The following is a 72,089-nucleotide window of genomic DNA, read 5'->3' as shown; positions in this document are numbered from 1 at the left end:
TAAGAGCCTTTTAACACATGTCACCATGCAGATACACAGGTCAGCAAACACAAGTGGGGCCAAGTCTTTATCTGAAAGTCAGATTTGAGTCTCAAGACTACTCTGAAGGCTTGGGACTGAAATGTTTTATACAATTGAATACAATTCAATGTAGTATTTCAGAATGAAACCACTAACACAGTAGTACCTTTTTTAAATTAGCAGCAGTCGTATTGTTTTTCAAAATGGTTAGTCTTGTTGTATTTCACTTTGTCACTTTGGATTTGGGGCTTTTCATTGTCAACAAATACACCGTAGCTTTTGACAAATAAAGCTTTTGAATTCTTGCTTTAAAGGTCCCTTATTATACTGTTTTTCATCAATATATTACAGGTCTCAGATACATCCAGAGCCTGTCTCTGATTGGCTGAAACACCAAACAGATCATTGCAGCATTACCCATAATCCCCTCTGTTTCAGCCCTGTTTCCAAAGTGCTGATTCTCTGTCTGTTACTTTAGATGAAAATAAGGAGCCCCTCCCCACGCCCCTCTGAGAGAGATTTGGTTACAGAGACCTCAATGGTGCTCTAGGAGGAGATTCAGATGATAAGGTGTGGGGGGGGGGGGGGGGGGGGGGGTTACCTTGGTTGGGGATTGGCTAATGGTTACACAAGACAAAACATCGTTATGACATCATAAAGTGGCCAAAATCTGATCAGCTCATTTTCAGACAGGTTTTTATAGAAATGGATCAGGACAAAAAGAGAGAGAATCTTTGTTCCTGAAACTTTCAGAGTCTCTTTTCACAGAGGGGACACATGTTGATGTAGAAGAGACATGAAGAAGAGGGGACACATGTTGATGAAGAAGAGACATGAAGAAGAGGGGACACATGTTGATGTAGAAGAGACATGGAGAAGAGGGGACACATGTTGATGTAGAAGAGACATGAAGAAGTGGGGACACATGTTGATGTAGAAGAGACATGAAGAAGAGGGGACACATGTTGATGTAAAAGAGACATGAAGAAGAGGGGACACATGTTGATGTAAAAGAGACATGAAGAAGAGGGGACACATGTTGATGTAGAAGAGACATGAAGAAGAGGGGACACATGTTGATGTAGAAGAGACATGAAGAAGAGGGGACACATGTTGATGTAGAAGAGACATGAAGAAGAGGGGACACATGTTGATGTAGAAGAGACATAAAGAAGAGGGTACACATGTTGATGTAGAAGATACATGAAGAAGAGGGGACACATGTTGATGTAGAAGAGACATAAAGAAGAGGGGACACATGTTGATGTAGAAGAGACATGAAGAAGAGGATTTTGTATAATAGGTGATCTTTAACTAGTATTTGGGTTGATTTGTATTCAGCCTGAAGGCAAACTCAAGTCTGTAGGCGGTGAGTTCACACCACTGCCAGTTGAGAGTAATCCCAGTTTACCCAGTATGAGGGAGCATCTCTGTGTGGGCTGCTGTCCGGTCAGCTGGGTGAACTGGTCCGGGTGGTAAAACTCCAGCGACTCCATGAAGGCCTGGAGACCTCGTGGGCCCTGACCTCGCAGGATGTCCAGCAAACGGCCTGAGAAAGGAGAGAGAAAGGTGTGGGAAAAAGTGGATTTAATCACCATCCCAGGCACAATGTAAACAGCATTCTTGTTCCTGTAAACTATCAAAGATGAAGCCACAAAAATGCTCCCTCTTTGATGCGAGTGTAAATCACACCGTGGTTAGCATAGCTGTTTCAAACATGATGAATGATTATGTGAGCAGTGAAACAGTGATAGCAACTTGTCTTCATCCCGTCTTTCCTTGAGACATCTGCCCTTATCTTCTTTCACTCCCCGTTCTGTCTGCCTCACACTCTCCTTTCATCGTTCTCTGTTTGTTTCTCACACAGCTACATTTATCTGAACCCACCTGTTCCCGCCCTGACAACCTGCTGGACAAATGTTTATTTTTGGGAAGTTTTACAAAAGAAGTATACTGCATGTACTGTTCTGCGGATTATATTATTTCTTACAGGCAGAAATTGTATTTATCCCCATAAAGACCATAATGTCCCACTGTTTGCTTCCCAGCTCTATTCTACGTTATGTGTCTGAAATGCAAGAAATTCACATCATTTTTTGTTCTGATGATCTTCATGTTTGTGTAATTATTTGTCTTCTTAGTCAAGAGGACTATCTTAACATCCATTCACTCCTTGATTATGGGCCTAAACTCTTAAAGATGTCCCGTTATCGTTCTTGGGGTTTTCCCTTTCCTGTAGTGTGTTATAAAGATTTCTGTGCATGTAAATGGTCGGCAAAGGCTAAAATCCCTGTGTTTCCTCAGTAACAGTAACATAGTGACATCACTATGTAACACTCTGCTTCTATTGGCTAGTGCTCCAACACATTGTACATGATAGGCTAAGGCAGGGGTGTCAAACTCAAGGCCCGGGGGCCAAATCCGGCCCGTGACTTCACTTCATGTGGCCCCACAAGAGCTTGCAAAAAATATAATACGTTTATTATACGGTTACATGCCGATTTACAGAAGCACGTTGCCCATAAACTACATGTCCCACAATGCATCTCAAATTTGTATTTTTTTCTCCAAATTTAACTTTTTTTTCTTCAAAATGTTACTTTCTTTTTTTTTATTCTGACTTTTTTTCCAGAATTTAGCTTTTCTCTTTAAATCATTTTGTGACATTCTCATTTAAGAGACTTGCAATTATTTGCCCTAGACTTCTGCTTTCAGACGTAGTTAATTATGAAGTTATTACCCTATCCGATAATAATCCAATGCAGAGGCAATAATGGAATATAATACATTATTTTATATATTAAACATTTATATATGTATTTTTATATAGTCTTGAAGTTACAACCGGCCCTTTGAGTGCAACCATAATGCGAATGTAGCCCGCGATGAAATTGAGTTTGACACCATGGCCTAAGGTGTGAGATATCTCTAAGTGGTTAACCAATCACAACAGAGCTGGCCAGCTATCCAATCAGAGCAGACTGGACTCTGGTTTCAGACGGAGGGTGAAAAGAGGTGCTGCAGCACATGCAGTATGAGAAAAATAAAGAGCTTTGGAACATTAAAGCATGGAGACATGTAGAGAGACTACATACACCAATGAACCTAAAAAAGGGCATAATAGGGCCCCTTTAAATGGATTTCTCTCGTCGTACCGGCCTTGCTGATGCGCAGAGGGTACTGAGTGGAGTTGAGCACCTCGTCTTCGTCCTGCTCGTCGATGACTTTGCACTGCCGCAGGTACGGGGTGAGTTTGGCAGGGTGAAGGATGCGGGTCAGTTTGTGCCGAACCCCCTCCACTCGATCCCAAAGCTCCTCACAGCGCTCCTCCGACCAGGGGGGGAGCGATCGAACCTCCTCCTGAGCCACATCTTCCTCCTCCTCCTCCTCCTCCGCCCAATCTGTGACACCTGCAAGGCAAGTTTATTTATATACAGGGTATATGCAGGAATCCTGAAGTCAAATGTAAAACCTTTTAAGGCCTTTTTTAAGACCCTTTCCATACATTTTAAGACCTCATCGCCACTTTGAGTTTTAACCGGTTACCTTGGCGACACACTTTACCTCACATTGACTATACACAGTATTGATTGTCCTTCCTCCTTATCTTCCAACCATTTGGACGCAGACTTGCATTTCCCCATAACGATGTTGTTTAACAACCGGCGTAAACGGGCCTTCGCGCTATCAAGCAGTGAGCGTGCGATGTCCTGTTCAGATGACGTCAAACCCAACGGGATGCCATAAATAAACTACACAGAATCACACTACACACTTACGCCATGATTACATTCAGGCAGACTGTAGAATACAACCTCTTTGGACAATTTATGTACTTATTGAAAACAAGCTACAAAATGTAATACCTTGGGAAATGCCGTTTAATACTTTTTAATAGCCTTCATTTTCGCTAAATTGATTTATCAACTTTTAATACTTTTTAAGACCCCGCGGACCCCCTGATATAGCACCTTTCAACACAAGGCAATTCAGAGTGCTTTACAAAAACAAAAGACATTAATAGCATTAGGAAACATATTATAAAATTGCATTTAAAAACACATGAATAACAAAGGTACATGAATAAAAGTGACAGTGCAGTGTGAGATACACACATCTGAAATGTACAGGACACTGACAATTAACAGGACGTTCGAGAGGGGAAGACTTTCTGAATAAAAGAAAGAAAGATCTTGCAATGATAATGTGATTTCAGAAATGTTTCGCCATTACATGTCACTTGTTAGAAGCTTTTATCCAAAGCGATTTACATACTCAATACTGTGGATAATCCCCACAGGAGCAATCTCAGGGACACAACGACATGCTGACTGCAATGGGGTTTGAACCTGTGACCCCCTGATCCCAACACCAACGCACTAGCCCACTGCGCCACATGCCGCCATGAATTTAAGGATATCTCATGTCGAGTCGCAGTCTAAAGATTTCTTCCTCATGAAGAGATTGTTTTTCTCTGGCAAAGGGATTCTTTTTGTTATCATTTTTTGGGACAGACAAAAAATACAAATAAAGGAAAGGAGGATAAAAACACTAAATAAATAAAAACAATTATCAATTATAGAAAGAAAATACTCATAAATAAATAAAGGGATAAATATATAATAAAACAACCCGTCGCCTGTCTGATACTCACAAGACACAAAAACACACAGAACATATTTTGAATTCCTTATAATCCCACTCTTCGTTATAGCTTATTTTGTCCCATTTCATGTTGTGTTGTGTCTGAAGCTTATCTGCTGCTCTCAGCCAATAAGAATGAGTCATTACTTTACTGCCTTAGAAGCAAACAGATGACACACCTCTTGGGAAATTCCTCTGAATAGCAATTTGTTGCAAGATTATCCTCTTTTTCAAACATTACATGTCTTTATAATAGAAGCCGTTTACGAGGATTACTGGGTTTACGTGCTGCATTGTGAGATGGAGCTCATTACTGGAAATGTTCCAAGGAATGTCGACAAATTCCTACAACAGAAAAGTCTGATGGATGAAGATTTAAGCTGAAGCCTGTAGAGCAGAAATGGTGGTAAATCTCACATAAGGAGGACACCATGATAAGCTTGAAGGTTCCCCATTATACTGTTTTTCATCAATATATTACAGCTCTCAGATATACACAGAACATGTCTCTGATTGGCTGAAACACCAAACAGATCATTGCAGCATTACCCATAATCCTCTCTGTTTCAGCCCTGTTTCCAAAGTGCTGATTCTCTGTCTGTTACTTTAGATGAAAATAAGGAGCCCCTCCCCACGCCCCTCTGAGAGACATTTGGTTACAAAGAACACAATGGTGCTCTAGGAGGAGATTCAGGTGATAAGGTGGGGGGGGGGGGGGGGGGGGGTACCTTGGTTGGTGATTGGCTAATGGTTACACACAGTGCTTGAATTGGAATGAAAAAGGTGCCAGTACTCTAAAATCAGCAACTTTTTCAAGTCAATTTTATATATACAGCCCACAAACAAGAATTTGGCTACTATAATGCTGGTGGGTTTGTCTCTTTACTACTGTATATTTTAGAAAGGTTCACTGTACTTAACATTTTTTATGATAGGCAGCGGATATGGCTAAAGCTCAGTAAGGTCAATATTAACTGAAAATATAGCAATCAAAGTCTAGATCTTCTGCTGAAGACACATGAAGCAGAGACCTTTCAGGTGAGAGCCCCTCTGGTGGTGTTCAACATTAATGACAAGGAAACAAAGCTCTGGTCAGAAGCATTTTTTATAAAAAGCTTTAACAAAATTAAGTATTTCTGTTCATTTTGAATGCAATCTAACTTTCCAACTCAGAAAACGAAAAACGAAAAAGTGCCAAAAGTCTTCTCACATGGCTGAGCTGCTTTGCAATATACTTCACCACTGAAGAATACAAATATGTATAAAGTAAACTATGATGCAATCTAACTTTCCAACTCAGAAAAATGATAAAGAGCATGAACAAAGAACATGTAAAAACAAATGCAAAATTTGCACAATCTAAAATGAGAAACTGTAACTGCAAGTAACAAAGTCTGAGCCATGGTAAAGAGTTACATTGAACACCAAGCTGATCAGATAACTCCCTGGTTGGTCTGAAGTCCTTCTATCTCCAGGATCTGTACAAATCGGCACATTATGCCAAAAGTCTTCTCACTGGGTGAGCTGCTTTGCAATATACTTCACATTGTTAGAAAAGGCTCCAGACGGCCTTGGGGACATCAGTATCAGGGGCTGGAGCTGGACAGGCTCTTTCATCAGCACTTCTCCTTCCCTTTGCCAGCCAGGACCTCACATACTGTTCCGGATTGAACTGTCCTAGTGATGGTCCATTACATTTAATGAAAACCAGGCTGGACAGTCGGCTGACAGAGAGAGCATTCCTTTTTGCAGTAAGGATATCGTTCATGCAGCTGAATGCCCGCTCACACTCACTAGTGGAGACAGCGATGGTTCGGACTGCTTTCAGTAGAGGCTCCATGGCAGCAGGTGTACGGGATGCCCTGGTTTCCTTGTATTCGCGAAAGCCCTGAACAGTCTCTCTTCTGTCCACTTTCAGCACTTTGCACAAACGTAGCACCTCTACGTCCCCATACTGTACGTCTAACTCCTCTTCAGGCCAACTTCCAGGATGGATAACTTTCATGTCCTGGATTAGCTGATTGTCCCGGGCCTCCCGGCCATGTAATGGGATTTCTCTTGTGCTGACATGAGAGGAGGTTGTGGAAGTCATTCTGTGTCTCAGATTCTCTACCATACTGCGGAAAAAACAGACCTGCATGAATCTGTACAAGCCTGCCATTCTCACGCAGGGCAACACCCTTGAAGGACTTCTCAGCTAGAGCTGTATGAACTGTAGTCATGTGTGGGCCAGGCATGGTGACCATGGATTCAAAAACTCGTATTTCTCGAGTTAAGAGCCTATCTGCTGTAGGCAGTGTCATCTCTCTTTTTTGGAGTTGCCGAGAGAGGTCGCTGAGCTCTGTGAGCGCATCGTACATCAGTCCCAGATTGCTGACAAACGTTGCAGATGTGAGCACATCATCCAGGCCCTTGTACTTTGCTCTGTCTCTGGAATCCCTGCTCGTGTCGTTTGCAGCATTTGTGAAGTGATCATGAAGCACTCGGTAGTTTTCCCAGACTGCTCTGACGCTCCTTTCACTTGAAGCCACCCAGCGGATGGACAAAACACGCCCTATCACCAGGAGACGCTGTCCGACTGCTTGCGCACACTGCGCTAACTGCCTCTGATTTTTGGGGGAGGCATGGAACAAGGAATAGAGTTTGTCAAAAAGATCTGGAAATGATTGAGCCCTGAGACCTCCTTGACCACATCCCCAACTGCCAGCTCTAGACGATGATTGGAGCAGTGCCACACAAACAGGCTTGGGAATTTACTACACAACTGGGTAGCAACGCCTGTTCTCTTCCCTAGCATGACTGAAAGCCCCATCACATGCAAAAGAAACGAAACACTGACCTAAAAAGTCCTCGTTAAAATCTCTTCCAAGACACTCCATTAACGCCTTTGTGATGTCATCAGCCGTTGTTCCATCCAACTCGATCAGCTCCCAAAAAAACGTTTCGGGCTCAGCATCAGCTAATGCTGAGCGTAGACACACAACAAGCACCGTTTTACCACTAATAGTGGTAGATTCATCGACCAAAACACAGAGTTTTCTTTGGTTTTCTGTAATGTCTTTTGCCATTTTTTTCTTCAGCTCATTTCGCCACAGGTTTTATTGGAGTGCAAAACCCTGCCCACGTTCAGCCCATTCAGTTTCTGTACATTCAAATCAATTGGCATGTCTGTGAATGGCCGGCTATGTTTGCCAATTTTATATGCCGTTCGAAAAACTCTGATAGTGGTGTCTAAGTCAGATTTATGCATAGACTGCACTTGATGTTGAATAGTTTCACGTGAAGCAGATGTAAGGATGTCAGCAGCTTTTACATGGGCTTGTGATTCTTTATGTTCTTTGATTTTTTTTCTCAGGCTAGCTTGTTGTTTGCCCTTGTCAACACCGAAATGAGACACTGCACACTCACCCCATTCAGTTGACAGTTTCAGTCCTTGTCCAGTGTGTATTCCCAAAGATTTGACATCTCTGCATATCCGACATCCTAGCTTCTTATCTTTAAGAAGGAGCCATGCATTGGTCTTGCAAAAATATTGCACCTGGTCCGTTGTCCAGCAGTCAGGTGCATCGCTTTGCCCGGTGTTGGTGGTGGCAGTTGCGCCAGCAGCAGCTAACGTTAGAGGCTCTGGAGGAGGCTGCGGAGCTAGTGCTAATGCTAATGCACTAGAACTTGGAGCAGGAGGATCAACCAAAGAAAGCTCCCCATCAGACACAATTTCCAACACAGGCACAGCATTCTCTGTATTTCAAGTTTCTTCCGGCGACAACCGCTGTCTTTTTGCACTTTTATTAATCCACGCTAACATTTTAGAAATGCTAATTTGTGACGTGACTTGCTTTCCTTCTCTCGGGGGCGTGCCTGCTCTGTTCTATCACTCTACATAGCCACCCACTGGGTGGGAGTTGCACTGCATAAACACAACACACGTGCATCTAGGTATGTAAATTGTAAAGCACTAAAACATGGTTTTACTAACAGTTTTCAGTATGTTGTTACTTCGGCATTATTATTATTATTATTTTGAAACGTGTATTACTATTAAATCACGGTCAAATAGGTTAATTTTGACATAGTCGTTTCCACCACAGTATTTACATGGAGAAGATAAGCCCCGCCCCCTCTCCAGCACGTTCTGTTTGAATGACAGGAGTAAACAGCTGACAGCCGCTGTGAAACTCCAGCGGTTAGAGCGATGAGAATGTCCGTTCGGCACCTCATGACGCATCTACTGAGCACCGGGCGGCTGTATATATATATATGGATGTATAATAAGAACGGCGGGAGAGTGTTGAGTACTGGCACGGTGCATGAGTACCGGAGTACCGCCAGCATGCCGGTACTGAGCAAGAAGTGCCGGTACTCCATGGGTCAGAACCAGAAGTGCCGGTACTGCGTACCGGTGAGTACCGGCCCAATTCCAGCACTGGACTTACACAAGACAAAACATCGTTATGACATCATAAAGTGGCCAAAATCTGATCAGCTCATTTTCAGACAGGTTTTTAAAGAAATGGGTCAGGACAAAAAGAGAGATAATCTTTGTTCCTGAAACTTTCAGAGTCTCTTTCCACAGAGGGGACACATGTTGATGTAGAAGAGACATGAAGAAGAGGGGACACATGTTGATGTAGAAGAGACATGAAGAAGAGGGGACACATGTTGATGTAGAAGAGACATGAAGAAGAGGGGACACATGTTGATGTAGAAGAGACATGAAGAAGAGGGGACACATGTTGATGAAGAAGAGACATGAAGAAGAGGGGACACATGTTGATGTAGAAGAGACATGAAGAAGAGGGGACACATGTTGATGTAGAAGAGACATGAAGAAGAGGGGACACATGTTGATGTAGAAGAGACATGAAGAAGAGGGGACACATGTTGATGTAGAAGAGACATGAAGAAGAGGGGACACATGTTGATGAAGAAGAGACATGAAGAAGAGGGGACACATGTTGATGTAGAAGAGACATGAAGAAGAGGGGACACATGTTGATCTAGAGGAGACATGAAGAAGAGGGGACACATGTTGATGTAGAAGAGACATGAAGAAGAGGGGACACATGTTGATGTAGAAGAGACATGGAGAAGAGGGGACACATGTTGATGAAGAAGAGACATGAAGAAGAGGGGACACATGTTGATGTAGAAGAGACATGAAGAAGAGGGGACACATGTTGATGTAGAAGAGACATGAAGAAGAGGGGACACATGTTGATGTAGAAGAGACATGGAGAAGAGGAGACACATGTTGATGTAGAAGAGACATGAAGAAGAGGGGACACATGTTGATGTAGAAGAGACATGAAGAAGAGGGGACACATGTTGATGTAGAAGAGACATGAAGAAGAGGGGACACATGTTGATGTAGAAGAGACATGGAGAAGAGGGGACACATGTTGATGTAGAAGAGACATGAAGAAGAGGGGACACATGTTGATGTAGAAGAGACATGAAGAAGAGGGGACACATGTTGATGTAGAAGAGACATGAAGAAGAGGAGACACATGTTGATGAAGAAGAGACATGAAGAAGAGGGGACACATGTTGATGTAGAAGAGACATGAAGAAGAGGGGACACATGTTGATGAAGAAGAGACATGAAGAAGAGGAGACACATGTTGATGTAGAAGAGACATGAAGAAGAGGGGACACATGTTGATGAAGAAGAGACATGAAGAAGAGGGGACACATGTTGATGTAGAAGAGACGTGAAGAAGAGGGGACACATGTTGATGTAGAAGAGACATGAAAAGTGGATTTTGCATAATAGGTGTCCTTTAAAGCCAATAAGTGTTTGTATTTGTTTAAGTACATTTCACACACAGTGAGATACAGCAGCGGTGGGTTCAGACACTGTTTGATTCCCAAAGAGTCTGCAGTTACGAGGGTCATAAACTAAAGTGGAGGAGGTCATGTTGTGTGTCAGAGCACAGGAATGAAAACACTAGCGTGACTCATAACACACACCTAAAAACACACCGGGGCCTGCAGACCAAAGTTTTCTTTACCCCGTTCACTTCCCACTGTGGAGGAGACATGAGGGAAAGTGAATAACACTGAGACTACAGGAGTCTGCTAGAAACAACCACTGTACCTTCCTTGAAAAACACAATGTCTTGAGTTGTGATGATTTTAAGTCTTTTAAAAGTATGTGTTTTATTTATAAATCTTTACATGGAGTGCCCCCCCCCCCCCCCTTAGGGGAATTCATCCACAAAAAACACACTGGAAGCTGCACTAGGTCAGAAACCAGAGGAGACTGTGAAGTCCACTGTAGACGGACCACTTTTGGACAAAATGTCCTCTCCGTTAAAGGCAGATCATTCTGGAATAGCCTCCCAACTGAGATACGGGATTGACCCACTTGTGGGGGAAACTTCTGTAGCAATGGAGAGTCAGGACTCAGAGAGGCACGAGGAGAGCTGGAGCTTTGACGGCAAACACTGACGGTTTATTTGGAGTTACGGCCGGAGAATTGACAAGACAGGTGGTGTGTCACGAGTTGACACAGCGGTTGCCAAACCAATTCTGAAGAACTCTTCTGCAGCTCGAGGTTTTAACTAGTTCGGAGTGTAATAATCAACATTCTTCATCAGTGAGATGAAACAATTATGGATCCTGAATCTAACTAGAGCTCTCGTCCATCGAAAAGAATGTGTGCCAGGGAACCTTCGTCCCTGAACAGGAAACTACCTCATGGCGGCTTGTGCTCTGTCATAGACTGGCAACAACAATGCGCCCAAGCTGCTCCTCCTTAAGAGAGATAGCAGCAATACCCAAGGCCGTAGAACTATGCCATGGGAAAGGAGACAATGAGAGGAGAACACGATGAACTGTGTGGAAGGTTGAATACCTAAGCAAATGATTCCCTAACACCACTCTCAATAGTTTTAAAGGTCAACTCAAAGAATGGTTGAGAAACAACCAGATGTGCAATCACCACTAACTGCACTCCTCTTGCACTTTATGTAGCTCTTGTATCATCTCTTGCACTTAATATGTTGTTGCTGCTATAGTGTACTGCCATGTGGTAAATACTTGTGTGTGCTGCTCTTGCTCTTTTGCATATCATGTATTTATTTGTTGTTATGTTTACAAATGTCATGTTCTTATATGTTGTATGTCAGGGACTACGGATGGAAATGAGCTCAAAGCTAAAATCCGGCATATTTACACTTGAAGCATTATTTGTCTAAAGTGTTCATTAATGTGCATTGTCCTTATTCAAATAAACGATTAAATGAAAATGAAACCTATATACTCAAACTGACTAATTAACTACAGTGATGCAAGGGGGGGAAAGCTTTTACATTTTACAAATCGAGAGAGGAATCGCTGAATAATGAACACTATAACAACAGAAGCCCCCCCCCCCAAAGCTCTGTATTTATAATCACAGAGAGGTCACCGTTTCCTTTCTCATCATCTCACTGCAGTGTGAAATGCAACATGTGTGTAATTTTAGAGCAGCAGTGATTGGTCGATTATCAGAAGAAAACAAAATATCTAGTATTTAATAGTCGATTCATTTTAGGAGTAATTTATCTTTATCAGCCTGTTTCCAATTTTTCTGTGTTTTATATATCATATTATTTTATTGTATCTTTTATTACATTTCATAACTGTCACAAATCCCACTTTCCCCCAGGATATATGAAGTATTCTGGTTCTGATGACGGATTCAAGTTAATATTTTGGGGTTTCGAAGAGACAAAACAAGACATCATCTTGGACTTTAAGAAACTGGAATAGACATGTTTGTAAACCAAACCAATCATCTTTAAATTAAACCAACTTGTAGACAAATAATGGAAATAAACACGGGTTGCTTATTTCACTGCAATCTGTTATTGTGTAATACGCTGGCTGCTGATCTGCCAAAGAAAGAAATGCAAACACGCTCTGATTACTTGCAATTGGCATTTGTCCATAAATTACATTAGTATGTGAGTCACTAATAAGATGAGCCTGTATTTATGTATCACCAGTGCTCGTGTAGTGTCTGCGCTCTGTGCTGCTGATCAGGTGATCTGAGGCAGGTCGAGGCACGTCTGCATGCTCTGGATCGCAGTCACCTCTGCTGCTCTCAGGAGATCCTCCTCCTTAGAAAACTAATGGGAATACTGTCCTGAATCTTAGCTAAAAAACACCAACATATACTTTTTTTTTTTCATGTGGAGTTAGAACAAGTTAAATAAAACAACTGCGTTCAAATGAGGTTGAGATGAGTTAATGCAAAGTATGACTTATTTTAACTTCTCCTTTTAGAGCTCGCATCATCTTTCCTCAGAAAATGATTGATAAAAAAACAGTTCAAACTAAGGTTCAGGAAAAGCTGAACATATCTGCACTGCACAATTAACATCCTCTTTGCATAAATATTATATAATAACATAATATTTGCTGATAAGATAATATATTATTCAGACAGATTACAAAGAAAATACTTTTGTTATCAGATATTTCTCTCATGCATGCCATGTTTACATTGTTTGTCAATTTGAAAAGTTTTAAGTCTTGCTTTTATATATATAAAATGTAATGTTTTATTTGACATGAATTGAGTTTAGATTTGTGTCCCCTGACTGATTTGAGAAAAATAGCTTTGTTTTGGAAACATTTGCCAAAACAATTGAGAAGTGATGCAGAACATAGAATGATGTATACAAAAAAGCACTAGTATTTGACATTACTAAGAATTAGTATGAATTATGATTCAACATATTAAACCAGCTGGTTTATTTATAGGTACATTTAAGCAGTTCGTTTATTTATAGGTTTACAAAAGTTGGGGTTGGATTGTTGTGTTAACTGGTTTGAGAAAAATAGCATTATTTTTCGATAAATGTTCCAAATTCATTGAGATGTGGTGCAACAACAACAACAACAACAACAACAACAACAACAACAGAAGAAGCCCGAAGGCAAATGTCTGGCTACCATAATTTATAAGTAGTGCACTTTTTAAACTGTCACGAGATAGTGGTGGTCTATGGATAGTGAGGTGGGGTGAAGATCGGAAGGTTGTGAGTTCAAATCCCGCCAGGAACACCACCACTAGTGTGCCCTTGAGCAAGGCACTTAGCCCTTAGTTACTCCAGGGAGAATGTCCCTGTAATTGGTAATTGTAAGTCGCTTTGGATAAAAGCGTCAGCTAAAATGAAATGTAAATGTAATGTCACTGGACACTTTATTTCTAATGAAAAAACACAATCCAGTTGCTCCACCATTAACAAACTAGTCTTACAGATTCACACCAGTCGTATACATTGAATGAAACGCGAGTTAAAAATCAAGTTGTTACCCTTGGTCTCGTTGTAGTTTAATTAATTGTTAACCCTAACAATGAAAACAAACCAGACTACAGCACAGCCTTGCTAGTATTTAACGTTATATAATGACTGACTCGTGAAACAGCTGCAAGTCAATCATTTCCTAGAGAAACATTCCCAGCTAATATGAACCTAAGAGTAAAAACAGCGCATTACATCGTGAAATATTAAATATCTCTTACCACTCATGTCTTAAATGTCCTCGAAAGTGTTTTGAAAGTGAGACCAAAGTCCTGTACATCCCATTCAGCTCCAGACTCGGTACTGAGCAGTGAGTGTGGGCGCCACCTGGTTTGGGGGTATTTCCTTTCCTTACGCACACCTTGGCACACTCAGCCCCTCCACCCTCGGTCAACCACAACCAACCAATCAGAAGCCAGGAAGAGCGAATAAAAAGCCCCACTTATCACCTCGTCACGGCGGATTTCCTCTATCAAAAGTGTTTTATTGGTCAGAAAACGTTAGATGGGAAGACATCTGTGAAATGGCAATGGGTGTATGTTTAAACCATAGACTGGTTTAAACACTAGATGGCGCTTTCAACCAATGAGTGACCACTAAAGGCTGTGACCCCGCCCATAAACACACCATTACAATACTGTATTGTACTTTAATACATTTTTGAGGTACACTTTTTTAATCCATTACATTTTTTGACCACATTAATAACTTTGTTGGTTCATACTATTAATTCAGTTTATGTTTTAGTCAGCGCCATATAGGTTTTAGTGTCTCCCTCTCCATAACCATGAACATTTTGCACAACAGCTATTTAACACAACTGTAATTGATATACTATTATGTATATGTGTCTGTAATATATTGGAATGTTAACAGTCTAACTTATCTAGTTTGTATTCTTTGTAGTACATCTACTTTCCTATGTAGATATGTATATGCTTGCTGCTGTTTATTGTATTTTTAATTGTATTATTTTCATACCATTTTTTAAAGATTTTAAGATTTTAATGCCTGAACAAACTGATGCTGTAACAAAAATAATTTCCCAATTTGGGATAAATTAGGTATTTATCCATTTATCATCTATCTAATAAAAATATATGAATAAACAAAGGAAAAATTGTTTAAAAATCACCTTCAAAAGCTGCAAAATTCAAATTATGTTCACATGAATGGACCATTATTTATAATCCATTGATATCATATATTATTCCAATAGGGGCCAATCTGCACAATGAGTACTTTTGGTATTTGTTTTCATGCTAATACTTTTGTACATTTACTTTCATATGGTCATCAGCAGCAAAAACACATTTACAGAAATTACAAATAGCTCAAAACAAGGCTGCCAGACTAGCTATCCACTGTTCGAAGCGCACTCATATTGGAGTTATGCATAGAAGCCTATCAGTTGAGAAACGTCTGCAATCTCGTGTTATCACTTTTTTTTTTAAATCCACTGTATTTTTACGATCAAATAGTTTACACAAGAAACGAGCATGACCATAAAACTAGACAAGCTACATCAGGCCATCTACTGGCACCTAAACCCAGGACACATCTTCTGTGTCTTATAGAGCTATAAAGGAATGGAACTCATTGCCAAACTACCTTACTGAAATAGAGTCCAGAGCCTCTTTCAAGAAGAGATTGAAGGGCCATCGACTAATGACCATGTACCCTTGTGAGCTGTGAACCCTAATTTAATTTGATCGCATGTTGTTGATGATATTGGTGATGTTTTTAATGTTGTTAATGATGTCAGGACTTATGTCCTAAATGTTTCTGTATTATTGTTGTATTATTGTTGTATTGTTTTAAGTGTCGGACCCCAGGAAGAGTAGCTTTTGTCGAGAGCAAAAGCTAATGGGGATCCTTAATAAACATAAACATAAAGTTTGAGTGCAGGACTTTTACTTGCAACAGGGTAGTTCTACACTACTTTTACTTAAACTCATAACTCTTACTTGTAATTGAGTACTTTTAAACTGCAGCAATAGTTGTACTTGATGTGAGAACGTTTTGCATTATAATGAATACTTTTTCTTCCTTTAGATTTGTATTATATATTTTCCCAAACAGACATAAGAAAAAAAACACTGAATACTGGTATTTAAGCCTCTTCAATGTATGTATTTGTTTATTCCACACATGGCAGTTATTTTTAAAACAAAACATGTACACTGGTTTTTTTTTTTTACAGCACATGGTGGAAAGGAGCAGGGAGAAGAACATCTTATTTTACCTGCCCCTTAAATTGTGAGTTATGCCTTGAAAGCTTGTCAAAGGATTCAGACTTAAAGAAAATGTGACTCATTAACTCTGAGTCAGTGTTACAGGTGTTGACTGCAGTGAGAGAATAGCCTCTCACCTGTTAAACCTACAGGAGGAACCACTCTGTGCTGTGGGAACTACCTTCAGGAGAGTCACCATCACTGCCAAGGAATACCTGACAGATCTGATGAATCCATGACACAGAGTTTCATCTTTGTTTCCTTGTACAGTAATGTTTTGCTGTCTCTCAGATCCCACAGAATGACTGTATTGATTAAGAGGAACCGATGAGTCAAACTATTTGATATATAGTACTACCAGATAACTCGATCGTGCTGACTAATTGGGCGAGCTTCGGGAATGAAAGCAGAAAGTGACGAGAAGGCGAGAAGGCAAACGCATCGTGCCAAAAAGCATTATGATAGTTAATGTGGTGATTACACAACATAGCCTACAACAGACTATGCAGATTTGTTCTTGGTTGTCCTTTTCGTACACATCACTGCACAATGTATAACCAACTTAAATTGCCTTCTTTAAATGTAAGAAGACACAAGTATTGGCTTCAGCTGATATTTAAATGCATTTATCTTAACTATCCCCCTTATTTAAAGCAGTATTTTGTACCCTACTCACCAAATCATCAAGTTAGACATTCTGTTCAGATGTATTTCTCTGTCCCCTCTGCAAACAAATTGATTGGCAGAAGAGCGTTCATGTTCAAAGCCCCAACAGACTGGAATACTTTACCTTCTGCTATTAGATCTCTTGCATCATTGGGTGTTGTTTTTGGGTGCATATTTAAACATGCATTGTTATCTCACTTTCAACTGGTCTGTACTTGTTATTAATGAAACTGATATTGATGAAACTGATTTGCTTGACTGTCTCAAATTGTAATGATTGTATGCATTGCTTGAATTTCACTTAACAGACTGTATGTGGTTTGTCTTGTGTGTCATGTTTTGCATTTTGTCTTTTTGTTTATGTATGTCTGTAAGTTGTTGCTATTGTCGGGACCCCCTTGAAAACGAGATGGTGCATCTCAAGGGGTTTATCCCAATCAATAAAAAAAAAAAATCTATATATTACAGGCAGAGGTAGAAGAAGCAATAAGGTATTGTACTTATATTCTGTTACAAGTCAAAGTTTTGCAATTAAATACAATTAAAGTAAAGTACTCATTATGCACAATGGCTCATTTCAGAGTAGCATGTATCATATTATTGGATTATAAAGATTGATGCATTAATGAGTAAATTAATACCCCACTATAATTTGCATTTAAATATGACTCGAGTAGAAGTATGTCAGATTTATCATCACAGTGTAAAAGTACTCATAAGACAGGAAAAATATGCTGTGTTTTAGTATTATTGTAGAATTAAGATAAGATCAAATATACTTTATTAATCCAAAATTGGGACATGTTTTTGTTGCAGCAGCATGTAAAACAAAGTATTGCACATCATTAGAAATAAAACAGAGTAGAAAATAAACAATTATAAAATACAAACATCTCAAATAGAAGATAAAACAGAACTGAAAGAGTTGACCGTGAATATAAACATATGTAGACTATCTGACAAATAAAACACTTTTGAATGGCTAAATAACTGTTGTGTCTCGTCAAATGTGTTTTGTTTATGTATTTTGTCTGTCATTTCCTGTTTTATTTTGTACTTACCTCTTGTCTTTCATTTCAGGCCCTGTTTCTTCCTCCCCCTGTGTGTTTTCCCGCCATCATCAGTGTCTGCCCCGCCCCCGATTATTTCCACCTGTTCCCTCTCACCTCATGCTTAAATAGTCCTGTCTCTCCCCTGTCCTGTGTCAGTTCATCTTGTTTGTTTCCACCTGTTCCCTCTCACCTCATGTTTAAATAGTCCTGTCTCTCCCCTGTCCTGTGTCAGTTTGTCTTGTTTGTTTCCACCTGTTCCCTCTCACCTCATGTTTAAATAGTCCTGTCTCTCCCCTATCCTGTGTCAGTTCATCTTGTTTGTTTCCACCTGTTCCCTCTCACCTCATGTTTAAATAGTCCTGTCTCTCCCCTGTCCTGTGTCAGTTCGTCTTGTTTGTTTCCACCTGTTCCCTCTCACCTCATGTTTAAATAGTCCTGTCTCTCCCCTATCCTGTGTCAGTTCGTCTTGTTTGTTTCCACCTGTTCCCTCTCACCTCATGTTTAAATAGTCCTGTCTCTCCCCTGTCAGTTCGTCTTGTTTGTTTCCACCTGTTCCCACTCACCTCATGTTTAAATAGTGCTGTCTCTCCCCTGTCAGTTCGTCTTGTTTGTTTCCACCTGTTCCCTCTCACCTCTTGTTTAAATAGTCCTGTCTCTCCCCTATCCTGTGTCAGTTCGTCTTGTTTGTTTCCACCTGTTCCCTCTCACCTCTTGTTTAAATAGTCCTGTCTCTCCCCTGTCCTGTGTCAGTTCGTCTTGTTTGTTTCCACCTGTTCCCTCTCACCTCATGTTTAAATAGTCCTGTCTCTCCCCTGTCCTGTGTCAGTTCGTCTTGTTTGTTTCCCCGAATGGTCGTGCCATGCTTCAACCCAGAAAGGATCACTTTCACTCATGTCAGGTTTTGTTATTTTGTTTATTTTTTGTTGGCTTAAGTTTTTATTAAGTCCTCTTTTTGTTATGCTAGTTTTTTCCTCCTTGTGAGCGCCTTTTGTTATTTCCACCACCTACTCTGTTAAGAGGGATTACCTGCACTGTTGAAAATAAATATACCTTTTTTATATTCAAGACTTTGGCCGTTTCTCAATGTCGAGTATACCTGCTGCAGAGCCACTATTTCAAGTATACTACGTCATCGAGTGGCGCCGAATGCTGGGCATTTAACATGCATTTAAACAGTCCTTCGGCGCCACTCGATGACGTAGTACTTGAAATAGTGGCTCTGCAGCAGGTTTACTCGACATTGAGAAACGGCCTTTGTCTCTGGGTCGTGCATTAGTGTTCATCAGTTTGTGTCGAGGTCCTGACAATAACTGCTAACTCAATAAAAAAGTAGGATATTATTTACATTTATTGCGCAAGAATGGCATCTTAAATTAAAAATAAATGTCAAATGTACATGTAAAGTACTTTACTTTTAGTCAAAGTACTTAGTTACCTCACACAAGTGAGCAGAATACATAAAAAAGTACAATCGCTCTTAGATGTAGACTTACGTAGAAGTAAACATGTGCAGGAAATGGAAATACTTAAATATAGTACAAGTATTATTTCACATTTAAAAATAACATGTATTTATTTAATTTTCATTTGTTATTAACGTATGTTGAAACAGGATTCAAAAAAACTTTGGGCGAGAAACAAAACTTTGCAACACGTTGAAATGTTGAATGTAGGGGATTCAAACCCCCACTCACTCAGTAAAATTACAATTATGCAAAAATAAAAACGTCCCCTCCCCCTCCTCCTCCAGCTCCTGAGTGCAGGGTGCAGGGTGGAGGGTGCAGGGTGGAGGGTGTAGGGTGCAGGGTGCAGGGTGCAGGGTGGAGGGTGTGGTGAGAAATGTCTTGCAGCTCCACCATGAAGCAGACAGGAAATATGGGGTGCCCAGCAGAAGAATGTGTCTTTTTCTTGGCATGTGGACAGGAAATGTGGGCCTGCCCTCCGTCTGGGCCTCCTCTGAATAAACAGGACTCCTTCAGGGTCTCAGTGCTGCTGCTGGAGATACTGCAGGTTCATGTAGACGGAGATATAGGAAGCCAGGTGAGGATGCTCTCGCTATAAACGTCCCCTGCAGGTATAGATGCTTGTGAAGCCTCCATCTCTGGATTAAGATAAGATGAGATGGAACTTTATTGATCCCCTTGGTGAAATGCAGGCGTTTATGGCAGCAGGAGTGTCCGAATGAAAAACAGGATTCACACAAGGTAAAAATAAAGATCAAAATAGAGTACAAATTAAAATAATAATACGGCAAAAATAAAGTGAAAAAGTAACTATTGAAACATTGAAACAGGATATCACATTTATACATGTGCACACTTTAAGACCTAAATAAAAGCACAACAATCAAACAAAAATAACAGTCACTTCAATATGTCTCTGTCTCTTTGCATCAGTGTTTCTCATGTACTCTCTGTCCCTTCTTCCAACAGACCAGTTCGTCCACCATGCCTCGGTCTGATGGAGGGAGAGAGGGGGGGGTTGGGGGTTACCATTGGATGAGCATTCCTGTTGTTTCTGAGGTGACAGCTGCACAGAGGAGCCATTGACGTCCGCTCTGAACCCCACAGTTTGCTCATGCTGGAATGTGTGATGTCGTGACAAACAGAAATAGGCTGTGCAGAAGTTGCATTTTTAACATTACGTTTAGTGAATTAAAGCAAGTGCATTCAACCAAAAACAATAAGGAACCATATTTAAAAGGAAAAGAAAGAATCCTGCAAGTACATTATCTATCAATAAGCCAATCTAGTTTAAGTGATACAGAGAATTATGTTTGTGCAATTAAAACAGGTGGGTTCTGATTCTGTGACAGAGCATTTGTAAACGTTCTGATGTCCTGATATCTATAGGGAGATTGTTCCAACATTGTTTGTGCTATAAATTACAATTCATTGATATTAATGTCTCTCTCCAGACAACAAGTGAGTAAGCAGTGGCTTTAAAGGTCAAAGATGGGTTCGGGTAACAGTAAAACAGGGAACATGTGTTGTCTGGGGATTCAAAATGGATGAACGAGAAGGATGAAAGGAATGGTTAGAAAACTGTCAAAAGAACTATCATTTCACGGGAAGACTAGGGATAGAGGAATGTGAGAATTTAGTTAGGGGTCTTATCAAATATCTGGAACAATACCAGAAACCTGCAGGTCCGCTGCAACTCTGACTACTTTTAAATCCAGGCTGAAGACTTTATTTTTACCGCTGCTTTTAATTGAACTATTCACATCTCACACTGCTCTGTAACTTGTATTCATATTTTATTATCTTTGCTTTTTAATGTTTCTAATGTGTTTTATGCTCTTAATGTCTTTCATTTTTGTGAAGCACTTTGAATTGCCTTGTGTTGAAAATAAATGAAATTGCCTTGCCTTTAAAAAATGGGATAGAAACCCAAATATCCGAATTTATTTCGAAACGCTGTCATGTATACCTACAAAATGTATATGATTCAACAGCACCAGTGTCTGTGGGTTGTATTTCTATGTTTGACCCCCTCTGATCCAGCCTGGTGCAGAACCCCCCGGCTGTCCCCCCCCCCCCCCCCCCCTCCAGCTATGACTCAAGGCTGGCGGCTGCACAGAATCGCCCCTTTGTCTCCAGGAAGAATGTGTCTTTTCTGACTTTACTTTGTTTTTGGAAAACAGAGACAGAGAAAGAGAGGGATGGGTGCATGAGTAATAGACAGATTTAAATCTTGACATGTGATTTATCCTCTGTAGGCAGGATACTGGGACAGTAGCTTTCACTATTTAGGCTGGTGGTTCTCACAATATCCCCTTAAATCAGGGCTTAAGACTTTTCTTTTTGCTGCTGCCTTTTAATAAATCAAAGAACTATCCATATGTTATACTAAGCTGACATTTGAATTCTTGTATTTCATACTACTGTACTTGTGCCTCTTTTTGCTTTTCTCACAATATGACGAAATATGACGGAAATTAGGAGGCTGTGTCGTTGTGTGCCTGGGCAAGACACTTCACCCCAAATTGCTCCTGTGGGGACTGCCCACAGTATTGAATGTATATAAGTGGCTTTGGATAAAAGCATCTAATACATGACATGTTATGTAATGAAATTGTGATTATAGGTGTGAAATTAATATCAGTAAGTAGTGAAGTTATGGTTGTCTCTACTCCGTACATAAGATATTTAGGGTGCTGTGATACATGTCCATAGAAACCACTTATGGTCAATGCAGCTAATATGTCCTCTCATTTTCAGCTCTGCAACTATATGTCATATATGGCAGCACCAGCAACCTAATGAGATCTTGTAAATATCCCAGAGTAATACCATGCAATTTCCTGTTTAACATGGAATCAACATCAATAACACCAGAGGGTCAAGTGAAGAATTCGTATTACAGCAAACAAGAAGCTTGGACAAACAATAACTGGGACAGAAACATCAGAACATTTAAACCTGAGGTCAATGTTATTTATCACCGAATGAACTTTGTAATTTTCATGAATATTTTACGAAAGCATGTTTTTGTTTTTGCTGAGAGAGAAGGATCCACTGGAGACAATGTGGCTGATCCCTTGTGATACAAATCAGACCTCACAGGATTTCATTAACACACATGTTTGCATGCTTAAACTTCTCCTCCATAGAGGGGTGCAGTGATAACGTATTTTTGTAGGCTAAACCAAAGTTAGCATTAAAAGGGCCCCTCGATAAACAGCAATGTGATTTCGGAGTTTTGCAGAAAACAAGCAAAAATAAATTATGGATACTCACACAGAAATGCTGAAGTGAAAAGTTAATGATACGATATAAAGGAACTAGAGCACGGTCACATGACTTCACTTCACCACCGCTAAGCTAAAGGTGGCTAATGTTTGGCGCTTTGACATTTAATCGTCTTATTTAGCCACTTGTTAGCAACTGACATTTGTATGACCATTAAAGCTTCAGACATTCACCAGTGAGGTATTTACTGATGTATTTACTGTATTTTAAAGAACAAACATAAAGATATCTTGGGCTTGGGTTAACCACGTATCTTATCTTCAACCCTAACCCTATTTAAAAAAACGTTTACATTGAGAACCCACAAGTGCTACGATGCTAACTCAGCTGAAACCTCAGCTTAGCTTGTTTCCCAAAACCCACAATATGTATATAAGACGATCACAAATGAATGTATGTCGACTCTTTTGCACACACGCATGTATTTGTGGTGCCAGAGAAAACTGTCGCTCCCCTTCCTGTCACTCTCCTTCCAGCGCAGTGAGGTTTGAGTGGACTTTTGGAATTACAGGGTGTTACATAGCTGTCTAAATCGGAGCTCCACCACACATTTGAACTGCAAACACAGACAGCTTTACCAACCACTACTGCACATCAATTCTCCCGATGCACAAACAGTTTTAAAAATGCAGCTATCGCTAACCGCATGCTCGTAGTTGCCTCGGAACAGGAACAGGGTTAAAGCTAGTAATAGATCAGTCACGCTCACTGCAACTATCAATGTTTGTCTGAGTTTGTGCCTATTTCAGTACGTTGGATGTTATGTTCCTGCTTCTTTATGTACTTATTTGTGATGTCTAAATGGATGGATATGATGTCCTCTGTTTCAGTTGCATGTTAGGCACGTGCCTCACCTTCTGCGGCATCACCGGCTTCCCCTCTTCAACTGGCATCAACAAAACAACAGCAGGAAGAAGGCAATTTCTCACGGGAAACATACAAATAATGCAAGGGCGTGTCTGTGTGTATTTTACAACCATGTTTGTGTCTGTAATCTCGCAAACATTATATTTTTAGGGTCCACCAACAAAGACATGTGCAATCCTTTTATTGCAGGAATTTGGAGATGCTTGTTATTCATTAAGACAACAGGAAGCTATTTTTTGTTTGCTGATAAACCCAATATAATCATATTTGGTGTCCATGTCTAACTCTATCTGCGTGTATGCTCTAACCATAAAAACAGTCTCTCTGGAAGTACAATGGCTGGTTATAATGCTCACCAGCTCAGACATCATCCTCTGTTTCCCCCATTGGGCAGACAAAAAGGAACAACAGATAATCATGTGACTCCGTCCAAACCATTACATTTCTGGTGGATTCTTAATTCCCTGAGCATTTCCAACTTTATTGTTGGCGCTAATGTCTAACTGCTTTCTGTTATCCTCAGAGCCTCCAGCAACAGAAGACACACTTGGTTTACTAAACACTTTGCAATAGACACTTATATCTGTTGAATTTCTTTGATTTTCACATGAACGAGAATCTACTTGTTCAGCTAACATCATGGCTAATGCTAGTAGCGTCACTGTCTTAACGATTGTTATTGTACATTGATGTGATTTTATATTTCTAAATACATTATAATGCACAAAGTTAGTTTGTGAGTGTTTTTGAGCACATGCAACAGAAGATTTAAGATGCAAGCTCCAAAGATTCAAAGAAGAAGAAATTAAATATGTTGCATGGTTTGATATATTTCTCCGGAAGTTTTGCCTACTTTAAGTGGACACAGCAGCCATTAGTTTGTTTACGACCGTTTTGAATCCTGGAGTTTGTCATTGTCGCATTCAACATGTTGTTTTTTAGCCATTGATGGAAGCCATAAACTCCATAGGAAATGTTTCACTGGTATAGTAAATCCAGAGAGAAGTTGGGTCACCTCTATACAATCAACCTTTTCCACTTCCCATAACAAAGATTGCAGGTCAGGCACGTCAATTAATGAAAAGGGTTCATATTTGATACTTAATGGATAAGTAGGGGTAGCCTTAGTTGTATTAATATAATTTCTCTGCAAGAAAACAACACAGTGGAGGTCGGTTGAAAAGCGATGTTTGGTCTGGACTCCTACATTTACACCAGGTTTCTCAAAACAAAGGTGAACAGTATGTGTTCAATGACAGTCAGAACTAAGTGTTTCAGTGTCTGCTCAGTATTCATGTCTGTTTTTATTATTGTACTACAGAAAGCACTGAGGACAGACGTTACAATGCTCCATTGTCTCTGGGCCAACACTCAGCTTCCTGAACGCTAAGAATCCACGGAAACAAGAGCGCAGTCCAAACAGAGACACAGGGGTCCAATCCTTTCATGTACATCAGACCTCCATATATCAACCACCCCCCCCTCACTTCAACTCAACAGTCCCACTTCAGGAATTATGTTCTTTAAATGCAGTAGTGGAAAGTATAACTAAGCAAGTTTTCTAATTAAAGAGGCCCTATTATGCTTTTTGGGGTTTGCCCTTTCCTATATAGGTTGGACTCTTTTGTTTACTCCTTAAACATAGTGTCATCACTATGTAACATTCACACTTCTATTGGCTAGCACTTCAACACATTGTACGTGATAGGCTAAGGGGCGGGACATCTTTAAGCAGTTGACCAATCCTAACAGAGCCGGCCAGCTAACCAATCAGAGCAGACTGGGCTCTGGTTTCAGACAGAGGGTGAAAAGAGGTGCTGCAGCACAGGCAGTATGAGAAAAATAAAGAGCTTTTTGAACCTAGACTGTAGAGGCACAAAATACAAATATGAACCTTTAAATATACGGCCCATTTAAGTACTTTTCTGAAGTATTTGTACTCTACTTGAGCATGTATTACTTTTGTATACTTCTACTGCACAACAGTTCAGTCACTTTGCAGAATAAATACTAATACTGTTTGTACTTTAAGCATATTTTGACGCCAATACTTTTGTACTTTTACTTAAGTAAAGGATCTGAGGACTTCTTCAAACGCTGTTTTAATGCACATCTGGGTTTTATGAGAGACAGATTCAAATAACTAAAATGAAAAAACACGTCCAGCCTGACGGACACCCACCATTAAAAGTGATGCTCTGGGTGAACCTATTTGGTATTTGAAAGTGATTACAGTGAGCCGTTGAATACTAAATGTAGCATCTGAAAGCTTCTTGGCTCTCGTTCTGAATTGTGAGAAAGTCATTTCCTGTGAAGCAAAGTCTGTCTCAGAGACTCCTCATCCTGTTTGACTAGCACTCCTTCCTCTGCACCTCCTTCTCTTAACTCCTTTCTACCCAGGAGCTCCACATGTAAGCCTCTTTTATCCATGTTGGACCTCTGTTTATGTCTAAGCATTCGTACCATAACTTAAAGGTAGGGTAGGTAAGTTTGAGAAACCGGCTCGAGTGCGCTATTTGAAAATACACAACCGGGGGAAATCTGCCACTTCCTTACAGAGCCCCTCCTCCAACACACACGAACGCGCACATGACCAATGAAGGCACGAGATGAGTTTGTGCACAGATGGAAGGCTGACAGGCAGGTAGGCCATCCAGTTATTTTAGCCGGGCCGGCTCAGATGATTGGTCGTGCTTTTTACAGCGCTACGGCTTGATGACGTTTTTTTATGGGGTTTTTGTCAAAGCACTTAAGATATTCATTGCTATCGGGATGTTAAGAGCATTCCATGGAATATAACAAAAAGTGTATCTCGAGCCGGTTTCTCAAACTTACCTACACCACCTTTAAATGTAAATTACTGAATACAAATAGAAGTTCACACAGTGATTGACCAAAATTTCTAAGCGGATTTTATACGTTTCTGAAGTTGAAATCCCTCTAATTTTTCTTGCTTTTTGTATCACTCCATCTGTCTTCAGGTTTTTTTTTCTCGCCTTCATATTCACTAGTCATCACAGACGTCTGATACTTTGCAGCTGTTGTGAATAGGACCTTCTCGCCCTTACAGACTCACAGTAAAGATAATCCTCCCATCTTGTCTGTTCTCACCTCCCCTTTCTTTACCCCTTGCTTCTCTGCAGCCCCGTCTTATTATTCCACCCTGACCCCTCACATCTTTATTATCCATCCCTAAGTCAAGCAGCCTTTGTCAAATCAGCACCTTTGGGCTTCTGTCCATCCAAAACATGTCTAATCAAATACCTGATCAAAGATCTCCAATAAAAATGTATGTTTTTGTCAATTTCCACATTAACCGGAGTTAGTATAGCCCAGTGTTCCGAGAAACAACAGAAACAACTCAGAAATAGTTTTCATATTCCCATATCCAGGCAGAGACAGTAGCACACTCTGGCAGGACAGTGTGGGAAGAGTCACAGTGGTTTATTATTGCTGCCTTCATCATGTACACATCGGCTCCGGCCCCAGACAAACATTTTTCCTTCTGTTGTCCTATTCTTTATTCATGTGTTTTCATAGTTTTTCTTGAAATGCAAATGTTTACATGTTGCTTTAGGGTGTAAAGCAGCCATCCACCAATCTGAGGGATCCTCGGATTTCATTACATGTAACTTGTTAGACACTTTTATCCAAAGCGACTTACATACTCAATACTGTGGGCAATCCCCACAGGAGCAATTTGGGGTGAAGTGTCTTGCCCAGGGACACAACGAGGTGCTGACTACAGTGGGGTTTGAACCTGTGACCCCCTGATCTAAACACCAATGCACTACCCACTGCACCACACGCCTCGGATCCCAAGCCCTTGCATTTTAAGTATGAAAACGTCAATATTTAAAATACTTAAACCCAAATCTCCCCCTATGGCCACGGCCACGATGTGATGAAAGTGTGAATGTTATAGTCTCCCTGAGCACCTTGTATGCAGGGCCGGCCCTGATCAATTTGCTGCCCTAGGCAAGATTTTAGCTGGCGCCCCGCCCCCCCCCAAAATGCAGACACTCACTATGACTCGCGCATGCATGCAGGGTTGTGGCATGACCACAAAAACAGAAAGATATGGACACAAGATGTGTGCAAATGTATTTAGTATCCTATCCATTTGAACATGATTTAAGTGGGGGGTGGACCTAACGTCCTCTAGGGGGGTCCTCTAGCATGCTCCCCAGGGAAGTTTTTCTTTTTTAATATTGAAGTTAAAAGCATCAATCTGGTGCACTTTGAGAGCAAAATTAAGAGATCTATGGATACATCTCTCAACATCCATATGAAACAGAACTGTAAACAGATTTACTTTTTCTTTAAGGATATTTTACAAATCACTCCCCTTTTAAACTGTATTCTTGTTTATTAATAACAACTTTTTTTTACTGTCATATAGTATTTTATACTATAAGAAAATAGATGAAAATCTATTCTCTTATTTTTTTATAACTATAATGATCATATAAAGGTGTGCCTTTACCTCACTGAGCTGAGGTTATCAGAGCCACTCAGTCTTTCAGGAGAGAGCTCTCGAAAGCTCTCCCCCCGCGGCCGCTTACACAGTAAATTCCAATGTTAAGGCAAGGCAAGGCAAGGCAAGTTTATTTATATAGCACTTTTCAACACAAGGCAATTCAAAGTGCTTTACAAAAAATGAAAGACATTAAGAAAATGGCATTTAAAATCAGTCATTAAAAAGAAAAGCTAATAAAATAAACATTAAAAGAAAAAATACATGGATAAAAGTTACAGTGCAGTCTAAGATATAAATAGTTCAATTAAACATTAAAAGAAAAAGTACATGGATAAAAGTTACAGTGCAGTCTAAGATATGAATAGTTCAATTAAAAGCAGCGACAAAAAGAAAAGTCTTCAGCCTGGATTTAAAAGTAGTCAGAGTTGCAGCGGACCTGCAGGTTTCTGGGAGTTTGTTCCAGATATTTGGAGCATAATAACTGAACGCTGCTTCTCCATGTTTAGTTCTGACTCTGGGGACAGAAAGCTGACCAGTCCCTGAAGACCTGAGAGATCTGGATGGTTCATAATTTAGCAGGAGGTCAGAAATGTATTTTGGGCCTAAACCATTCAGTGCTTTATAAACCAGCAGCAGTATTTTGAAATCTATTCTTTGACACACAGGAAGCCAGTGTAAAGACTTCAGAACAGGAGTGATGTGATCCACTTTCTTGGTGTTAGTGAGGACTCGAGCAGCGGCGTTCTGAATCAGCTGCAGCTTCCTAATAGATTTTTTAGTGAGACCTGTGAAGACACCATTGCAGTAGTCGAGTCTACTGAAGATAAAAGCATGGACAAGTTTTTCCAAATCCTGCTGTGACATTAGTCTTTTAATCCTAGATATGTTCTTTAGGTGATAGTAGGCTGATTTAGTAACTGTTTTAATGTGACTGTTGAAACTCAGGTCAGAGTCCATGACTACACCTAGATTTCTGGCTTTATCTGTTGTTTTGAACATTGCAGACTGAAGCTCAGTGCTAACTTTGATACGTTCTGACTTGGCTCCAAAAACCATTACCTCAGTTTTATCTTTATCTTGGAGAAAGTTCTGACACATCCAGTCATTGATTTGTTTAATGCACTTACTCAGTGTTTGAATTGGAGCATAGTCTCCTGGTGAAATTGTTACGTAAATTTGTGTGTCATCCGCATAGCTATGGTAACTTATTTTGTTGTTTTTCATTATCTGAGCCAGTGGTAGCATGTAGATGTTAAAGAGAAGAGGCCCCAAGATGGAGCCTTGAGGAACCCCACATGTCATATTTGTCAACTCAGATGTGTATTTACCTATAGAAACAAAGTTGTTTCTGTCCTTTAAGTAAGATTCAAACCAATTTAGAACTGTTTCCAAAAGTCCCACCCAGTTTTCCAGTCGGTCTAGTAATATGCTGTGGTCAACAGTGTCAAACGCAGCACTGAGATCTAATAATACTAACACTGAAGTTCTGCTACTGTCTGTGTTTAAGTGGATGTCATTAAAGACCTTTACAAGAGCAGTCTCAGTTCTGTGGTTTGGACGAAAGCCTGACTGGAACACATCAAAACAGTTATTTAAATGCAAGAAATTACTCAACTGTTGAAAAACAACTTTTTCAATGATTTTACCTAGAAATGGGAGGTTTGATATGGGCCTGTAATTTTTCATTACTGAAGCATTTAGATTATTCTTTTTTAAGAGCGGTTTAATGACTGCAGTTTTCAGGGCCTGTGGAAAAATACCTGAGTGAAGAGATTTGTTTACTATATGAAGTAGATCTGAGGCCATGCAAGGCAAAACATCTTTGAAAAATCCTGTTGGAATAATATCAAGGCAGCAGGAGGAGGATTTCAGAAGTTGTATAATGTCCTCTAGGTTTTTATCATTAATCTGATGGAATTGTGTCATGATGTCTGAATTGATGTTAAGTGGACACAGAGACAACACATTTGCTGTTCCTGATGCAGAGGCACTTTGTCTGGCTTGTCTGATTTTCTGAATTTTGTCAGTGAAAAAGGAGGCAAAATCATTGCACGCCCTGGTGGATAGAAATTCAGAGGCTACTGACACTGGGGGGTTAGTTAGTCTGTCGACGGTAGCAAACAAGGCACGTGCGTTGTTTTTGTTTTTGGTAATGATGTCAGAGAAGAACGATTGTCGTGCGTTTTTCAATTCCAAATTATAAAGGCCAAGTCTCTCTTTATAGATTTCAAAGTGAACCTGGAGTTTTGTTTTTCGCCACCTGCGTTCAGCTTTTCGACATTCTCTTTTTTCTGTTTTCACGGTCATGGCCTTTCTCCATGGAGATATTTTCTTGCCAGACACTTCCTTTACCTTAGTTGGAGCAATGGCATCTATAACATTTTTAATTTTTGAATTAAAATGATCTACTAGCTCATTTACTGAGATGTTAGCAGGGGCAAGTGTGGAAGAAAAATTCTGAGTAAACATTTCCCTAGTGTTTTCAGTTAAATATCGCTTTGTGGTTACCTCTTTTTGAACATTTTTGTGAACAGAAATAGAGCTCTCAAAGAAAACACAGGAATGGTCAGAGAGTGCAACATCAGTCACCACAACCTTAGAGATATTCAGACCCTTTTAGATAATTAAGTCCAGAGTGTGCCCCTTATTGTGCGTGGGCTCCGTCACATGCTGAGTCAGTCCATAGCTATCAAGAACACACAACAGTTCTTTAGCCCCTCTGTCCTGGGGGTTGTCAACATGGATGTTAAAATCACCAACAATGACTAGACGGTCAAAGTCAATACACACTATAGACAGCAGTTCAGTAAAGTCATCAAAAAAGCTTGCACAGTATTTGGGTGGTCTATAGATATTTAGGAACAGAGCTCGAGAGGAGCATTTCAGCTAAAGGGCCACATATTCAAAAGAATCAAAGTTTCCATATGATGTCTTCCTGCATTGAAGGGAATAATTGAACAGAATAGCAACTCCACCCCCTTTCTTATGCATTCTTTCCTGACTCATAAAACTAAAGTTGGGAGGGGTTGATTCGATAAGAACAGCTGCACTGTTATTTTGTTCAATCCAAGTTTCTGTTAAAAACATAAAATCGAGATTGTGCTCAGTGATAAAATCATTGACTAAAAATGTTTTTCCTGCCAAAGACCTGACATTTAATAAAGCTAGTTTAAGTTTGTTAAACACACTATCAGTCATGTTTTTTGTAACAAGCTGTGGCTGACATGGAATCAATGCTAAATTAGATACACTCACACAAACGTTTGAGCGCTTCCTGTTTCTAAGATGATTAGTAAAATTAATAAGTTAATAAAAGCTGTATACGTTTTTTGGGAGTTTGATTTATTTAAAATTAACACAAATACAAAATTAAAACCTATAATTGCACACTAAAACCATTATTTCAAAAAAAGAACTATTTCACATAAACCTCTGTTTTTTACTGGGGCTGGGGCAGTTCAACTTGATTTTTTTTGGGGGGGGGGGGGTGCGTCATAGTTTATGGGCGGTGTAGGCATAGTTCTAGTTAATAAGATGTACTTTGTTGATCCAAAATCGGGAAATTGAGTTGTTATGAAATTAAAAAAAAATTAATTTTTTTCGGCGCCCCCCATTGATTGATGCCCCCTTAGCATTCGCCTGTACTGCCTATGCCAAGGGCCGGCCCTGCTTGTATGGCATGGGTGTGAATGTGTGAATGCTGACTTATAGTAAAAGCACTTAACATTTACCATGACCTGCTACAGTATGCTTAGTGAAGATCATGAGCTGTAACCACCCCCCAGAGAGTTACACTTGAATACCTTTTTGAAGAGACGACTTGTAGTTTAAGATCCAACGCACTGGAGTCCATCCTCCCCCCCTCCTCCTCTTCCTCTTCCTCCTCTCCATCTCCCTCCCTCCACTTGTCAGAGTCTCTGCATACTGCGCTGCAGAGTTCATGTCCGAGCGGAAACACACGGTGCGGACCGCAAACCGAGGAGGATGACAGAGAGCAGAGGAGGGGAGTTGTGTTTTAGCGAGGGGACTACTGGGACTACTTCATTTAAAGGTAGGGCTACTCCAAAAAACTCACTTTGTTTGATGCAGGCTGCGTGCCGTGTACTGGAAATAGCTTAAGTGCAATCGGCACCAAGAGTAGTTTAGAGTTGATTACTACACAGTCAACACTAATCCAGTCTATTGGCTGTCTACGCGCTAATTGTCGCTTCATCTCCTATGGAAATAACTTCTGAATGCCCACGTGTTTACATCGCTGTGCAGTCTCTTGGTTAAATGGTGAGTTTATCTTTGTGTTGGACATTTAAATGTGCAATTTACTCAGGACTTTATCACCGTTATAAAATCCCAGGGGTTAAAGTGACTGCATTCAGTACAACTGTGTGGTACTGAAGTAAATAATGTTACGTTATGCATTACGTTGAACAATTCAAAGTGCAATTGATATTTTTAACTCCAACCAACTACCAAATGTACTTTATAAATTGAGTAATTTTGTGATTCTTATAAAAGATTATCAACGTAGAAGATATTTTATATTATTATTATTTATATTTATATTTTCTGATTATAATGTCACATTAACGAGCTTTAACATTAACATTCCATCAATCTATCAAATTATAGATTATAATACAATAATATCTTGTAAAATGGGGCATTCTGCAAATTGAACATTTCTACTTGTATACTTAGTAACATGTTAAAATGTGTACAAATGTTAATGCGGAACTCTAGAATACTTTCAACATCTTGTCTTGAAAAACGTATCTGAATACTAATGAGCTGCATTATCAGCATCAAAAACCAGCTGTCTCAGCTCTCAAGGAAAGATAATCTTGCAGGTGCATCTGTGCATTATTCTTCAGTACTTTACTTACTTAATTATCTGAATCCTTACAAGATATAAAAAACAACTGCCTGACAACTTTTCCAAATTGCATTCAATACACACATAAATATTTACAGCTATCATATTTTTTTGATGAGTCCTTGCATTATGTCACTTTATGTTACGTCCTCTTCTGCAGAGTTACTTCCTGTTGGCTCTTGGTGTTTTAAGGTCACGTTTTAAATAGAATGTGCAATTTGAATATTAACTATAGTGCTGTATTATAAGCCATATGTTACTGTGCAATAACACAAGCTGCAGCTACTGAGTGATGTTGTGAGACGTTAGGTGGAAACAATCAAAATCAATTGGTCACTGTGCTCACAGAACAACTGTGCGATGGGGTTGTGCTAGATCTAATATCAGAAACGATTTTGGGGGGGTTAGCATGGTTAGAGAGACTATCCTTTATCTGTCCAAACATCTGGACTCTCTGTCTGAAGGGCCTCCATTGGACTCCTTTGTTTACTTCAGGAACATAATGAAATCACTATGTAACATTCACACTTCTATTGGCTAGCACTCCAACACATTGTAGTGATAGGCTGAGGTGCAGGATATCTCTAAGTGGTTGACCAATCACAACAGAGCCGGCCAGCTAACCAATCAGAGCAGACTGGGCTCTGGTTTCAGACAGAGGGTGAAAAGAGGTGCTGCAGCAGCATGAGAAAACAAAAGCTTTTTGAACATTGAAGCATGGAGACATGTCCCAGTAGAGGCACAACATACTGATATACACCTGAACATCAGCAGGAGAGGACTCTTTAAAGTAGAGACACTACATACTGATATACACCTGAACATCAGCAGGAGAGGACTCTTTAAAGTAGAGACACTACATACTGATATACACCTGAACATCAGCAGGAGAGGACTCTTTAAAGTAGAGACACTACATACTGATATACACCTGAACATCAGCAGGAGAGGACTCTTTAAAGTAGAGACACTACATACTGATATACACCTGAACATCAGCAGGAGAGGACTCTTTAAAGTAGAGACACTACATACTGATATACACCTGAACATCAGCAGGAGAGGACTCTTTAAAGTAGAGACACTACATACTGATATACACCTGAACATCAGCAGGAGAGGACTCTCTAAAGTAGAGACACTACATACTGATATACACCTGAACATCAGCAGGAGAGGACTCTCTAAAGTAGAGACACTAAGTACAAATATGGACCTGAGAAGGAGCACACATCATAATGAGCTAAAGTGATCGTGAGAGAGAAGATGGAAAATATAAGGTCATGGAGTGTACCCTGCAGCACTTACATGTACACAGACTTTCTAAACAAGACTTTAATGGAAACTTTAACTGTGCCTCTCTGTTTATATTTGCTAGGTGGAAGTTTGGAGAGGCAACAGTTCTTATGCCTTTTGTTCAGCGTGGCTTTTGAAGTGAGCATGTTTGCACTTCACTGTCGCTTGGCCTCATTTCCCTTTTGAACACACATTAAACAAAAAATAGTTAATAATGGCCAGGGCCCAGCCTGGTATTGTGTGTTGTTGTAATGATTTCTTTGTGCTGTATAAGGAGTCATTGAACCAGTTGAAGAGGTCAGTCTTATCTCAAACATTTCTTCTATCAGTTATTTTGTTGACTCGGTTGTGCATTAAGGAAAGTGTGAGAGGGAGTAACAGGAAGTTCACATGTGAGTCACACTGTATCATTTATAACTTATCACACATATCACACCCTGATACTGTCACACAACAAGCACATGTCATAGGAATATGCAAAAATGTGTTGTTTTTTCCTGTCATGAAGAGATAAGGCAACGAAAGTTTATCTATATAGCACATTTGAACAAGTCGATTCAAAGTTCTTTAAAAAACACATTAAAAGCATCAAAGAAAGCATTTTGAGTATCTTTGTGGTTGTTTTGTCCCTTTTTCATAGCCGTTGTAAATCTTTGTGCGGTCTATTTATGTGTATTTGCAGTTCATTTTGTGTTTCTTTGTAGTCCATTTATGTGTCTTCGTGGTTGTTTTGCCCCTATTCACGGCCATTTTGAGTCTTTGTGTGGTCTCTTGGCAGTGGTTTTATGTTTCTTTGTAGTCATTTTCAGTATCTTCTTGATTGTGTGTCTCTTTGAGTGACAGGTGAATGTCAGGGGGGCCTAAACACACTTAGCCTAGGCCCGGTATCCCCGTTAAGTAACATGTGTGCTCTAATCTTAATCAGATATAAATCAATAAACAAACAAATATCAGTCAGATATAACACTTCCCGATCAGATATCATTACATTCACATCTCTTGACAGTTAGCTGTGATTGCAGCCAGATAACATACAGAGTAAGACATTTAAATGTATGCAGTGCGAAGACACACAAGCAGGATGGTGTGTGTTGCCACGTCGCAGCAGTAAATCCTGAGTGAATGCCGTGTTTTGGAGCCAGTGTAATGGTCAGGCTGTTCTGACCTCAACCACCGTGAGCTGCTTCCGTGCTGAGAAAGGTCCTCCGGTCCAGCAGAGGAAGAACCTCAGAGCTGACCCACTGTGACAATGTGTGTGTGTGTGTGTGTGTGTGTGTGTGTGTGTGTGTGTGTGTGTGCGCGTGCGTGCGTGTTTGCGTGCGTGCGTGACTGTGCAGAAGCTTATGCAACAATGTGACTCCATGTAATTGTAGCTGAATGTGTTTTTTCCTGTCCTTGTCAGTGTCCATATGAAATACAGTAAAGTCACCATGAATATACCAGGATGACCTCCATGTATGAAGTCAAGCAAAAGACACATTGCTATTTTATTCTTGTGGGGCTTCATATGACAAAAGCATTTAGCTGTCCTGAATATGCAGGCAGAAGGTGACATTTATAGTGGTGGAAGTAGTATTCAGATCTTTAACTTCGAGGGGGCCTTTAATGCTCATCTTCAGGTTCATATCAGTATGTAGTGTCTCCACTGCGACATGTCTCCATGCTTTAATGTTCAAAAAGCTCTTTATTGTTCTCATACTGCCTGTGCTGCAGCACCTCTTTTCCCCCTCTGTCTGAAACCAGAGCCCAGTCTGCTCTGATTGGTTAGCTGGCCGGCTCTGTTGTGATTGGTCAACCGCTTAGAGATGTCCCGCCCCTTAGACTATCACGTACAATGTGTTGGAGCAATAGCCAATAGAAGCGTGAGTGTTACTTAGTGATGTCACTATGTTCCTGAAGTAAACAAAGGAGTCCATTTGAGGCGTTTAGGTGGAGGAGGACCATTTACATGCACAAAAACAATATAACACACTACAGGAAAGAGAAAAAGCATATATAGGGCCCCTTTAAGTACATTACTTGAGTACATGTAGTTTGGTAAGGAACTGAGACCATGTTCAAGCGAACAAACAAATCTTTGAATGCTGCCTCAAATGTCGTCCGAACCCAGCTCTGCGATTTGTGGCTCTGTGGCTCCAGATGTTTCATTTACACACTAAATCTGCTCGCACCAAGCTTGAGTGACAGAGACAGAGTATGAGTGTGTGTTTGTGAAATAGGGAAAAGAAGGGACCTAAAAAAAAACAGGATGATTTATTGAAGGAAGAGCTGAAAATAGACGACAGGGAGAAAAACACACATAAAACCAGGAGGTAAAATGTGTTTCTCATCAGCGTCCTTAGATCCTTTTTATTTGATGGCCATAATAGACGGCGTCAGGTTGGCTCTCCTCGTTGCAATCTGTTCCCATTTTACTTTTTAACCCCCCTTTGGTCGGTCTGCAGGCATGTCACGCAGTAAGGGTTTGTTTATGGATGTCTGCAGGTACAATTAACGTCTAAATAACACGTTTAGCAGCCTCTAAGTGGTGTCTAAATCGCACTAATTTCTCTCAATGAACTTCCCAAATTACATTTCTGTGCTGCTTTTTACACTTAATTTGAGTTGAGCTGCGTTTATTGCTCACAAAACCATGAAGGAAACCGTATAAAAGGCTGATATGAGAGTAAAAGAAATGGGCAGCTATAAAAGCAGGAGGAAACACGTTAATTACCCAATGAAAAGCTGGGAATTTAACGTGAGAACGCTGAAAAGCAGCAGCATAATGACAGATGAAGGAGTCTAGTTAGGGATTTTGGGGTGAAAATGACATCTAAAGATATTAATCAATCACTGGATTAATCTTTCTGATGAGATTGTTTCAAAGCTTGGTGTTTGGATGATCTGACAGTGCATGTTTGCGTCTCTTGCTAATGTGTATCTACCTCTTTGTGCCCCATACTAATCACTCCCTTAAACGTCTAAAATCCACCTTTCCTAAATTCTTGTTGATTAGCCACACCCTCACTTACATTTTCCCTCCTTCCTTATTGTAGCTTATTGACGCTATTGTTGAAGGCCACCCTTGAACATTTGCCCTGTTAAAAAAAGTGGGATTAGTTAAAGATTTAGGGAAGGTAATCAGTGCCCAGTAAGAGTGGCAGCCTCACTTTGATTCCTCCGACATTAATCCAACATGTCTGCAGTCTGGAGAGGTCACATGTTCCCAGCTTACCAGTGCTGGCTTTGCCTTGGAGTCATTTATTTAGTAAACAGAAATCATTTGATAAAATTGTAGACAGAAAAAAACAGACAGGCCTTTAGGGGGCCGAGGAAACACCTGATTGGATTTCTGTTGTTCAATAATCTGAGTTAGATCTTTCAGCAGCTCAGTGCAATGCTTATTTCACATTTTTCTGATATCAAATTATAATTTTTGATTTTCATTATGACATTCTATGACCAAATTGTCTCGATTCTTTTTTCATAATTAATTTTTTTGTCTTTAAAAAGGCAAAAAATAAGCCATTATTTCTCCTTTCAAGATGACAGACTGTATATTGGCCTTACATTTTTTTTTTTTTAACCAGCATTTCCAAACCAGATGAGAAAAACAGCCAATGTGTATAATATGTGCTCGAAAGAAAACTAAATGTAAATGGCAATAGAAAAGTGTTTCAACTTATTATAAGGAAATGAATGTTGACTGCATCTAAGGACTCTACAGTAAAAACACAGTCAGCTTTTTGATTGGTTCCATATACAGTCAGCTCTGAAGATAAGGGTGTCAGGAAGGGAATAATGCAAAGTGTTTGTACTGAAATGAGTGATCAATCATTTGAGTCAGACAAAGTATGTACACAAAAGACTCTTCAAAGTTCCCGTTGTACTCAGGTTTTATTTCTCAAGCTAACCAATTCCTCGGAAAGAGAAAGCAAGAGGGAAAGAGAAAGAGATTCCCAGCATCCATCAATCCAAACTCTTAGTTCCCCGACACTTTTACGTGCGCCTGAACACTCCTGCTTTCAGTGTTTGGAGCAGTGTGTAACTCACATCTCTCTCCCTTTCTTTCTGTCTGTCTCTTCTTCTAGCTGGCTGCACTGAATGAAAACACCGAAGCCCCCCTACCTGGAAACCCACCGGGGAATTAAGTGGATTGAAGAAGCAAGTGAGGGAGTCAGAGAGGGAGGGAAGACATAAGGGATTAGCAGCTAATCCAGTGCATGGACAATCCTGGATTTTCTTCTACGAGCGTGGTGCAGACAAAACAGTCCCTGGATTACGGCACTTTACATTATTGCCCTTTTTTCTCCAGAAAGCGTAACCTGGTTTTTCCTTGGCTCGGATTGCCTCTCAAAGCCCTGGGTTCTCGGGTGTAGGGACTAAAGGACGGAGGACAAAGAAGAGGGGCCCGGTGACAGGATGTCCCGTGGACAGTGTGGAGCCACACATGGATAAACCTCTTTAGGGGGAGACGGTGCATGTCAGTGGACCCCAAGATCAAGACTTTGGAGGAAGACAAGTGCAGAATCTGATGAGACACACAAGAAGATCTATTGAAGACACATCTGAAAGGACTCGCTGCAAGTAAGCTAAAGATACAGCTGCTTTGAATCTCAGCTTTTTCTTTAAAAGTGCATGATTGTAAAAGCTCTGTGTTCGTGAAATTAATCATTTTATTTCCATTCCATTTGATCCATTGGGTTTATTCCCAGTTTGAGAACAGTGCGTGTGTCTGGGATGCGTGAGTAAGGAGAGCTGACACCTCGGACTTAAACCCATTTACTAATCCTCCAACCTGAAACTTAAATAATAGTAAATAGGAGAATCCAATGGTAGAAATGTGCCCATGTTGCAAAGAAGCGGGGCCCGGTGGCAGGATTATAATGTGTTATTATTTGTTGTTTGTCATTATGTTGCCCTCTGCATGGCGTATTGGTGCAACAGGGTTTATAAGTGATCTCACCAGTACAGGTGGCAGTGATTGGGCTGAGATGAGCAAACTGTATTTGATCGTGTAGCCATGCACACACTGTTTTTGGTTAAAAGAAATGCTATCGTAAGCAATAACGTCGCCGTCATTGGAGCTAGTTTACCCCAGTTATCAATCCCTCTGTGATATTGAGTGGCAGTAGTCTGCTGGTCCAATCCCACTAGACTTGCAATGCTTTCTGGTGAGATGATCCAATTAGTGTTGCAAGTAAACAAGATGTTCTCCATCTTGAAATATATGACACTATCTTTCAAGACAATACACAAAATTACTTTTGTGTAGTTGTATAGTTTAGTTTGTTTGCAGTTGCTACGTTTTGGAAGACAATATTGTACTTTTTAAGTCTACTTTTACATGTAACACTAACAACATTTAACTCAAATAAGCCCTATTATGCATTTGGGGTTTTTCCTTTCCTGTAGTGTGTTATACTGTATAGGTTTTTTTGTGCATGTAAATGGTCTGCAAAGACTAAAATCCCAAAGTTCCTTCCAAACAGAGTTTTTCTCCCACACTCTCCCCCCCTGCCTGAAACGCCTCCATTGGATTATTTTGTTTACTTCCTGAGCATAGTGACATCACTATGTAACACTTTATTTTGGCTAGCGCTCCAACACATTGTACGTGATAGGGTAAGGGGCGGGACATCTCTAAGCTGTTGACCAATCACAATAAAGCCAGCCAGCTAACCAATCAGAGCAGACTGGCCTCTGCTTTCAGACAGAGGGTGAAAAGAGGTGCTGCAGCACAGGCAGAATGAGAAAAATAAAGAGCTTTTTGAACATTAAAGCTTGGAGACATGACACAGTAGAGACACTACATTAAAATATGAAGCTGAGAATTAGCTGGCCCCTTTAATTATTGCAACGTACAAAAGTAACAGTCCTTCCCAGAAACCAATCTTAACAAAAGTCGAGATAGCCCAAACTCTCTAACAGCATACACTTAAGTAACCAAAGGAAACCAAGTATGGCTTTATCAATTCTCCTTCTTTGTTACTTTGTCATAACTGAAAGCTGCTGTTGTGTAAAAGAAGCAAGCTGAGCGTTGAGAGAAAGAGACAGAATGAGAGAGGGGAGATGTAGAAGGAGACTTGACTGACTCTGCATGCATACTGGCATCATTCAGTGCAGATCAAAAAGAGAAACCGGGGGCAGACAGAGGATGAATGCCTGGCTCTGGCCGTGTGGAGAATGGATTATAAACACATTCTCTCCCGACTTAGCAACCACATATTTATGTTCCTCTCACTGTCCCTGCTTTTTAAAAATGTTCTCTCTTTGGTTTTTACAGTGGACCCGGGACGACTGACTTGAGCTCGGATTCAAATTAAAAGGGAAATTACGCAACTTTCTGCCACCATGAGTCTGGGAAAACTGCCAGGGATTAAGGGCCTTGTGTCCGGCTCTCAGGGGAAACGTCGCTTCAAGAGTGAACTCTGCGTGGATATGATCAGCCCGCCGATGGGCGACTTCAGACACACGATGCACGTTGGACGCGGAGGAGAAGTGTTCGGCGACACTTCCTTCCTCAGCAACTACGGAGGCCCACGTGAGCCAGGAAGTCCCGACTCGTCAACCAGCTCCAAGTCTTCTGGGTTCTTCACGCGCACTTTTCGGCACGTGAGGAAAAACTCAGTTGTGCGACCTCGAGGCAGCTCCCGTGATTTGTCGTCGCCACCACCAGATGTTTCGCCCATCATCAAGAACGCCATCTCGCTGCCCCAGCTCAACATGGACTCCTCTAACGGCTGCCACCAGAGGGTGCCGTTCCCCAGCTCCGTCAGCTCCACAGACGACTCCCTCTGCAGCACATATGGTGAGATGATGAGATTAATCACTGCCTTCATGGGTGGGGGGTTTGTGTTGAGCATCTGAGCAGCAAAATCACCTTCATTTAAATCAAGCTGAAAAAAAGTAAGGCTCTCAGAAAAGTGAAGGGGGATCACGAGTATAATCATGGTAGACAAAAGGGCATGATATTATGTCACAATAATGTGTGTGTGTGTGTGTTTACATATCCTATAGGGCTGCACGATATATCGTGTCGTGACGATAACCGCGATATGCGCATGCGCGATATTCACATCGCAGGACGAGACGATTTAAAAAATAAAAAATCTTAATTCTTGTGATATTAAGTAGGCAAATTAACTCAAACACGTCATGTTACAATTATTTTGCTGCTTGCTTCAAAAGGAAAACTTGCGCGGGCTCTCATGTCAGGGGTACTTGAGTGAGTGACAGCAAACCACCAATTAAATCTCCAAAGCCAACGGACCCGGTGATTAAAGGTCAAAACACTGAATAAAGTCGTTTCATGTGTTTCTCCAGGGCAGTTCGGCGCTGCTAACCGAGCTAGCTCAGCTTGTTGCTCTGATAACTTTAGATCCAGACGTCCGTGACTAAAATCCTTCATCCGGTTAAATATAGTTAAAAAAATACCAATCGTATAGCATTAAAGTTCAAGAAAGGATGGTTTGCGGGGGAAAAACGGTCTTTTCTTCAATTCCTGTATGTTTTCATATCGCAATATATATCGCAGGGGGGGGGGGGGGGAAATCGCAATGTCAGTTTTTTCCAATATCGTGCAGCCTTAATATCCTATTAGCATCTAACAGCAGTGAGGGCTACATGCCAGGTAACTGAAAAAGGTATACTCACAATACGAACAGGTACTTGCTGAGCATAGCTGATGTTAAGCTAAACCTATTGAAGAAGTTTGGCCAAAGAAAGAATATAATATATAAGTTAATTTAGTTTTCAGCTGGACCTGTTGCTTCAACCACGGGTAACAGGTCAAATCACACATTCATTTGGACTTGAGTAAAGTAACTCTTGGAAAACCTTTTTGATATGTTGATGTTTTATTAAATGACATTATCCAAAACAAAACACATTCCTGTTATCGCTGGCTGTCTCAAGTTACAGCACAGTATTTGCTGCAACACCATCACAAGTGGTATTATTATAGATTCTCCTTTTGTCACTGAAAACGTACCTTCAATGTACGTTTTATTGGCTTTTTTTTAACAATGTGATCGCATGATTCCTTCCGGCATTATTGCAGATCTACTGTAAGCTAGCTAGCTAACGTAGCTAACCTAGTCATTTGAACTGACAAATATACTGACAAAATACTTACAATATTATGAAACAGACTAAATGTGCCAACAGACACAGTTGGCCAACTTATTGAGCCCTGAAAGTTTTGAGCTTCTTTTTTTTGCAGCACTTTTTCTGACACATTTCTGTTACATCGTTTTATAAACTGCAGCGCGTTTCTCGTAATGTTTTGGGCCGTTGTAATACATTCTATGTTTGTTACGCGTTTGCACCTGTCGGCCACCGTACCCCACATCCCTTTAACGTGTGGCAGCATTTGTTTGTGATGTGAAATGTCAAGACACAGGAAGAGGCATTTAGTTTGAAGAATATATATTTATTTTGGTTGATTTATCTTTATGTTACAGTAAACTTAGCGGCAAAATAAGATGTCATAGTGGTAGCGGTAGACCAGCAACCAGCAACGCATTACTCACCCTGAATGAGGGAAAAAACCCAAACTGGTGGTGTGTTACAGTATGATATATCACTACAGTTCTCACTATTCACTCTGCAGCGAAGCAAACAGGACTATAAATAAAAGTCAGGGAACCCACACACACACACACACACACACACACACACACACACACACACACACACACACACACACACACACACACACACACACACACACACACTCCTCCAGGACGACCGGCAAACATGCAGGCTTCTTCTGACTCATCCACATTCACCATGGTAACACCTGTACACAATCAGGTCTACAAACACAAACACACACAGCTGGTTTGCGAGAAATAAAGACACTTAACGGGCTTTTTCCTGCCATCAGTGTGTGTGTCATTGCTCGGTCATTATATCTGCTAACCAATCAGAGTGCATCGTGCAGCAGGGTGCAGAGTGGAAATCCCCGCTCCGTCTCCAGATCCCTCACCCAGCTCATGAGGAATTCGCCCCAAAATGATTGATGTCAGAGAAGTGAAGCATGATGGGAGCTTTCTACTATCAATGGGTTTATCAGTTTGCCATTACATTACATTACATTAAGCTGACGCTTTTATCAAAAGCGACTTATAATGGCCGATTACAGGGACATTCTCCCTGGAGTAACTAAGGGCTAAGTGCCTTACTCAAGGGCACACTATAGGTGGTGTTCCTGGCGGGATTTGAACTCACAGCCTTCCGATCTTCAGCCCACCTCACTATCCATAGACCAATCACTACCCATTACGTCATTATCTTCATCCGTCTTTTGATATATTTTGTTGTTGTTTGATAAATTAGTCTGTCACATATGTTGACTTTTAATTGCTTCCCAGATGTTAGTCTTGAAAATAAATGCAAAAATTGGGAAAAATCAAGAAGTGTCGGTGTGAACAAGAGAAAAAGCCCAACTCTTCTGTAAAAGATTAAGATATATATTCTGTAACAGTTCTTAGGATTTAGCAGCCAGGTATATATAGCCTAGCACAGTTTTAACGGTATATATATATATTGCACATATAGTACATATTGGGTTGGTATTTAACAGCGAGGGGTGATATAGGTGTGTGTGTGTGTGTGTGTGTGTGTGTGTGTGTGTGTGTGTGTGTGTGTGTGTGTGTGTGAGTGCGTGTGTGTGTGTGCGTGCGTGTGTGTGTGAGTGCGTGTGTGTGTGTGTGTGTGTGTGGTGTGGGGGGGGGGGGGGGGGGGGGGGGTTCGGTTCTAATAGGGGGCTGTGCTGGTTGTATAGTCTGACCGCTGCAGGAAGGAAGGACCTGCGGTATCTCTCCGTGAGACAGCGGGGGTGCAGCAGCCTGTCTTGTTCTTCGCAGCAGCCTGTCTTGTTCTTCGCAATTTATCCTACAAAGGACCTTAAGAGGTAAAAGCTCCAGCAGGAAAAAGTCAAACATTTTAAGAATAATATTGAAATGTTGAGAAATACGCTTTAAATTAAAAAAAAAAAACACTTTTCAAAGTGTTGCTTAAGGGTCTTTGCAGGACTCTCATCCCTTATCGGAATCAGAATCAGAAAGGTATTCTTTGACTCCCATCATGAAACACTAGTAATTCCCCTCTCTTCTCTCACTGTCATCATACCACTCCCACGTCTCCTCCTGGTTTCTGCTGTCAGTCATAGTCACTGACTGTAACTTTTACTGAAACTCAGCAGTTTGAGGAGTTTCAGCCGAGTTACTGGGATGTTAGATACTGCCACCATGTGGTTCAATAATGTAATTGCCAGTAGCTCAGCTTTATGTCAATATTGTTTCCTCTTGGTCAGTTTCTTTCTAACACAAGTCTTGGGTAAAAACGTTATATTGTTTATGAAATCCAGAGAAGGATTACACTTCAGTATCTGTTTGAGCAAGCATTACAATGACAAATAATGGTAGCAAATCCTCTTGTGTCAAATCAGTTCAGAACTGAGCCATGTTGGTTTGAAAAAAGCTGTCTTTTCAGAATAAAACCCATAACTGTTTAGTGCTTATGGGTTTGGACCAGAGAAGCTTTATTTTTGAGTGCTTTGGTCATGTTAAAGGGTCTCCAACATATATTGTCTAAAGTGATTGTAATGTCTGTTTCCTTGTTTCTTCTCTTAAAGGTGGGGTAGGTAAGTACATTTATTTAAACAAATGAGAACAAGATTAATAAAGATGAAAGTATTGGCTTCTAATTCTGTCCTCGTGGTCGTTTTGTTGAGAGTTTATAGGTTTCTGGATGGAGGTTAAAACTTGGAGTAGAGCTTTACCAATAAGTTGGATATATTGGAGAAAAATCTATATTTAAATGTGGGGTAGGTAAGTTTGAGAAACCGGCTCGAGATACACTTTTTGTTATATTCCATGGAATGCTCTTAACATCCGATAGCAATGAATATCTTAAGTGCTTTGACAAAAATCTGTGGAAGCCGTACTGTAAAAAGCACGACCAATCATCTGAGCCGGCCCGGCTAAAGTAACTGGATGGCCTACCTGCCTGTCAGCCTTCCATCTGTGCACAAACTTATCTCGTGCCCTCATTGGTCATGTGCGCGTTCGTGTGTGTTGGAGGAGGGGCTCTGTAAGGAAGTGGCAGATTTTCCCCGGTTGTGTATTTTCTAATTCTAGCGCACTCGAGCTGGTTTCTCCAAAATTACATACCCCACCCTTAAATGTTTGTCGGAGGAAAAAAAACAAAATATCATCGTATAGTATCCTATATGTATTTTATATTGTATGTTATCATGTTTGTGAATTTTGACTCTGAAACATTTGCACAGTTTAAGGCTGTGTCTCAATCCTGTCAGTCCCTTATTTTCCCTTGGATGTGTTCCTTATGTTGTGTCACATTTCCAGTGGCATTTCTATATGTACAAAAGTGGTGGGGCACAAAAAACTCAGATGTCTATATAGAAGCTTCTGTAGTGAGGTTCATGGCTGGTGAGGCTCTGACTCTTCAGGTTTACAAATATTATATTTTGACCTAAATCAAAATATAATAGCTTTTTTAGTCTGATGCTTCAATTAATTTTAAACAGACAGTTCAACAGAAGGATACCCAAAAAATGTCATTTTATCATTTAAATATTGAATTGTTCTCTCTTAGTAAGATCCCATTTTCAATAAAATGGTGGTCTTACCTTAACTTGAAGATGAAGTCCATTTGCCTATCCTTCTGGACAACAATCTCTATTACTTTTTTGTAAAAGTCCTCCTTATCTTCTTGTAGTTTCAAAAGTCTATCATAAATCTAAATGATGGATTTATGATTCGAAAATTATAAAAGTAGGGTAGACATGTGGATATTATCCGGCTGAACAAAACGTACATTTATCTAACAGGTACGTTTCCCACAGATCTTATTTTGAGCTATTTTCTAAAATCCTATGGAGAAATCTCATTGCTTTTTTGTGGAGGGAAGCCATGCGCAGCTTACTTCCTGGTTTTAGGACGCGTCTCTCTCCTCCTCTTCACACACCACACTTTTCGCGGCACACATACTTACAGCCAATCAGCTCTGAATTATGTGAGATGACGTATGGTGGGGAAGGCAGCTCAGTGCCCCTATGGTCATTATTTTTTGCCACACACATTAAATAGGAAAATACTCTGAGCATGCGCAGTGTAGTTTTTACAGTCACCGTTCACTTAGACAGTGAGAGGGAGGGGCAGGATCGGGTTTTGTCCCACATGGCTCTAAACAGCTCAATAGGCACACACTGTAGACACTAATTAAAAGAACACATACTAAAACAGCAATGTACAGACAAATCAGATGATTAAACATGATCTTAAAATATATTTAATATATTTTTTAATTTATTTTTTGCATTTTGTTGTAATCATTATTTTAATACTTTCTGTTGACACTAGGTGGGGCTGTGCCCCTAATGACCAGTCGCCACTGCACATTTCTCAGATCATTGCAGTGACTTCAGTGTCTTTTCTTCTGTCTGTTTCTAGGTCTTCAGTCTGGTTTCGTCACCTTGCCTCGCCTCTCTCGCCTCGACAGACAGTTTCAGGACGGAGACGCCCGACGAGGCTCTCTCCCCGACGGAGGAGGCTTCACCCTGACTCGATCTGACTCCCTCGCCTCCTTCACCGTGGACCTCGGCCCCTCTCTAATGTCTGAGGTCCTGAGCTGGATCGACAACCCCAGCTGCTTCCAGATGTCCAATTACAGCCAGGAAGCAGACGAGGAAAAAGAAGAAGAAGAAGAGGACGAAGGCTCTTTAACACCTGTGCAAAGCCCCGAGGTGACTTCCCCAAACCCCTCCATGAGCTCCTTCAGCAGGAACATGAGCAGCAGGAGGCGCCCCAGTAGCAAATGGAGAGAGGAAGAGGAGGAGAGGAGGTCAGTGAGGACTCCAGATGTTTGTGCCGGGTCTCCTCAGAGAGTGGAGCCTGCGATGGAGGCGGAGAGGTTTCAGAAGGCGGCGGATGTTTTGTCTCGTCACTACGGTGGAGGATCCTTCACCAAGGGAACAATGAGGAGCAGCAACAACAACAACAACAACAACAACAACAACAACACCGCCGCTCCGGCCTTCTCCCAAGGACGCATAACACCAAATGATTCGTCTTCTGAAGAGGAGGAAGAGATCAAAGTTTAGATGTTCAAACTAAGGATGGGTGATATCACGATATTTCTGATCAAATACCTTGATTTTAATACAATATTGTGTGGTGGATATTGGAGCTTTCACAACATGTTAACACTATTTGTAAAAAATAACCATTTACGATTGTTTTTGACTGACATTGTAATTGCTATAAGATTCACGATATCGGAGGGATTGATCATTTTTGCATCATACTTCTCATTATCATTAAAGAGGCCCTATTATGCTTTTTGGGGTTTTCCCTTTCCTCTCTCTTGGACTCCTTTGTTATTTTCGTAACAAAGTGGCATCACTAAGTAACACTTGTGCTTGTATTGGCTAGCTCTCCAACACATTGCATGTGATAGGCTAAGGGGCGAGACATCTCTAAGTGGTTGACCAATCACAACAGAGCCGGCCAGCTAACCAATCAGAGCAGACTGGGCTCTGGTTTCAGACAGAGGGTGCATCTCACTTCGGTTAAATGGATTCCTTGCGTCCCTCACTTGCGTCGTTTCCCTGCGTTTAGTCCCTCCCACCAGGGAAGCAAGGAAACCACGAGAAGCAGGGAAATGAGTTTTAAGAGCAATGGGACGTCGTTTTCCTCCGGAGCTTCACGTGAAGCGACGTCCGTTTGTGATGACGCAGCACAGCTGATCGTCTGACAGCAGCCAGATCGGTGCATGCGCTGCATCGTCCAATCAGTGAGCGATACACAATAAGGGGGCGGGGCGAGTGTCTGAGGATTTCACCGAAGGAAGGTCTGGTAGCTCCTCGATTATCGCTCCTCCGTTATCGCTCCTCGGTCCTCCGGCACAAATAAGGCCACTGGGACGCTACTCAAGATGGCGCAGACAAATCAACTTCTGGTGATACCGAGACCGAGGAGCGAGGAAATGAAAAATAAGAGAAGTGAAACGCACCCAGAGGGTGAAAAGAGGTGCTGCAGCACAGGCAGTATGAGAAAAATGAAGAACTTTCTGAACATTTAAGCATGGAGACATATCACAGTAGAGACACAACATACTACAAATTAGCATAATAGGGCCCCTTTAATAACACATTTTTTGTTGTATCTGTAACAAACATTTGAAAGTGAGTGAAGGTTGTTCAACCTGTATTAATTATTCTTGAAAGAGTTGATTAAAACCACTGGAAAACTCTGATTTTGATACTTTTTTCATAACTGTATAAGTCATCACTACAAAACAATGTATTTTACATAAATAAGATATTAAGACTCATCAGTCTGAAGCTGAACATAAAATGTGATGAACAAAGTTTGTAACGCTTGTGATAAACCTCTGTACATTGTTAATAAATGAACTGGGTGTAACTCCACTTATCTTTTCTTGAAGGCCAGAGAATACATACAAATAAAACAATACTGTATACTGTAAATATATTATTTTAATCAGAACAATAAAACATCTCTGCTGTTCTGCAGACGAGGCTTCATTTCTTCAACAGAATCAATACTGCTTTACAAAAACAAATCTATTAGATTTCATACACTCATTTTAGATTTAGTAAATTATCTATGTTATGATTTCAACAAAACACCTACTACAATAACTGAAGACATATGCCCATGCATTACTTTAAAGTAATTAAAGGGGTGTTAATTCACAGTTAAAGTAATTTCAAACAATTCATACTATGGAGTAAAGTAATGTCAGTGTTGATTTGTTGCCTCATTTTCTGCTCATGAATGGACTGAGTCATCTTAGTGTTTCCAAACCCAGAATTCAGCTTCAACAATTCAAAGGCAAAAAACAAAAGATCCTTTGAATTCAAAGGTCCCATGTCATGGCCATTTCTACTGATCATAATTCCATTGTTGAGGTCTACTAGAATACATTTATATTGTGCAATTTTCCAAACTCACATTGGTTTCTCATACAGCATACAAAAATACAAAAAAATACAGCATGTAAAGTGTGTGTCTGTCCCGCTCCTCGCAACGTCCCGCCGAGTGTGTGAGGAAGTCCGCGGATTGGTCAAAACGTAACAGCTCCGCGGATTGGTCAATTTGGACCAATCTGCGGAGCCGTTACATTGCGTCACTATACCCAAGAAGTAAAGAATGGAAAAAGAGAAATCTCCAACGATGCGTTCTAGGGCAGCATAGACAGGTATTTTCTGTGTTAGAGTTTTACTCACTACAGCAGTGGTTCTCAAACTTTTTTTGTCAGGCCCCCCCTTTGGAGAAAAAAAAAAAGTCGGGCCCCCCCAACACAAATAGTCAGGCTCAGTGGCGGCGCCAGAGATTTATTTTGGGGGTGCTGTGGGATAGCTTGATGTTTCATAGAGGGTGCTCAAACATTTAGGGTTTCCCATTAATGTACAGGTCGCTACAGTGGAATTCTCTACTGCAACAATCCCCACGCATATACACAGTGTACCCGCGACTGTTACAATGAAGGCTCGATATCAGCTCACGGCATATTCTTTCACACACACATACGGGTATTGGGCCGAGGGCGACACCGTACTTCCGGTATCCGCCATTTCAGGCGAGGTGCAAGCAGAATATCATAGTCTATTGCCTTAATCAATATCTAGTCAACTCTAAAATACCACATATATGCAATGGCATGATAATATTGTGACAAGTGGGGTATTCACCTGGTGTTTCCAGAAATTAGACGTAGATGCAGCCAAAATCGACGAAGGCCACTTTCGAGGGTCGTTTTTCCATACATCTGCAGGCAGTCTGTAAGGGCAATCCAACAACCCACACAGCTCTAGATTACGATGGTAACGACCTAGAGCACACCCCTCAAGTCCAGAGATGTAATCCGAAGACATGCAGCGATTTCTTCGGTCGTTAATTCAGAAAAAAAACCTAGTGCGCTCTGCCTGGCTACGTTAGCTAGCTGTTTATATTTGCACCTCCAGGAAAATGGCGTATTTATATATATATATATATATGGCGCGCGTTGCATTGTGGGTAGCTCGTGACGTCACTGTGTGAAAGAATCGGTGTAAGCAGGGGTAAAGTGCTATTTTTATAGGTGGTGTGTGGACCTCACATAGGGGGTCCACACATTTTTTATATCTATAATGATCATATAAACGTGTGCCTCGGAAATAATTGTTTACATTAATGGTGACCAAAACGTTTGAGACCCACTGAGATAACACTCAGAGTCCTTTAGCTCACTGAGTCTCTCAGTCTGACAGGAGAGGACTCTCCTCCACCTTGTTGTTGAAAAAAACTCCTTATATCCGTTAGCGTAGCTCGCTAGCACCAGAAGCTAACAACGATCTCCGGTACTCTCTCTCTCGCGCACACACACACACAGAGCCGAGCTTTAATGAAACACAGAGACCCAGACGTAATAGTACTGTATCATATTATTTTCGAATCAATCATTTTATTTTTTTTAAATAAAAAATGTAATAACCATTTTTCCTCCTTGCCTCTGCACCCCCCTGGGGGGGCGCGCCCCCCACTTTGAGAACCACTGCACTACAGGGTGTACTTTGAGGGTTTGTGACTCAGCAGACCGTTTACATGCAGAAAAATCTACATAACACACAAGGGGACGGGTAATAACCAGAAAAGCATGACATGGGACCTTTAAACATTTTATTTTCATGAGCACAACGGGACATTTTCAAATAAAGATATATTTCAAATTCACATTGAAGATCTACACCCCTTAACAATATTTCTTACAATAACTGCCTCAAAGTCTCATCTTTAACCATGTGTCTTTTAGCAGATCTTGAAGGAAGTCAGTTTGAAGTCTCCTGCGATTCGGACGTAGTTGATGACGTCCACGTTCTCACGGTTTGGAAACTGCAGCTGCTGTCCGTCAGGAAGCTCCACCTCAAACATGTCTCCAGCCAGCGTCAACTCCAGCTGAAATAGAAAAGATTATAAGAAAGGAATCTGAGAAAATCTAACAACGCTCCCAAAAAAACTGAAATGGTTGATGTAATCTGGTTTAGGAAATGCACTTCAAGAGAAAACGACTCCATTGGACTCATTAATGTCACTATGTAACTCTGGCTTTTATCTATTGGCTAGCGCTCCAACACATTGTATATGATAGGCTAAGGGGCGGGACATCTCTAAGAGGTTGACCAATCACAACAGAGCCAGCCAGCTAACCAATCAGAGCAGACTGGGCTCTGGTTTCAGACAGAGGGTGAAAAGAGGTGCTGCAGCATGAGAAAAATAAAGAGCTTTTTGAACATTTAAGCATGGAGACATGTAGTAGAGACACTACATACTGATATGAACCTCAGTGTTCCTCACCTTGATCACTCTTCCCCGGTGTAGAGGGTTGTGTGTGTCCCGGACCTCATCGCCCCAAGACCCACCAGTCTTTGAGTTGCAAACAATAACGGAACCATCAGCGTCGTCATCATAACGGGGATTAAAGTGCAGCGCGATGTCGTCCGTACCACAGCCCAGCTCGATCTTGAAACTGGATGGATCAGAGATTATAAACAGAGGTTCAATATTATATAATCACAAGGCTACTTTAATAGAAATGTGGTTTAAAAAGGTGTGGAAATGTAACCTTAAAGATTAAAAGGCAAGTTTATTTATACAACACCTTTCAACACAAGACAATTCAAGGTGCTTTACAAAAATGAAAGACATTCAGACAAAGGCATTTAAAAACAGTCATTAAAAAGAAAAGATATTAAAATAAAAAAAAATAAAAAATACATGAATAAAAAGTTACAGTGCAGTTTAAGATATGAATAGTTCACACAAAAGTTCCACTTTACTGATGAACACAACGGCTCAGTTTCAATTAAAAGCAGCGACAAAAAGAAAAGTCTTCAGCCTGGATCTAAAAGTAGTCAGAGTTGCAGCGGACCGGCAGGTTTCTGGGAGTTTGTTCCAGATATTTGGAGCATAATAACTGAACGCTGCTTCTCCATGTTTAGTTCTGACTCTGGGGACAGAAAGCTGACCAGTCCCTGAAGACCTGAGAGATCTGGATGGTTCATAATTTAGCAGGAAGTCAGAAATGTATTTTGGGCCTAAACCATTCAAAGCTTTATAAACCAGCAGTAGTATTTTGAAATCTATTCTTTGACACACAGGAAGCCAGTGTAAAGACTTCAGAACTGGAGTGATGTGATCCACTTTCTTAGTGTTAGTGAGGACTCGAGCAGCGGCGTTCTGAATCAGCTGGAGCTTTCTAATGGATTTTTTAGTGAGACCTGTAAAGACACCATTACAGTAGTCGAGTCTACTGAAGATAAAAGCATGGACAAGTTTTTCCAAATCCTGCTGTGACATTAGTCTTTTAATCCTAGATATATTCTTTAGGTGATAGTAGGCTGATTTAGTAATTGTTTTAATGTGACTGTTGAAACTCAGGTCAGAGTCCATGACTACACCTAGATTTCTGGCTTTATCTGTTGTTTTGAACATTGCACTTTTATACGTTCGGCCTTGGCTCCAAAAACCATTTCCTCAGTTTTATCTTTGTTTAATTAGAGAAAGTTCTGACACATCCAGTCATTGATTTGTTCAATGCACTTACTCAGTGTTTTAACTGGAGCATAGTCTCCTGGTGAAATGGTTATGTAAATGTGTGTGTCATCTGCATAGCTATGGTAACTTATTTTGTTGTTTTTCATTATCTGAGCCAGTGGTAGCATGTAGATGTTAAAGAGAAGAGGCCCCAAGAAGGAGCCTTGAGGAACCCCACATGTCATATTTGTCAACTCAGATTTGTATTTACCTATAGAAACAAAGTTGTTTCTGTCCTTTAAGTAGGATTCAAACCAATTTAGAACTGTTGATGAAAGTCCCACCCAGTTTTCCAGTCGGTCTAGTAATATGTTGTGGTCAACAGTGTCAAACGCAGCACTGAGATCTAATAATACTAACACTGAAGTTCTGCCACTGTCAGATTTCAAAGTGCACCTGGAGATTTGTTTATCGCCACCTGCGTTCAGCATTTTCTTCCCAGTCACTTCCTTTACCTTAGTTGGAGCAATGGCATCTATAACATTTTTAATTTTTGAATTAAAATGATCTACTAGCTCATTTACTGCGATGTTAGCAGGGGCAAGTGTGGAAGAATAATTCTGAGTAAACATTTCCCTCGTATTTTCAGTTAAATATCGCTTTGTGGTTACCTCTTTTTGAACATTTTTGTGAACAGAAATAGAGCTCTCAAAGAAAACACAGGAATGGTCAGAGAGTGCAACATCAGTCACCAGTAAGAAGTATTGTAATACTAAACAGATGTTTTAGTATAGTATCAAATGTTTTATAACACTGCAAGATAAGGGTTTTAGGAAAATAACAAAACTGACCTGAAGTTAACAGGAAGAAAAAAAACGTACTTACAAAAGTATTTTTTTCCCACACTCATAAGGTGATAAAAACAACAACCGTACAACATCCAGTACCCCTTTAAAATGTCCTATGTCACTCAGTCTAGGGCGCTGACTTGTAGGATGAGCCATACTTGCAAGAATTTAAGATCCTTAATAGGATTACGAAACAAATATTTTGTGCATTTATTGTTCACCCATCATTCTCTTAAGTTGCAACAAAACAACTTATTCAAGTTTTAAAAGTATTTTCTTTCCAGAATGCATTTATTAATGCATATGACCATATTATCATATTTAGTTTAAAATGTTGTACTAAATATGTTTTGTGTGTTTGGTTTGCTTACCTCTCGGCATCATGCTGAATGATCCCCTTCACTTTCAGCCTGTCTCCGTCCATCAGACTCAGATGCTTCATTTCAAGTAGCTGAGAAACACAGAGATTAAAGTTTTAAACAATTTATTGGGAACATTACAGAAGGCTGTTTGTCATAATAGTATTAGAGTTGTATTCAACCAATTGCAGGCTGCAAACACATACTCTGTTCATAAGGCAGTACAGTTAAAGACAAAACAAAGCAGATGAACTTACCATGGTGATTTTGGGTGTTAGTTAACACTGCAGCTGATGGAAGATGGTCTTTCTGCACTGGAAGACAACATGTAAGTAGTAAGAAGACTGTGAAGTAACTCTTAATTTATAATGTGAAGCACTGCTGTTGGACTAAATAATATTGAAAATGAGATTAATCACAGAGAGGACTTTGAGTAGCAGCTGCCCCTGTGATACTGTGATGTGTTTATAAAAACTACTCTGTCAAGAACTTTGAAAAATATATCAAGATTGGGAGCCATTGTTTCCATTGAGGAGGGTCTGCAATGCATTATAGATTACATTGGAGCACAAGCACCACCTACTGCAATACACTCTACTTTAATAAAATAGTCTGCTATGATAATCTGCATGTTTACATTTTTTTTAAAGAACATATTGACAGTTTGGGCAGTTTACGTGTATTTTGTTTGAATAACTTTGTATGTTTTTAATGATTTCCATACCCTTTATTCCTAAACCTTTCTGCTTGGTACACGTGGTTATCAAACATTAGAACTGCAAGACTTAAAATCCGTCAAGCTCGTCACTCTATAGAAACCACTTCTGGCTAATTACAAAATAAAAGGTAATGTAACGGCAAACAAACTAAAGCAATTAAATAAGAGGTTAACTTACACGTCTTGCCACTTAATAGATTTACATCAAAAACCTCTATCCACTGACACGAGTTAGGTGGCTAACGGGAATAACAGTTTATAGAGCTAACAATGCTACAGTGCTAGCAAACTATTTCAGGAGCATCAGTCAGTACCAATATTATTGTTAGCCCAGTCCTGAAGTGCGCTATTAAGCTGCCTCTATCGTCAAATGTCTCACAATTTGTCCGTTGTAGTTTCCATTTAAGATTGGCACTGGGACATTAGGGGAATATGGACCGATAATTGTCTCGAAATGCTTCAGTTCTCGACCACTCAATTTTTCGAAAGTACTCACCGGAAGTGTTAGCGATCTATCATGTCTGTAATGCCGCTGGCTTTATTCATTTTATATATTGCAGTTCCACATTTTGACCACGAGATGGCGCTAAAACTCTCGATTCTAATGTCTGCCCCAACGAAAGGGTGAAGATTACGGTTCAAAAAAGTGCTAGCTCGAGTACCCCAATTGCTCACGTGACGATCACCTAATCCCCATCATGGCTCACAAAAGAGTCTTTAGAATAAACCTTTATGTTACATGTATATTTATCCATGCAGAACATGTTTTTGTGTGACCATTTCAGTCGTTACGCTTGTGATAAACCTCTGTACATTGTTAGTAAATGAACTGGTGTAACTCCACTGATCTTTTCTTGAAGGCCAGAGAAAACATAATAAAACACCATATTGTCAAAGTATTATTTTAATCAGAACAATAACAAATCTCTGTTGTTCTGCAGATGAGGCTTCATTACTTCAACAGAATCAATACTGCTTTACAAAAACAAACCTATTAGACTTCATACACTCATTTTAGATTTTGTAAATTATTTACCATACATCAGTGTGTCTTCCACATAGTGATGGTAAATCACATAGTGCATAATATTCTCAATTCTTAACTAAGCCATGGCACAGGGAACAACATGTAGAATAACGAACACGGATGCATGAACCTTTTTGATCAGACACAAGAGGTACAGATAAAAGAGTTTGTACAGCATTGGATTCTCTTCAATCTCAAGAGGTACAACCTTTAAACTCTTTGATAACTATTGGAAGGCATTTTGGTGACAATTAAAACTATATATATATATATATATAAATTCCACCCTCCAGGCCTATAAGATCAAACCCTGCAGCATCTTATCTCTCTTGCTCTCAACTTTCTGGCTGTCTCCATTCAGGAGGTACAACTTTTTTTTTCTTTGAGATGGAAAACTACTGCTCAAGGCTTTTGAAGTGCACTCAAGATTAATTTGAACTGGAACAAGAAATTATATTGCTGTAGGCGGCAGTTTGTGACATAGAGCAGTTTTTCCCCTGACAATAAATATTCATATATTTTCCTTACAGGCACCTTAGAGGGACACATTTCAACGTTTAATAACAGAGTTTGGCGACGCTGCTGTTTGCTGCTTGTGTGCAGTTGGACAATGATGCGATTGACTCTTAATAAATATGACATAATCATTTCAAATTTGTTCTAGCTTCTGTTTGGAATATAATATATTGACACCATTTCCAAGTGTAAATCTGTACGGCTGGCGTGGATTGGTTGTGTGTTGTGTGCTGCTGGTGTCTATGTGTAGGTGCCACTTACCTTGTACAATGAGGTAGACCTGTGAGGTCTTGGGCTGCTGCTTCGTCTGTATGGAGCAGGTGTACGACCCTTCATCATAAACATCCACCTATACACAATCACAAATACAATATTGTGTTCATTAGTTTGAAAATATCTTATCATATGCCTGGCAGAGCATCTTATCCTCATTTATCTTCCTACATGTTACTTTTTCAAGATCCTACTCTATAATTTTTATTTTGACAAACATTCACAATATTCTCGAAATAAATATTTATGATTCTTCAGTGAAACAACGTTATACAGGAAAGTAGTCGAATTATCTCAATCAACTTTACAATATAATATGTTTTGATTATTATTAGGGCCGGGACTTTAACGCGTTAATTAAGATTAATTAATTACACAAAAATTAACGCGTTAAAAAAATTAACGCATTTTAATCGCACTTATTTTTGCACCGCGGAACGTTTCTCACTGGATGAGTTTCAGGCGTACCGATTATACTGGAGCACCAACTAACGTTCATGACTTCAGACAACAACAAACCACAGTGAACAACAGTGGGAAATGTTGTTTTAAAAAACGGACGGATGGAAGCGTCGATAAGAGCACGGTTGTGTGCAAATTATGCAAAAAGGAATTCGCATATCACCGCAGCACATCAAGCTTCAAGTATCACCACAATGCAAAACATATAGCAGCTAGCGTGGAAGCTAGCGTGGACGTTAGCCTCTTTTATCGCGTTCACACCAAAAAGAGCTGGTACTAAAATTAGTTCATGAGAACCTTTTTACCCCCACGAAAGTCCCTGCTAGAGAGCAGAGAGCTGCTAGAGAGCAGGGACTTTCGTACGGCTCTCTTGTGAGAAAAGAGCTATATGTCTGATTGGCTGGGCGGATTGCAAACCACGCCCCGTAAAACTCCCAAAAAGATTTGTGAAGCCGCCATTTTATTATCCTCGCATTAGCATTATTAGCATTAGCCCAGCGCAGAAACGCAGAGAGACTAACTTATGGCAACACAAAATAAAACATGGGAGCGGTGGAGATGAGGAGGTGTCGGCGTTCTGGCGATTTACTCGGAAGGCTGCTGGGACTCCCAGCAGCTTCTACTGAAGCCAGTCCCCAACTCCGGGGACTTCCGGCCGGGGACTTTGGGCGGCAGTATACGCCGTGAAGTGATTTGCGGCCTGCCAGTAAACCCAAAGCAGAAGAAGAAGAAGTGACGTCAGCGGTTTAATTTGCCTAATCCTCCCCCAGGTTCAAAGAGTTCTCATGAACTAAGTTCTCATGAACCTTTGTGGGAAAAGTACTGCGGTGTGAATGCGCCTAATGGTATACTAAAATCCATGTGAAAAAAATTGCTTCTCACTGTTCTTAGGTCAAATATTTATATGTGATTAAAAATGCGATTAATTTCGATAAATTAATTACAAAGCCTCTAATTAATTAGATTATTTTTTTTAATCGAGTCCCGGCCGTAATTATTATTAATGAATTCAACTTTAAGAAGTCAAAGCTTATAGACATGAGTAATGAATGATCATCATTACATAACAGATACGATCAGCATTTCAGCAGACCTCCCAGCATGGACAGTTTAGATGAGGTACTTAACCCTTTATGAAAACATGTATTATTTTTTAGTAAGACTTGCTGAACTGATAATCAATGAAAACGATAACTTTAACATTCTGGGAGGATAATCTCATGTACTGTCTAGCAGAGAGTGCATACTGATACCAGTCTAACATTAGTTTATTTTCAAATGATTATTTATTGTTGTTAAAGCACAAAAAAGGGTTAAAATTAATAGAAGAAAATACAAAAAACAGATATGCTTATGAAGGTTATGTTTAATATTTTTTAAATGTAATCCTAAGGAGGAGAAACAAATGGTTCTTTCCCATCTTTAAATGCAGCTGTTATTAAATCTAACGATGAAATCAAAGAATAAAAAAACCAAAACATTTTGGTCCGGTTTCTAAGTCAGTGTTACCTTCTGTATGCGCAGGCTGTACTCGAGCTGTCCTTTAGTCACCAGATCTACTCTGGGGTCCAGAGACCACTTGTCCTGGCCGGCATAGATGATGTTGGATCGATTGAGCCAGGCCACTTTGGACACTTTGTCATCCACATAACACCTGCAGGAACAAGAAGAACAAGTAGTGTTAAGGGAAGTTAAGTGAAATAAAAGCCGGGTTTACTTAAAAAAAGAAAGAAAATTACGTGACATCCTTCATTTCATAATATGTAAACTCAAAATCAAAGAGGATGTATAATTGTGTAGGAACTTATCTGCATCACAGTTCAGCTATGTTGTGGTTTAAACTGCTGAGTGTATTCCCTCAGTTAAGGTTAGTTAAGGTTTACAGACAACTTGGCGCACCTCTCATTCAGAGGTCTCAAAACAAGAGCTATGTCTTAACCTGTGTCTCTCTTCCTTATTTCTCTCTCTGATAAATACATCTCCTTTAACAGTCAGCATATTCCTGTGGATGAGGAAGGACACCAGTATGCTGTTGTTTACTCCTTGTTGCAGACAGTCAGAACATTACTCCAAGAAAGCTCGAGCTAAGACAACTCGCACAGGAGGCATGGTAGCCGGGCGTCTGCCTAATGAATACATGTAAATGTGAGAAGACGTCGGAATCAATGAGAAGGGATATCAGCCGTAATGCTAGCCGACAGTGGATGCGCCTCACATGCAAATTCTGGTGACTCCGGTAGACCAGGCTGTGCACATGGCTGTGTTGGGCCACAATGGAGCAGATTTGGGAGGCAGAGGAGTGAGGCTGTCTTTGGCAGGTGACCCCGGGTGATGCACACAAGTGGTGGTGCAGTCACCCCTGCCTGTTACCCAGTGGGAGCTGGATGTCAGGTTTGTTGAAGGCTTGTACTCACAGCTTGAATCCCTGTTGATGTTCCTTCCCTTTGTGTGGAGCCCAGATAACTCACTGTATTTATTGACTCGCTTTGACATCTACACTCTACTTTCTTCCCTCAGAAGTGAACAGCTTTAAAGGGATTTCCCTTTTGTTTCAGATATCTTCAAAGCTTTAATTAAAATACTTTATAGTTATATGCATCCTAATCTTATGCAGACACATTTTCCTATATTGATGGAGAGCTAGTCTTTATGAACAACAATAAAATAACGATAAAAGTTTGGACTCCAATGGACACATCGGAAATACTAAAATGGAGCCTGACTTACATTTTTTAAATCCATATACAGCATTTCATTAAACAAGTTCTTAGATTCAACCTCTGCAAATCACCCATGAAGGGTAGGCCCCTTTGGCGTAATCCAGAATGTGTCCTTGTATTCAAGTCAAAACATCGCTGCTTTTAAAGAAACAAACAACATATTTTTACCAACATTGAAAATGAGTACAAATATACACAGAACATGATGCTAAAATTGTCCTGCTAGATTCACAGGGACCTGAAGGAGAGCGGAACTTTGCCAGGCTTCCATTTGTTAATATTTATTTTGGATTCAACACCATGTAGCCTGTCATCCTCGCCAACAAACTGGTCACTCAAACACCCTGAAAACCAACACAAGCTCACTACAAGGGTGTTTTCCTATCCCTCCTCCTGTTCATGCTCTATGGTGACTGTGAAAGCATCCATCCAAACTGCCAACTCATTAAATGTTCTGACTACACAGCGCTTCTCTCAGGCTCTGAGCAGGAACACGGTTCTTCTCTATGATTTTAACGTTAAATGGTGCAACAATACAATGCTGGATTTCAATTTCACTCAGAGGTGGTGGTTGATTTCAGGATGCAGTCCAGACAAGGAGTTGGATGGTGTGAATATCTTGGAATCATCTTTGACATTTGAGCAAAACACAGAAGCCTTATCAAGAAAGCAAACCTGCATCCACATGCTTTCAAGAACTGAATTCCAAAAACCCTTCTACAGTTCTTCAGCGAGTACATTCCGTGTTTCTCCTTCACATGTTGGTTGCCATCACTCACTGTCATAACCAGAAACCGTCTCCATACCACAATTAACACCTGTTCCTAAAAAATCACTGGAGTGCAGATTACGAAGCCTCATTACTAGCTACCACTGCGTGTGCCTCACATGTTTTAATGTTGTGAGACTATGTGTGTCATCACAGCGTTAATTTGGCTCTCTGTTGAAAGTGGCTGTCACCTCAACAGCGCGCAAGATTCACAGTCACGGAATTTAACAGGTTTGTAGTTCAGATCAAAATGTAGAGCCAGTGCAAAGGTGAGCATGGCAGTGGTGCATATAAGTCAACGGAAAGGTAATGAGGAAAGGACCTACAATTTATGCCATGGCCTGAATTGGTATTGCGGGTGGCCTCTAGGTCTGTGAGCAGCAGGGAAAAGCCCATGACATCATGTAGGATAACACCCGTAATCTCCACCCACAGATCCAGATGCCTTCTTTCGTGGTGTAGCCTACGCAGTTTCTCTAGAAATGGGCACAGAGCTCTGTTCATTCCATAAGACCTCCGCTGGACTAAGGATCTCAAGAACAATAATTAGCTCGATCTGGATCTGCCATGTAGTCTTTTCCCCTACTTATTATTTAATTTATCATTATTCTTTTTAATAACGACCTACTTACTTTTTAATAATAATTGTACTATCAGCTCAACACTGTTCCATACAGCTATTTGCTTATAATTGTCTATAACTATTACTCAAGCCTAAAATGGGTTCGCTTTCTTGGATTTATGACGTTTATTGGATAAGGTGAATTGGAAGAGCCAGATGACCGACATGTATTCAGTCCAGTCTATGACACTGTCCTGCAGTGTGGGACAAGGGGTCAACATTGCATTTGTATAAACTTTCCCTCTAAACCAGTGTTTGCATATTTTCTTTATTGTAAGAGCCCTCTTGTACTAAAAGGGTTTTAACATTACCAGATTGTTTGTTATATAATTGTACGATGAAGCTGTTTTTAATTAGATTCATAACAAATCAATTGCTCACTTTGTGTAAAAGTTCTAATGCTGGGATTGATCATTCCACAACTCATTAGCGACAAAGCCCTACATTTGTGAAACACAAAGTGACAAGTTTAACAGCTTTTAGGGGATGGCACTAAACTGTCCAGGCTGACTGTACGGCTGCATCTTGTTGGTTTTCAATGAGCTTGCTTCCTTTCTCCCCTTATTATCTCCTGTCTCCCACCGTGAAGTAAATGGGAGGAGGTTAAAAAACGAAAGCACGTAAGTGAAGGACAGAGAGAGGAGACGTGAACAGAATCATGACACCAGTTTCCTTTGGTTGTCTCTTTCACAAACATACATTATACTTAATAAAGCATTTTGATCGTTTACATTTCTTAATATTATGTATTAAACAGAATTGCGTCGCTAGGCAACAGCATGGGTCCATTCTTACTTCCTGTCAGCTGATGCATTCGCTGACATCAGCAAATGGAACCTTCAGATTGATGACATCATCTTTGCCTTGATGCTTTAGAAGTTTGCAGGTCTCAGCTGTGACGGTGAATTCATCAGAGCGTCAGAGCATCAGTCAGAAGGCAGAAGGAACTGTTCCAGCTAGTGTCAGATCATTGCAGAAATAGGTTTTGTAGCAAGCTAACATTAGGTAGACTTGCACGTCTATTTTAACGAGATCATCTAAGTGAACTCCATTTTTGTGGCTTTAATTCAGTTGAACAATTATATTCAGTTTGCTTAACAACAGGTCATTTCATCACCGCAGTAGAGATGGAGATGAACAATAGAGATGAGATGGAAGTCAAGCTCGAGATTCTGCAAAAATAAAATCAGGAAATCAAGTTGTTGCTGGAGCAGGAAAGGACTTTAAGGAATAAGCTTGAGATTGAAGGCGCTAAGAAGAAGGAAGCGATGCTGAAAGCATATACAGAGAATGCAGCTGAGCTATCTGGGCAAAATGTGAATGTGAAAGTCCAGAAAATTGAGCACAACGTCTTGCGCGTCAACAATGAGGAGCTGAACATGAAATACGGAATGCTCCAGAGGTCACACAAGAAGGTCGAAGCAGAGATGGCTGCCTTGAGAAAGGCAAACGCGGGACTCAAACAACTGAAAAAACTCTGTGTTGAGGAGAACGCTGTAGAGATGGCTTCTTTGCGTGAGAGAAACCAGGAACTCCAACAACAGAAGGAGCGCTGTGTGGTGGAGAAGGATGCAGCAATAGCTGCCTTGCTGAAGGAAAACCAAACACTGAAACAAGAGAAGGAGCATTGTGTGGAGAAGGAGGCGAAGGTGGACAAGAAGGAAAATGAGGTGAAGGTGGAACCAGAAGTGAGGCACAATGTTCAAGTGAATGCCCTGAAAATTGAGCAGAAAGTTTTGCGCGGAAACTATGAGGAACTGAACATGAAATATGAAAAGCTCCTCAAGATGCACGCGAAGGACAAAGCAGAGATGGCCACCTTGCAAAAGGCAAACCAGGAATTCGAACAACAAAAGGAACGCTGTGTTGAGGAGAAGGATGCAGAGATAGCTGCCTTGCTGAAGGAAAACCAAACACTGAAACAAGAGAAGGAGCATTGTGTGGAGAAGGAGGCGAAGGTGGACAAGAAGGAAAATGAGGTGAAGGTGGAACCAGAAGTGAGGCACAATGTTCAAGTGAATGCCCTGAAAATTGAGCAGAAAGTTTTGCGCGGAAACTATGAGGAACTGAACATGAAATATGAAAAGCTCCTCAAGATGCACGAGAAGGACAAAGCAGAGATGGCCACCTTGCAAAAGGCAAACCAGGAATTCGAACAACAAAAGGAACGCTGTGTTGAGGAGAAGGATGCAGAGATAGCTGCCTTGCTGAAGGAAAACCAAACACTGAAACAAGAGAAGGAGCATTGTGTGGAGAAGGAGGCGAAGGTGGACAAGAAGGAAAATGAGGTGAAGGTGGAACCAGAAGTGAGGCACAATGTTCAAGTGAATGCCCTGAAAATTGAGCAGAAAGTTTTGCGCGGAAACTATGAGGAACTGAACATGAAATATGAAAAGCTCCTCAAGATGCACGAGAAGGACAAAGCAGAGATGGCCACCTTGCAAAAGGCAAACCAGGAATTCGAACAACAAAAGGAACGCTGTGTTGAGGAGAAGGATGCAGAGATAGCTGCCTTGCTGAAGGAAAACCAAACACTGAAACAAGAGAAGGGGCATTGTGTGGAGAAGGAGGCGAAGGTGGACAAGAAGGAAAATGAGGTGAAGGTGGAACCAGAAGTGAGGCACAATGTTCAAGTGAATGCCCTGAAAATTGAGCAGAAAGTTTTGCGCGGAAACTATGAGGAACTGAACATGAAATATGAAAAGCTCCTCAAGATGCACGAGAAGGACAAAGCAGAGATGGCCACCTTGCAAAAGGCAAACCAGGAATTCGAACAACAAAAGGAATGCTGTGTTGAGGAGAAGGATGCAGAGATAGCTGCCTTGCTGAAGGAAAACCAAACACTGGAACAAGAGAAGGAGCATTGTGTGGAGAAGGAGGCGAAGGTGGACAAGAAGGAAAATGAGGTGAAGGTGGAACCAGAAGTGAGGCACAATGTTCAAGTGAATGCCCTGAAAATTGAGCAGAACGTTTTGCGCGGAAACTATGAGGAACTGAACATGAAATATGAAAAGCTCCTCATAGTTTTGCGCGGAAACTATGAGGAACTGAACATGAAATATGAAAAGCTCCTCAAGATGCATCATAATGACGAAGCAGAGGATCTCAAACAACTGGAAGAACCTTGTGTTGAGGAGAAGGATGCAGAGATGGCTGCCTTGCAAAAGACAAACCAGGAACTCAAACAAGAGAAGTTGCGTTGTGTTGAGGTGAAAAATGCAGAGATAGTAGTTTTGCATGAGAGAAATCACGAACTGGAACAACAGAAGAAACGCTTTTTTGATGAGAAGGATTCAGAGATAATGACTTTGCTTGAGAGAATCCGTGACCTCCAACAAGTGAAAGAACTTTGTGTTCAGGAGATAGCCGCCTTGAAAACACCACGGTCAAGAAGATTCATTAATTTCCTTTCTAGTATCGTCCCAGATGTCCCAGACGACTACCAAGAAGGCAGCCTTGACAATGAAACTTTAGAAAAAATGATAAACAACAACAACAATTAGTAAGACATAAAAACATTTCCAGAACAGACTAAAGCTCAAAATGAGTGAGCAATAACATATAATAACATTCAGTCAGGATATATATTTAAACAGTTAACATTTATTAGATCAATTTATTAAACATCAACAAAGGTTCCAGAAGATACTTAAGCGGCTCGAGTATCGTTAGTATAGTATAGTAGTAGTAATAGTAGTAGTATAGTAGTAATAGTATCGTTTTTTTTAGGCTAGAGTCTAACCTCTAGGGGCAAAACAATTACCTTCATTTTAAAATTCCTTCGCTTCTAGCACTCCTAAAAAACAGGAAAAGGGTAGCAAAATAAAGATCTGGTTAAATTTAAAAGGTCACCCAGAACATACTGTAGGCGATTTCAAGCCATTACAGTTTTTAAAAAAACCTGATCCATTACGCATACAAATAAATCCAGTAGAGACTTAAGCGGCTAGAGTATCGTTAGCATAGTAGTAGTAATAGTAGTAGTATAGTAGTAGTAGTAGTAGTAGTAGTAGTAGTAGTAGTAGTAGTAGTAGTAGTAGTAATAGTATAGATTTTTTTAGGCTAAAGTCTAGCCTCTAGGGGCAAAACAATTACCTTCATTTTAAAATTCCTTCGCTTCTAGCACTCCTAAAATACAGGAAAAGGGTAGCAAATTAAAGATCTGGTTAAATTTAAAAGGTCACCCAGAACATACTGTAGGCGATTTCAAGCCATTACAGTTAAAAAAAAAACCCTGATCCATTACGCATACAAATAAATCCAGTAGAGACTTAAACTCACAGTGATTGTGCAGCAGCGACGTGCAGTCAGGGGAGGCAGAGCCTCACCTGTCATACTCATAGACTGGCCATACTACAATGTAACGGAAAAACAACTAAAGAAAAACTAAATAGTAATACTAATAAAATGTCTCCACTGATCTGTGTTGTAAATGTGATTTCTGTTTGATTCCAATCGCTTTTTATAGTCAAAATCAGCAAATTTGCCAAGCTCCGCTACAACTACATGGGAGCGATGAGGAGTGAGGCAGGGACGAGCTCTGCCTCACGTAAGCCCACAGTAACTTGCTGGAGCGCGGGCACTAATTTAGCGCGGGCACTTATTTTGTGAGCGCGCTCAAGCCAGTTACTGTGTGGTAAGGTGAGGCACAGCTGAGATCTGCCTCACCTCAAAATGCGTCACCTCACAGAAACTGGCTGGAAAGCGGGCCCTAAGCGCATGCCTGTTACCATCTCACTGTAGGTCACCAATGTAATGTTTGTAGATCCCTTTATTACATTTATCCTCGCCATCCATAGTCTCTAAATAACTTATTTCACGTATATATGATATTTAGGCTCGCCGTACAACGGCAATGAAAAAAGCACCAGGGGAGGCAGCCATAACCTCTGCCGCATTGCTGGATGCTCATCTGCATTGAAGTGTTCAATGTAATCACATAACTTAACATGTCTGTGATGTATCTGATACGTAGGTTGTAGCTCTTTCTCTATGTGTGTCTGTACATTTGTGTGTGTCTGTACATTTGTGTGTGTGTGTCTGTGTGGGAGGGTATGCACGTCGTTAATCATGAGGACAGTTCTCTGCATCAACTTCAGCTCAAACTGTAGCAAGCACTTCACTCCACAAATAATAAACGGTATCATGAGCACTAGGAGCTGTTACTTTATTGATCTTTACGTATTTGCATGCAGTTATTCTGAGACTGAGGACTGAAGAGCGATAAGAGCAGAGCTAGCCAAAGTTGAGGTGTATTGTTTCAAAGAAAAACACCTCGATGATGAAGTAGATCCGTCTTAAAAGTGAGTAGAACTTCACTTCACTAAACCCTTTTGATTTATGAGGCTTGTTTGCTGGTATTTCCGTAGAGGGGCTGGATTAAGACTTTTTTTAGGACCCTTAACTCAATTGTGTAGCTTGTGTTTTGTTGTGTTTATTTAGAGAGCTTTCTCAAACTCCACCAATTTTTAGACAGAGATCAGTTAAATAAGTCCTTCTTACAGTTGTTTGACCTGATGAACTTCAAATGACAGCTAACAGTCAAATGTGCTAAATCACTTCGAATATTAAAAATCATTATTAACATCAATCAATCAATCAATCAATGTTTATTTATATAGCCCAATATCACAAATGTTACATTTGTCTCAGTGGACTTTACAGTTTGTACAAAATATCAGTATGACAATACGACACCCTCTGTCCTTAGACCCTCACATCGTACAAGGAAAGACTTCCAGAGAAAACCCACAGTTTAAAGGGAAAAATGGGAGAAACCTCAGGGAGAGCAACAGAGGAGGGATCCCTCTCCCAGGACGGACAGACGTGCAATAGATGCCGTGTGTAAATTGAAAAGATAATACATTTGCAACATAGGTAGTCCAAATGTTTGGAAATGCATGTGTGTATAATAGGAAGATGAATCCACGAGGATATCCATCCAGGACCTATGATCCAGGACCACAGCCACGACTCAAGATCCAGGGCTCGCGATCCAGGACAGAGGAGCGCAGGATCATCCATGACTCCGGATCCCGGCGTATATAGACACCAAAAAGAAAGACATTTGGGGAAGCTGGGTTAATCGGAACCTGAGAGTACACAGGTATAGACAGAGAGAAGGAAGAAGTAAGATGTCCCCCGACAAACTAAGCCTATATCAGCAAAACTAGGGGCTGGATCTAATCAGCCCTAACTATAAGCTTTATCAAAAAGGAAGGTCTTAAGCGCACTCTTAAAAACGGATAGGGTGTCTGCCGCCCGAACACAAACTGGAAGCTGATTCCACAAATGTGGAGCTTGATAAGAAAAGGCTCTGGCTCCCATTGTACTTTTAGAGACTCTAGGAACAACCAACAACCCTGCATTCTTGGAACGCAATGCCCTAGTAGGACAGTAGGGTATAATGAGTTCTTTAAGGTAAGATGGCGCCTGCCCATTAAGGGCTTTGTAGGCGAGAAGAAGAATTTTAAATTCTATCCTGTGTTCTATAGGGAGCCAGTGTAAGGCAGGCAGAACAGGAGTAATGTGGTCCCTTTTCCTAACTCTGGTTAGTACACGAGCCGCAGAATTTTGAATCAGCTGAAGCGACTTGACTGACTTCTTGGTACACCCTGATAATAAAGAGTTACAATAATCCAGCCTTGAAGTAACAAATGCATGGACTAGTTTCTCTGCATCGTTTTGAGGCAAGATATGCCTGATTTTTGCAATGTTACGTAGATGGAAGTAGGCGGTCCTTGAAATTGATTTTATGTGGGCGTTAAAGGATAAATCCTGATCAAATATAACACCAAGATTCCTTACAGTCTCACTGGAGGCCAAATTAATGCCATCCATAGTTAGTATATCCTTAGATAATTTGTTTCGTAGATTCTTCGGGCCAAGTACAATAACTTCAGTTTTGGTCGTGTTTAACATCAAAAAGTTTAAGGTCATCCACGTTTTAAGTCCTTAAGGCAGTCTTGAATTGTATTTAGATGATTAATTTCATCAGGCTTGATTGATAAATATAGTTGAGTATCATCCGCATAACAATGAAAGTTTACAGAATGATTCCTTATAATATTGCCTAACGGAAGCATATATAATGTGAACAAAATAGGTCCGAGCACTGAGCCCTGTGGCACTCCATGGCTAACTTTGGTTTGCGTGGAAGATTCATCATTGACACGTACAAACTGAGAGCGTTCAGATAGATAGGACCTAAACCAGTCTAAAGCAGTTCCCTGTATGCCAACTAAGTGCTCTAGTCTTTGCAATAAGATATCATGGTCGATAGTATCAAATGCAGCACTGAGATCGAGCAAAACAAGAATAGAGACACGTCCCTTGTCAGAGGCTATTAGAATGTCATTTGTGACTTTAACCAGAGCTGTCTCTGTGCTATGATGTGTTCTAAAGCCAGACTGAAAAGCTTCAAATAAATCATTGTTTTTTAAGTAATCACACAACTGTTTTGCGACCGCTTTCTCAAGAATTTTTGAGAGGAACGGAAGATTAGAAATAGGTCTATAGTTGGCTAAAACCTCTGGATCGAGGTTGTGCTTTTTAAGAAGCGGTTTTATCACTGCTACTTTGAATGATTGTGGAACATAGCCTGATAATAAAGACATATTCATAATATTTAATAAATAAGTGCTAATTAATGGAAAAACTTCCTTCAACAGCTTAGTTGGAATTGGGTCTAACATGCACGTTGATGGTTTAGAAGAGAGAATCATTGAATTTAATTGTTCAAGGTTTATGGCTGAAAAGCATTCTAGTTTACTATCTAGTGTAATATTAGAACTTACGTTTCCGGGAGCTGTTGATAACACTATACTGGTCAAAGGCAAGAGGTCATTAATTTTGTTTCTAAGAGTAACAATTTTATCGTTAAAAAAGCACATAAAATCATTACTACTGAGTGCTATGGGAATAGAAGGCTCAATCGAGCTGTGGCTTTCTGTCAGCCTGGCTACAGTGCTGAAAAGAAATCTTGCATTATTCTTATTCTCATCTATTAATGAAGAGTAGTAAGCTGCTCTCGCTTTACGCAATGCTTTCTTATATTCATTGAGAGTAATATGCCAAATTAAACGAGATTCTTCAAGTTTAGTAGAACGCCATATCCTTTCAAGTTGTCTCGACTTTTGCTTTATTTTGTGGGTTTCGGCATTATGCCATGGAGCTAGTCTATGTTGTTTTATTTTCTTCTTTTTCAAAGGAGCAACAGAGTCTAATTTTATTCGCAGCGCATCTGTAGCACTATCAACAACATGATCAATTTGGGGTGGTGTACATTTTGTATAAGTTTCCTCCCTTACATGCAGACATGCTATCGAGTTAAGTATTGGTGGAATCTCTTCCTTAAATTTGGCTATAGCACTAACAGATAGGTTTCTGCTGCAGGAGCTTTTGACTAATGCTTTGTAGTCTCGTAACAGTACTTCAAAAGTTACTAAGAAATGGTCGGATAAAGCAGGATTATGCGGTTCGACTAATAGTTGCTCAATTTCAATACCATAAGTCAGAACAAGGTCGAGAGTGTGATTATAGCAGTGGGTTGGTTTATTTACACTCTGACAAAAACCAACAGAATCTAATATAGAGTTAAATGCAACAGTAAGGCTATTTTTATCATCGTCAACATGAATATTAAAGTCACCTACGATAATTACTTTATCTGTTTTAAGAACCAAAGTTGATAAAAACTCAGAGAATTCAGATAAGAATTCTGAATAAGGACCTGGTGCACGGTACACTGTAACAAATAAGATTGGCTGCAAAGTTTTCCAGGTCGGATGCGTAAGACTAAAAACGAGACTTTCAAAGGAGGTATAATTTAATTTTGGTTTAGTATTGATAAGTAAACTTGACTCAAAGATGGCTGCAACTCCACCTCCTCGGCCCGTGCCTCGGGCAATATGAGTATTGATATGGCTGGGTGGAGTGGCCTCATTTATGCTGACATATTCTTCATGTCTCAACCAAGTTTCAGTGAGACAGCATATATCAATATTATAATCTGATATTAAATCATTTACCAATATTGCTTTAGATGCTAGAGATCTTATGTTTAAGAGACCACATTTAATATTCCTGTTTTGTTGCACTGTAGTAGTTGTTACATTTACTTTGATTAGGTTATTATGTATGACACCTCTATTAGGTTTTACCTTAACTTGTCCTTGGGCAGACACACACAACCGCTAATATTGGGTATTTTATTGGGTTCGGGATTCCTATGGATGACTGCCTAGGAGAGAGCGCAGAGAAGCGTGTAAGACTGCGACTCCGCCTCCTGGTCTCAACTCCAGTTTGTCATGGATTAAGTCCACAAAGCCCTGAAATGTTTGCCGAAATGAGATCGGCACCTTCCAAAGTAGGATGAATGCCGTCTCTCTTAATCAGACCAGGTTTTCCCCAGAAGGCTGTCCAATTATTTACGAAGCCCACATTGTTTGCTGGGCACCACCAAGACAACCAGCGCTGAAATGATGACATGCGGCTCTACATGTCATCATTGATCAGATTGGGGAGGGGACCAGAGAAGATTACGGTGTCCGACATTGTTTTAGCATAACTACACACCGACTCCACATTAAGTTTGGTGCATTCTGATCGGCGTATACGAACATCATTACCACCGACGTGAATAACAATCCTACTGTATTTACGTGTATTTTTAGCCAGCAGTTTAAGGCCTCAACGTCGCCCGCTCTGGCCCCCGGAATGCATGTGACTGTGGAGGCTTCGGTCTCTAATTTCACGTGTCTCATAATAGAGCTACCAATAACCAGAGTTGGCTTCTCAGCGGGTGTCTCGCTGAGTGGGGAATATCTGTTAGATACGGAACGGGTTGGTGGGGACCTGCGGGTTTCGCGTTATGCCCCTTCTGAACAGTCACCCAGTCTCCCTGCTGCTCGGGACGGCTAATAGGAGCTACCTTTTGCCGGTCCGCACCGGCTAACATGGGCTTTACTGTAGCTGAGTTTCTTTCTAAGATGCGGAGCCGGGCTTCTATGGCTATGATTCCCGCCTCCAACCTAACAACTATACTACATTTAACACATGTACCGGTACCAGTAAAGGAGGTAGGGAAGTAACCAAACATGAGACAGTTAGAGCAGGAAATAGCACCCGAGGGTGGGGAAAGAGCCATGGCTAGCTATCAAGCTAAAGTAGCTACCGTTAGCAAACCCGAAAAGAGTGTAGGCAACTGTGGAGTTACAGTCGCTAAGAGAAGGAGAGTTGTGAGAGCTTAAGTTATAGTAACGTGTGATTACAACGTCAGGCAGTTGCCGTGCTCAAGAGTTTTAAAACGATCGATTAAGTTAAGATAATAAGCTATCAGCAACAGAACGGGCACACGGGATACCCGGAGATGACAACAACCGGAAGTTACAACATGCTTACCGCAATAGTGGTCCGTGTAGGATAAAGGTCCAAAGCAACATGTTGCTTTGGGTACTTGGACTTTTCAAAGAGTGCAAATATTTACTTTCATTGACATGCATACATAATAAAAGTATAGACCCTTTTTTACGGGAGACATTTAAACATGTTTTAAAATCCTAAATGTCTGGCTTCTATTTAAGTTTCCCAGCAAGCCATGTGACAGCGAGGCAGCATGCACAATAACATGGACCTGAATATGTAGCAGCTAAATAGATTTTGGCAACCATTTAAGTAAATACACTTCTCTTCCACTCTGCCATGTCAATGTATTCTGTGACTAAAGCATGTGCCTGTGCTCATCTGCTTAACACCACTCAATGATATCCTATTTGCTCAGTGCTTGATACATTTTTTCATGTGCTTCAGTTCAGAGAGGTTACATCACATCCATCCAACACAAAGGAACCCGCCACAGACGAATGCAACATAAAAGCTGGTAGTATAAAGACCACAATCATGCTCCGTGGCTGTGTTTATGAAGAGGTTACCAGGGGTTTTGCCACTGGCTGATTTGCTGATACATCCGACTGCCTTGTTAAAAAGTATTTTGCATCAAATAGTCACGGGGGTTAAGATACAAGACGAGAACATCAATCCCTTTATC

At 40.5% G+C, this 72,089-nt stretch overlaps 3 protein-coding genes across 7 annotated transcripts in view; 1 reads left to right on the top strand and 2 right to left on the bottom strand.

The window, feature by feature from the left end:
• The window catches only part of zmp:0000000896 (caspase recruitment domain-containing protein 10), a 32,948-nt gene extending 18,695 nt beyond the window's left edge, over positions 1 to 14,253 (bottom strand). For both annotated transcript variants that reach the window (XM_034199756.1, XM_034199757.1), the window contains exons 1-3: positions 14,183 to 14,253; positions 3,177 to 3,431; positions 1,433 to 1,570 (exon numbers count right to left, since the gene is read on the bottom strand). In XM_034199756.1, coding sequence (XP_034055647.1) covers positions 1,433 to 1,570; positions 3,177 to 3,431; positions 14,183 to 14,189 — 400 coding nt within the window. In that variant the 5' untranslated portion in view covers positions 14,190 to 14,253. The remainder of the gene's footprint in view (positions 1 to 1,432; positions 1,571 to 3,176; positions 3,432 to 14,182) is intronic.
• A 17,678-nt stretch (positions 14,254 to 31,931) lies between these two features.
• Positions 31,932 to 47,764, top strand: cdc42ep1b (CDC42 effector protein (Rho GTPase binding) 1b). 2 transcript variants are annotated; one of them, XM_034199758.1, is made up of 4 exons: positions 31,932 to 32,065; positions 38,251 to 38,746; positions 40,446 to 40,970; positions 46,642 to 47,764. In XM_034199758.1, exons 3-4 carry the CDS (start codon positions 40,514 to 40,516, stop codon positions 47,289 to 47,291), a joined length of 1,107 nt encoding a protein of 368 aa, XP_034055649.1. In that variant the 5' UTR covers positions 31,932 to 32,065; positions 38,251 to 38,746; positions 40,446 to 40,513; the 3' UTR covers positions 47,292 to 47,764. The 2 variants fall into 2 exon arrangements, with proteins under 2 accessions (XP_034055649.1, XP_034055651.1); XM_034199760.1 differs by lacking the exon at positions 31,932 to 32,065 and adding an exon at positions 32,105 to 32,292.
• A 3,102-nt stretch (positions 47,765 to 50,866) lies between these two features.
• On the bottom strand, positions 50,867 to 62,068 carry LOC117535317 (limbic system-associated membrane protein-like). Of its 3 annotated transcripts, none has more exons than XM_034199755.1 (7): positions 61,838 to 62,068; positions 58,441 to 58,585; positions 56,458 to 56,545; positions 54,193 to 54,249; positions 53,948 to 54,027; positions 51,550 to 51,721; positions 51,127 to 51,150 (listed from the first exon to the last, which is right to left on the bottom strand). In XM_034199755.1, exons 1-5 carry the CDS (start codon positions 61,864 to 61,866, stop codon positions 54,020 to 54,022), a joined length of 327 nt encoding a protein of 108 aa, XP_034055646.1. In that variant the 5' UTR covers positions 61,867 to 62,068; the 3' UTR covers positions 51,127 to 51,150; positions 51,550 to 51,721; positions 53,948 to 54,019. The 3 variants fall into 3 exon arrangements, with proteins under 3 accessions (XP_034055644.1, XP_034055646.1, XP_034055645.1); XM_034199754.1 differs by lacking the exon at positions 61,838 to 62,068 and adding an exon at positions 58,871 to 59,090; XM_034199753.1 differs by lacking the exons at positions 56,458 to 56,545; positions 58,441 to 58,585; positions 61,838 to 62,068 and having other exon boundaries at positions 50,867 to 51,150; positions 54,193 to 54,229.
• Positions 62,069 to 72,089: the final 10,021 nt, after the last annotated feature.

Source organism: Gymnodraco acuticeps, unplaced genomic scaffold (genome assembly GCF_902827175.1).
Source record: "Gymnodraco acuticeps unplaced genomic scaffold, fGymAcu1.1, whole genome shotgun sequence".
Lineage (NCBI taxonomy): Eukaryota > Metazoa > Chordata > Actinopteri > Perciformes > Bathydraconidae > Gymnodraco > Gymnodraco acuticeps.
The sequence above is the reverse complement of the archived record's forward strand: the minus strand, read 5'-3'. Positions and strand labels throughout refer to the sequence as shown.

What these genes read in the sequence shown, in the direction of transcription:
- cdc42ep1b (XM_034199758.1), top strand. Translation starts at nt 40,514, where the DNA reads ATGAGTCTGGGAAAACTGCCAGGGATTAAGGGCCTTGTGTCCGGCTCT. An exon ending in CTCCCTCTGCAGCACATATG is followed by an intron (nt 40,971 to 46,641) that starts GTGAGATGATGA and finishes GTCTGTTTCTAG; the next exon opens with GTCTTCAGTCTGGTTTCGTC.
- LOC117535317 (XM_034199753.1), bottom strand. An exon ending in ATTCAGCATGATGCCGAGAG is followed by an intron (nt 51,722 to 53,947) that starts GTAAGCAAACCA and finishes TGATCCATCCAG; the next exon opens with TTTCAAGATCGAGCTGGGCT. An exon ending in ACCGGGGAAGAGTGATCAAG is followed by an intron (nt 51,151 to 51,549) that starts GTGAGGAACACT and finishes TTTCTATTTCAG; the next exon opens with CTGGAGTTGACGCTGGCTGG.